The 71,675-nt window shown below is 44.0% G+C and overlaps 1 protein-coding gene across 2 annotated transcripts; it reads right to left on the bottom strand.

The window, feature by feature from the left end:
* Positions 1-14,128: 14,128 nt before the first annotated feature.
* Positions 14,129-70,001, bottom strand: LOC115119113 (monocarboxylate transporter 2-like). 2 transcript variants are annotated; one of them, XR_010460742.1, is made up of 6 exons: positions 69,642-70,001; positions 25,603-25,854; positions 21,412-21,555; positions 20,280-21,089; positions 15,004-19,812; positions 14,129-14,704 (listed from the first exon to the last, which is right to left on the bottom strand). XR_010460742.1 is itself a non-coding variant. In XM_029647856.2 (5 exons), the coding sequence occupies exons 2-5, from the start codon at positions 25,817-25,819 to the stop codon at positions 19,538-19,540; spliced, it is 1,446 nt and encodes a 481-aa protein (XP_029503716.1). In that variant the 5' UTR covers positions 25,820-25,854; positions 69,642-70,001; the 3' UTR covers positions 14,129-19,537. The 2 variants fall into 2 exon arrangements, 1 of the variants encoding a protein (XP_029503716.1); XM_029647856.2 differs by having other exon boundaries at positions 14,129-19,812.
* Positions 70,002-71,675: the final 1,674 nt, after the last annotated feature.

The following is a 71,675-nucleotide window of genomic DNA, read 5'->3' as shown; positions in this document are numbered from 1 at the left end:
AGGGGTATTGGGTAGATGTAGGGGTGTAGGGGTATTAGGTAGATGTAGGGGTATTGGGTAGATGTAGGGGTTTAGGGGTATTAGGTAGATGTAGGGGTATTATGTAGATGTAGGGGTGTAGAGGTATTAGGTAGATGTACTGGTGTAGGGGTATTAGGTAGATGTACTGGTGTAGGGGTATTAGGTAGATGTAGGGGTGTAGGGGTATTAGGTAGATGTAGGGGTATTAGGTAGATGTAGTGGTGTAGAGGTATTAGGTAGATGTACTGGTGTAGGGCTATTAGGTAGATGTAGGGGTATTAGGTAGATATAGGGTTGTATGGGTATTAGGTAGATGTAGGGATTAGGGCTATTAGGTAGATGGAGGGGTATAGGGGTATTAGGTAGATGTAGTGGTGTAGGGATATTAGGTAGATGTAGTGGTGTAGAGGTATTAGGTAGATGTAGTGGTGTAGGGCATTAGGTAGATGTAGGGGTATTAGGTAGATGTAGTGGTGTAGGGGTATTAGGTAGATGTAGGGGTATTTGGTAGATGTAGTGGTGTAGGGGTATTAGGTAGATATAGGGAATTAGGTAGATGTAGGGGTATTAGGAAGTTGTAGTGGTGTAGAGGTATTAGGTAGATGTAGTGGTGCAGGGCATTAGGTAGATGTATGTGTGTAGAGGTATTACGTAGATGTAGTGGTGTAGAGGTATTAGGTAGATGTAGGGGTATTAGGTAGATGTATGGGTATTAGGAAGTTGTAGTGGTGTAGGGGTATTAGGTAGATGTAGGGGTATTAGGTAGATGTAGTGGTGTAGGGGTATTAGGTAGATGTAGGGGTATTAGGAAGTTGTAGTGGTGTAGGGGTATTAGGTAGATGTAGGGGTATTGGGTAGATGTAGTGGTGCAGGGCATTAGGTAGATGTATGTGTGTAGAGGTATTACGTAGATGTAGTGGTGTAGAGGTATTAGGTAGATGTAGGGGTATTAGGTAGATGTAGGGGTATTAGGTAGATGTAGGTGTGTATGGGTATTAGGTAGCTGTAGTGGTGTAGGGGTATTAGGTAGATGTAGGGGTATTAGGTAGCTGTAGTGGTGTAGGGGTATTAGGTAGCTGTAGTGGTGTAGGGGTATTAGGTAGATGTAGTGGTGTATGGGTATTAGGTAGATGTAGGTGTGTATGGGTATTAGGTAGCTGTAGGGGTGTAAGGGTATTAGGTAGATGTAGTGGTGTAGGGCAATTAGGTAGATGTAGGGTATTAGGTAGCTGTAGTGGTATAGGGGCATTAGGTAGATGTAGGGGTGTAGGGGTATTAGGTAGATGTAGTGGTGTAGAGGTATTAGGTAGATGTAGTGGTGTAGGGTATTAGGAGATGTAGTGGTGTAAGGGCATTAGGTAGATGTAGGGGTGGGGGTATTAGGTAGATGTAGTGGAGTAGGGGTATTAGGTAGATGTAGGGCATTAGGTAGATGTAGGGAATTAGGTAGCTGTAGTGGTGTAGGGGTATTAGGTAGATGTAGGGGTATTAGGTAGCTGTAGTGGTGTAGGGGTATTAGGTAGATATAGGGGTGGGGGGTTAGGTAGATGTAGGGGTATTAGGTAGATGTAGGGGTATTAGGTAGCTGTAGTGGTGTAGGGGTATTAGGTAGATGTAGGGCATTAGGTAGCTGTAGTAGTGGCAGGGGTATTAGGTAGATATAGTGGTGTAGGGGTATTATGTAGCTGTAGTGGTGTAGGGGCAGGTAGATGTAGGGGTGTAGGGCATTAGGTAGATGTAGGGTGTAGGGTTATTTGGTAGATGTAGTGGTGTAGTGGTATTAGGTAGATGTAGTGGTGTAGGGGCATTAGGAGATGTAGTGGTGTAAGGGTATTAGGTAGATGTAGGGGTATTAGGTAGATGTAGTGGTGTAAGGGCATTAGGTAGATGTAGTGGTGTAGGGTATTAGGTAGATGTAGGGGTGTAGGGGTATTAGGTAGATGTAGGGGTGTTAGGTAGATGTAGGGGTGTTAGGTAGATGTAGTGGTATTAGGTAGATGTAGTGGTGTAGGGGTATTAGGTAGATGTAGTGGTGTAGGGGCATTAGGTAGATGTAGGGGTCTAGGGGTATTAGGTAGATGTAGGGTATTAGGTAGATGTAGGGGTGTAGGGGTATTAGGTAGATGTAGGGGTGTAGGGGTATTAGGTCAATGTAGTTGTGTGGGGGTATTAGGTAGATGTAGGGGTGTAGAGGTATTAGGTAGATGTAGGGGTGTAGGGGTATTAGGTAGATGTAGGGGTATTAGGTAGATGTAGGGGTGTAGGGCGTATTAGGTAGATGTAGTGGTATTAGGTAGATGTAGGGGTGTAGGGGTATTAGGTAGATGTAGTGGTATTAGGTAGATGTAGTGGTGTAGGGGTATTAGGTAGATGTAGTGGTGTAGGGGTATTAGGTAGATGTAGGGGTCTAGGGGTATTAGGTAGATGTAGGGGTATTAGGTAGATGTAGGGGTGTAGGGGTATTAGGTAGATGTAGTGGTATTAGGTAGATGTAGTGGTGTAGGGTTATTAGGTAGATGTAGTGGTGTAGGGGTATTAGGTAGATGTAGGGTCTAGGGGTATTAGGTAGATGTAGGGCATTAGGTAGATGTAGGGGTGTAGGGCATTAGGTAGATGTAGGTGTGTAGGGGTATTAGGTAGATGTAGTGGTGAAAGGGTATTAGGTAGATGTAGTGGTATTAGGTAGATGTAGTGGTGAAAGGGTATTAGGTAGATGTAGTGGTGTAGGGGTATTAGGTAGATGTAGGGCATTAGGTAGATGAAGTTGTGTAGGGGTATTAGGTAGATGTAGTGGTGAAAGGGTATTAGGTAGATGTAGTGGTGTAGGGCATTAGGTAGATGTAGGGGTATTAGGTAGATGTAGGGGTATTAGGTAGATGTAGGGGTATTAGGTAGATGTACTGGTGTAGGGGTATAAGGTAGATGTAGTGGTGTAGGGGTATTAGGTAGATGTAGGGGTATTAGGTAGATGTACTGGTGTAGGGGTATAAGGTAGATGTACTGGTGTAGGGGTATTAGGTAGATGTAGGGGTATTAGGTAGATGTACTGGTGTAGGGGCATTAGGTAGATGTAGGGTATTAGGTAGATGTAGGGTGTAGGGCATTAGGTAGATGTAGTGGTATTAGGTAGATGTAGGGTGTAGGGCATTAGGTAGATGTAGGGGCATTAGGTAGATGTAGGGGTATTAGGTAGATGAAGTTGTGTAGGGTATTATGTAGATGTAGTGGTGAAAGGGTATTAGGTAAATGTAGTGGTGTAGGGCATTAGGTAGATGTAGGGGTATTAGGTAGATGTAGGGCATTAGGTAGATGTAGGGGTTATTAGGTAGATGTACTGGTGTAGGGGTATAAGGTAGATGTAGTGGTGTAGGGCATTAGGTAGATGTAGGGGTATTAGGTAGATGTACTGGTGTAGGGTATAAGGTAGATGTACTGGTGTAGGGGCATTAGGTAGATGTAGGGCATTTAGGTAGATGTAGGGGCATTAGGTAGATGTACTGGTAGGGGCATTAGGTAGATGTAGGGGGCATTAGGTAAATGTAGGGTATTATGTAGATGTAGTGGTATTAGGTAGATGTAGGGTGTAGGGCATTAGGTAGACGTAGTGGTATTAGGTAGATGTAGTGGTGTAGGGGTATTAGGTAGATGTAGTGGTGTAGGGCATTAGGTAGATGTAGGGGTATTAGGTAAATGTAGGGCATTATTATGTAGATGTAGGGGTATTAGGTAGATGTAGGGGTGTAGGGGTATTAGGTAGATGTAGTGGTATTAGGTAGATGTAGTGGTGTAGGGTATTAGGTATTTGTAGTGGTGTAGGGTATTAGGTAGATGTAGGGGTCAAGGGCATTAGGTAGATGTAGGGGTATTAGGTAGATGTAGGGGTGTAGGGGCATTAGGTAGATGTAGGTGTGTAGGGCATTAGGTAGATGTAGTGGTGAAAGGGCATTAGGTAGATGTAGTGGTATTAGGTAGATGTAGTGGTGAAAGGGTATTAGGTAGATGTAGTGGTGTAGGGGTATTAGGTAGATGTAGGGGTATTAGGTAGATGAAGTTGTGTAGGGGTATTAGGTAGATGTAGTGGTAAAAGGGTATTAGGTAGATGTAGTGGTGTAGGGGTATTAGGTAGATGTAGGGGTATTAGGTAGATGTAGGGGTATTAGGTAGATGTAGGGGTATTAGGTAGATGTACTGGTGTAGGGGTATAAGGTAGATGTAGTGGTGTAGGGGTATTAGGTAGATGTAGGGGTATTAGGTAGATGTACTGGTGTAGGGGTATAAGGTAGATGTACTGGTGTAGGGGTATTAGGTAGATGTAGGGGTATTAGGTAGATGTACTGGTGTAGGGGTATTAGGTAGATGTAGGGGTATTAGGTAGATGTAGGGGTGTAGGGGTATTAGGTAGATGTAGTGGTATTAGGTAGATGTAGGGGTGTAGGGGTATTAGGTAGATGTAGGGGTATTAGGTAGATGTAGGGGTATTAGGTAGATGAAGTTGTGTAGGGGTATTAGGTAGATGTAGTGGTGAAAGGGTATTAGGTAGATGTAGTCGTGTAGGGGTATTAGGTAGATGTAGGGGTATTAGGTAGATGTAGGGGTATTAGGTAGATGTACTGGTGTAGGGGTATAAGGTAGATGTAGTGGTGTAGGGGTATTAGGTAGATGTAGGGGTATTAGGTAGATGTAGGGGTGTAGGGGTATTAGGTAGATGTAGTGGTATTAGGTAGATGTAGGGGTGTAGGGGTATTAGGTAGATGTAGTGGTATTAGGTAGATGTAGTGGTGTAGGGGTATTAGGTAGATGTAGTGGTGTAGGGGTATTAGGTAGATGTAGGGGTCTAGGGGTATTAGGTAGATGTAGGGGTATTAGGTAGATGTAGGGGTGTAGGGGTATTAGGTAGATGTAGTGGTATTAGGTAGATGTAGTGGTGTAGGGGTTATTAGGTAGATGTAGTGGTGTAGGGGTATTAGGTAGATGTAGGGGTCTAGGGCATTAGGTAGATGTAGGGGTATTAGGTAGATGTAGGGGTGTAGGGGTATTAGGTAGATGTAGGTGTGTAGGGGTATTAGGTAGATGTAGTGGTGAAAGGGTATTAGGTAGATGTAGGGGTATTAGGTAGATGAAGTTGTGTAGGGGTATTAGGTAGATGTAGTGGTGAAAGGGTATTAGGTAGATGTAGTGGTGTAGGGGTATTAGGTAGATGTAGGGGTATTAGGTAGATGTAGGGGTATTAGGTAGATGTAGGGGTATTAGGTAGATGTACTGGTGTAGGGGTATAAGGTAGATGTAGTGGTGTAGGGGTATTAGGTAGATGTAGGGGTATTAGGTAGATGTACTGGTGTAGGGGTATAAGGTAGATGTACTGGTGTAGGGGTATTAGGTAGATGTAGGGGTATTAGGTAGATGTAGGGGTGTAGGGGTATTAGGTAGATGTAGTGGTATTAGGTAGATGTAGGGGTGTAGGGGTATTAGGTAGATGTAGGGGTATTAGGTAGATGTAGGGGTATTAGGTAGATGAAGTTGTGTAGGGGTATTATGTAGATGTAGTGGTATTAGGTAGATGTAGGGGTGTAGGGGTATTAGGTAGATGTAGTGGTATTAGGTAGATGTAGTGGTGTAGGGGTATTAGGTAGATGTAGTGGTGTAGGGCTATTAGGTAGATGTAGGGGTATTAGGTAAATGTAGGGTATTATGTAGATGTAGGGGTATTAGGTAGATGTAGGGGTGTAGGGGTATTAGGTAGATGTAGTGGTATTAGGTAGATGTAGTGGTGTAGGGGTATTAGGTAGATGTAGTGGTGTAGGGGTATTAGGTAGATGTAGGGGTCAAGGGGTATTAGGTAGATGTAGGGGTATTAGGTAGATGTAGGGGTGTTAGGGGCATTAGGTAGATGTAGGTGTGTAGGGGTATTAGGTAGATGTAGTGGTGAAAGGTATTAGGTAGATGTAGTGGCATTAGGTAGATGTAGTGGTGAAAGGGTATTAGGTAGATGTAGTGGTGTAGGGGTATTAGGTAGATGTAGGGGTATTAGGTAGATGTAGGGGTATTAGGTAGATGTACTGGTGTAGGGGTATAAGGTAGATGTAGTGGTGTAGGGGTATTAGGTAGATGTAGGGGTATTAGGTAGATGTACTGGTGTAGGGGTATAAGGTAGATGTACTGGTGTAGGGGTATTAGGTAGATGTAGGGGTATTAGGTAGATGTAGGGTGTTAGGGATGTATTAGGTAGATGTAGGGGTAGATGTAGGGTAGATGTAGGGTATTAGGTAGATGTAGTGGGGTATTAGGTAGATGTAGTGGTGAAAAGTATTAGGTAGATGTAGGGGTATTGTAGGTAGATGGTAGATGTAGATGGGTGTAGATGTAGGGTATTAGGTAGATGTAGTGTATTAGGTAGATGTGGGTATTAGGTAGGGGTATGGTAGATGTAGGTGTAGGGGTATTAGGTAGATGTAGGGGCATTAGGTAGATGTACTGGTGTAGGGGTATAAGGTAGATGTACTGGTGTAGGGGTATTAGGTAGATGTAGGGGTATTAGGTAGATGTAGGGTATTAGGTAGATGTACTGGTGTAGGGGTATTAGGTAGATGTAGGGTATTAGGTAAATGTAGGGTATTATGTAGATGTAGTGGTATTAGGTAGATGTAGGTGTCCCCCAGGGCCTGTTAGGTAGATGTAGTGGTATTAGGTAGATGTAGTGGTGTTATTAGGTAGATGTAGTGGTGTAGGGGTATTAGGTAGATGTAGGGGTATTAGGTAAATGTAGGGTATTATGTAGATGTAGGGGTATTAGGTAGATGTAGGGGTGTAGGGGTATTAGGTAGATGTAGTGGTATTAGGTAGATGTAGTGGTGTAGGGGTATTAGGTAGATGTAGTGGTGTAGGGGTATTAGGTAGATGTAGGGGTCAAGGGGTATTAGGTAGATGTAGGGGTATTAGGTAGATGTAGGGGTGTAGGGGTATTAGGTAGATGTAGGTGTGTAGGGGTATTAGGTAGATGTAGTGGTGAAAGGGTATTAGGTAGATGTAGTGGTATTAGGTAGATGTAGTGGTGAAAGGGTATTAGGTAGATGTAGTGGTGTAGGGGTATTAGGTAGATGTAGGGGTATTAGGTAGATGAAGTTGTGTAGGGGTATTAGGTAGATGTAGTGGTGAAAGGGTATTAGGTAGATGTAGTGGTGTAGGGGTATTAGGTAGATGTAGGGTATTAGGTAGATGTAGGGGGTATTAGGTAGATGTAGGGGCATTAGGTAGATGTACTGGTGTAGGGGGTATAAGGTAGATGTGTGGTGTAGGGGCATTAGGTAGATGTAGAAACTATTAGGTAGATGTACTGGTGTAGGGTATAAGGTAGATGTACTGGTGTAGGGCATTAGGTAGATGTAGGGTATTAGGGTAGATGTACTGGTGTAGGGGCCCCCATTAGGTAGATGTAGGGGTATTAGGTAGATGTAGGGGTGTAGGGGCATTAGGTAGATGTAGTGGTATTAGGTAGATGTAGGGTGTAGGGTATTAGGTAGATGTAGGGCATTAGGTAGATGTAGGGGTATTAGGTAGATGAAGATTGTGTAGGGGTATTAGGTAGATGTAGTGGTGAAAGGGCATTAGGTAGATGTAGTCGGTGTAGGGATTAGGTAGATGTAGGGGTATTAGGTAGATGTAGGGGTATTAGGTAGATGTAGGGTATTAGGTAGATGTACTGGTGTAGGTATAAGGTAGATGTAGTGGTGTAGGGGTATTAGGTAGATGTAGGGTATTAGGTAGATGTACTGGTATAGGGTATTAGGTAGATGTAGGGGTGGTAGATGTAGGGGTATTAGGTAGATGAAGTAGGGGTATTAGGTAGATGTAGTGGTGAAAGGGCATTAGGTAGATGTAGTGGTAGGGGGTATTAGGTAGATGTAGGGGTATTAGGTAGATGTAGGGGTATTAGGTAGATGTACTGGTGTAGGGGTATTAGGTAGATGTAGGGGTATTAGGTAAATGTAGGGTATTATGTAGATGTAGTGGTATTAGGCAGATGTAGGGGTATTAGGTAGATGTAGGGGTATTAGGTAAATGTAGTGGTATTAGGTAGATGTAGGGGTATTATGTAGGTGTAGTGGTATTAGGTAGATGTAGGGGTATCAGGTAGATGTTGTGGTGTAGAGGTATTAGGTAGATGTAGGGGTATTATGTAGGTGTAGTGGTATTAGGTAGATGTAGGGGTATCAGGTAGATGTTGTGGTGTAGAGGTATTAGGTAGATATAGGGGTATCAGGTAGATGTTGTGGTGTAGGGGTATTAGGTAGATTTTTATTTATTTTTTCTCTCCAAAACTCTTGAACGTGCCGTCCTTGGCCAGCTCTCCCGCTATCTCTCTCAGAATGACCTTCTTGATCCAAATCAGTCAGGTTTCAAGACTAGTCATTCAACTGAGACTGCTCTTCTCTGTATCACGGAGGCGCTCCGCACTGCTAAAGCTAACTCTCTCTCCTCTGCTCTCATCCTTTTAGACCTATCGGCTGCCTTCGATACTGTGAACCATCAGATCCTCCTCTCCACCCTCTCCGAGTTGGGCATCTCCGGCGCGGCCCACGCTTGGATTGCGTCCTACCTGACAGGTCGCTCCTACCAGGTGGCGTGGCGAGAATCCGTCTCCACACCACGTGCTCTCACCACTGGTGTCCCCCAGGGCTCTGTTCTAGGCCCTCTCCTATTCTCGCTATACACCAAGTCACTTGGCTCTGTCATAACCTCACATGGTCTCTCCTATCATTGCTATGCAGACGACACACAATTAATCTTCTCCTTTCCCCCTTCTGATGACCAGGTGGCGAATCGCATCTCTGCATGTCTGGCAGACATATCAGTGTGGATGACGGATCACCACCTCAAGCTGAACCTCGGCAAGACGGAGCTGCTCTTCCTCCCGGGAAGGACTGCCCGTTCCATGATCTCGCCATCACGGTTGACAACTCCATTGTGTCCTCCTCCCAGAGCGCTAAGAACCTTGGCGTGATCCTGGACAACACCCTGTCGTTCTCAACTAACATCAAGGCGGTGGCCCGTTCCTGTAGGTTCATGCTCTACAACATCCGCAGAGTACGACCCTGCCTCACACAGGAAGCGGTGCAGGTCCTAATCCAGGCACTTGTCATCTCCCGTCTGGATTACTGCAACTCGCTGTTGGCTGGGCTCCCTGCCTGTGCCATTAAACCCCTACAACTCATCCAGAACGCCGCAGCCCGTCTGGTGTTCAACCTTCCCAAGTTCTCTCACGTCACCCCGCTCCTCCGCTCTCTCCACTGGCTTCCAGTTGAAGCTCGCATCCGCTACAAGACCATGGTGCTTGCCTACGGAGCTGTGAGGGGAACGGCACCTCAGTACCTCCAGGCTCTGATCAGGCCCTACACCCAAACAAGGGCACTGCGTTCATCCACCTCTGGCTTGCTCGCCTCCCTACCACTGAGGAAGTACAGTTCCCCCTCAGCCCAGTCAAAACTGTTCGCTGCTCTGGCCCCCCAATGGTGGAACAAACTCCCTCACGACGCCAGGACAGCGGAGTCAATCACCACCTTCCGGAGACACCTGAAACCCCACCTCTTTAAGGAATACCTAGGATAGGATAAAGTAATCCCTCTCACCCCCCTTAAAAGATTTAGATGCACTACTGTTCCACTGGATGTCATAAGGTGAATGCACCAATTTGTAAGTCGCTCTGGATAAGAGCGTCTGCTAAATGACTTAAATGTAAATTAGGTAGATGTAGGGGGTATTATGTAGGTGTAGTGGTATTAGGTAGATGTAGGGGTATCAGGTAGATGTTGTGGTGTAGGGGTATTAGGTAGATGTAGGGGTATTAGGTAGATGTAGTGGTGAAAGGGTATTAGGTAGATGTAGTGGTGTAGGGGTATTAGGTAGATGTAGGGGTATTAGGTAGATGTAGGGGTATTAGGTAGATGTAGGGTATTAGGTAGATGTACTGGTGTAGGGGCATAAGGTAGATGTAGTGGTGTAGGGCATTAGGTAGATGTAGGGCATTAGGTAGATGTACTGGTATAGGGGTGTATTAGGTAGATGTAGGGGTATTAGGTAGATTTAGGGGTATTAGGTAGATGTACTGGTGTAGGGGTATTAGGTAGATGTAGGGGTATTAGGTAAATGTAGGGTATTAGGTAGATGTAGGGGTATTAGGTAAATGTAGTGGTATTAGGTAGATGTAGGGGTATTATGTAGGTGTAGTGGTATTAGGTAGATGTAGGGGTATCAGGTAGATGTTGTGGTGTAGAGGTATTAGGTAGATGTAGGGGTATTATGTAGGTGTAGTGGTATTAGGTAGATGTAGGGGTATCAGGTAGATGTTGTGGTGTAGAGGTATTAGGTAGATATAGGGGTATCAGGTAGATGTTGTGGTGTAGGGGTATTAGGTAGATTTTTATTTATTTTTTCTCTCCAAAACTCTTGAACGTGCCGTCCTTGGCCAGCTCTCCCGCTATCTCTCTCAGAATGACCTTCTTGATCCAAATCAGTCAGGTTTCAAGACTAGTCATTCAACTGAGACTGCTCTTCTCTGTATCACGGAGGCGCTCCGCACTGCTAAAGCTAACTCTCTCTCCTCTGCTCTCATCCTTTTAGACCTATCGGCTGCCTTCGATACTGTGAACCATCAGATCCTCCTCTCCACCCTCTCCGAGTTGGGCATCTCCGGCGCGGCCCACGCTTGGATTGCGTCCTACCTGACAGGTCGCTCCTACCAGGTGGCGTGGCGAGAATCTGTCTCCACACCACGTGCTCTCACCACTGGTGTCCCCAGGGCTCTGTTCTAGGCCCTCTCCTATTCTCGCTATACACCAAGTCACTTGGCTCTGTCATAACCTCACATGGTCTCTCCTATCATTGCTATGCAGACGACACACAATTAATCTTCTCCTTTCCCCTTCTGATGACCAGGTGGCGAATCGCATCTCTGCATGTCTGGCAGACATATCAGTGTGGATGACGGATCACCACCTCAAGCTGAACCTCGGCAAGACGGAGCTGCTCTTCCTCCCGGGAAGGACTGCCCGTTCCATGATCTCGCCATCACGGTTGACAACTCCATTGTGTCCTCCTCCCAGAGCGCTAAGAACCTTGGCGTGATCCTGACAACACCCTGTCGTTCTCAACTAACATCAAGGCGGTGGCCCGTTCCTGTAGGTTCATGCTCTACAACATCCGCAGAGTACGACCCTGCCTCACACAGGAAGCGGTGCAGGTCCTAATCCAGGCACTTGTCATCTCCCGTCTGGATTACTGCAACTCGCTGTTGGCTGGGCTCCCTGCTCAGTGCCATTAAACCCTACAACTCATCCAGAACGCCGCAGCCCGTCTGGTGTTCAACCTTCCCAAGTTCTCTCACGTCACCCCCGCTCCTCCGCTCTCTCCACTGGCTTCCAGTTGAAGCTCGCATCCGCTACAAGACCATGGTGCTTGCCTACGGAGCTGTGAGGGGAACGGCACCTCAGTACCTCCAGGCTCTGATCAGGCCCTACACCCAAACAAGGGCACTGCGTTCATCCACCTCTGGCCTGCTCGCCTCCCTACCACTGAGGAAGTACAGTTCCCCCTCAGCCCAGTCAAAACTGTTCGCTGCTCTGGCCCCCCAATGGTGGAACAAACTCCCTCACGACGCCAGGACAGCGGAGTCAATCACCACCTTCCGGAGACACCTGAAACCCCACCTCTTTAAGGAATACCTAGGATAGGATAAAGTAATCCCTCTCACCCCCCTTAAAAGATTTAGATGCACTACTGTTCCACTGGATGTCATAAGGTGAATGCACCAATTTGTAAGTCGCTCTGGATAAGAGCGTCTGCTAAATGACTTAAATGTAAATGTAAATTAGGTAGATGTAGGGGGTATTATGTAGGTGTAGTGGTATTAGGTAGATGTAGGGGTATCAGGTAGATGTTGTGGTGTAGGGGTATTAGGTAGATGTAGGGGTATGAGGTAGAGGTAGGGGTATTAGGTAGATGTAGGGGTATTAGGAAGATGTAGGGGTATGAGGTAGAGGTAGGGGTATTAGGTAGATGTAGGGGTATTAGGAAGATGTAGTGGTGTAGTGGTATTAGGTAGATGTAGTGGTATTAGGTAGATGTAGGGGTATTAGGAAGATGTAGGGGTATGAGGTAAAGGTAGGGGTATTAGGTAGATGTAGGGGTATGAGGTAGAGGTAGGGGTATGAGAGTAGAGGTAGGGGTATTAGGTAGATGTAGGGGCATTAGGAAGATGTAGGGGTATGAGGTAGAGGTAGGGGTATTAGGTAGATGTAGGGCATTAGGAAGATGTAGTGGTGTAGTGGTATTAGGTAGATGTAGTGGTATTAGGTAGATGTAGGGTATTAGGAAGATGTAGGGGTATGAGGTAGAGGTAGGGGTATTAGGTAGATGTAGGGGTATGAGGTAGAGGTAGGGGTATGAGGTAGAGGTAGGGGTATTAGGAAGATGTAGGGGTATGAGGTAGGGTTATTAGGTATATGTAGTGGTGTAGGAGAATTAGGTAGCTGTAGTGGTGTAGGGGTATTAGGTAGATGTAGGGGTGTAGGGGTATTATGTAGATATAGTGGTGTAGGGGTATTAGGTAGATTTAGTGCTGTAGAGTATTAGGTGGATGTAGTGGTGTAGGGGTAGTAGGTATATTTAGTGCTGTAGAGTATTAGGTGGATGTAGTGGTGTAGGGGTAGTAGGTATATTTAGTGCTGTAGAGTATTAGGTGGATGTAGTGGTGTAGGGGTATTAGGTATATTTAGTGGTGTAGAGTATTTGGTGGATGTACTTCAATGATCTGTGTATTTCTTATTGATAATTAAGACATGGACAGATGGGTCCATTTCATGCTCTTGCTATATATTAGGCACATACAGAATTAAATTAATTGTTTTGCTTGGGAATGTGGCACAATTGACTGCTATAATAGCTACATGAGATATGTGGAGCCGAGTCATTGTTAAAAGCCTGTCCTGTCTGTCACACATACGCTCACATGTCATTGTTTCTGTGCTGACACAACTAGCCTAATGTTATTATTACCAAGTCAATTCTACATTAAAGAAATGTGTATCTTGCCCCTATAGTGCCAGGGGTCCCCCTTTAGTACATCAACTTATCACAACAATGTCAAGAAAATAGGTTCTGTGTCTACGTCGAAACACAATGGGGACAATTAATTGCAAACTATGAGGACTAAATGAAGCCGTGGGGGAATGGTGTTGAACTGAGGCTCTGCAGTTTACCAGGGAATAGTTTGACACTGTTTTGAAGGTCAATTCCTCCTGCATTCAAACCCCATACCATTCCCTCGGGGTCCCCTTGCCCTGTTAAAATGCCTATCACAGGAAACTAGAGAGGCTCATTGTTCTCCCCTCTCCTGTTGACCCTTACCGCCCCATTAAAATCTAGCCTGAAACCCAGCCTGGGGGTCTTCAGCCATCATCGGCACGCATGCCTTGGTAAACAGCGTTGCATACTAACGAGAGGGCATGCACAGAGTTGGAGGAGACTGCGGCTTGCATCCTAAAATATGACAATAGAAATGATCTCTCATATTTATAGGCAAATGCTGAATCAGAACTGGGGACTGGCGTTCTTAAAGCTGCTATGCACTGTCACATTGACTATTGATTGAATACAAATGTAAAGTTTCCTGTATGGTGAATGTTAGGGAGGCAACAAACACACTGTTTACTGATAGGGTTATCAGGTGGTTGATGGTTTGGAATGTTTCAGGCCCTTGAAGGGGAAAAGTGATTTGCCTCTCTCAAAAGACCACTTCACATTTTGATATTGGGATCATCATAAGGTGTCTGTCAAAACTATAGGTTTAAAGGGATAGTTCATCAACATTTCTTAATTACTCATTTATTTTCTTACCCTGAAAGGAGAAGCAGTGATCCATGCTTTCATTTTTTACATCTAGCCACGCTAACATCTAGCCACGCTAACGTGAGAATTTCTGAACAACAAACAATGAAAGTCAATCTAGCCAATATTAGCATGTCCATTAATCAATTCATGCCCAAACGATCAATCCGAGATTCACACTAATTATGCAAAGATAATACATTTTTAAAAAAGTGCTGTGAACAGAGGATGTGTTCGCATGATCTTTTATTGGACTATCGTGATGCAACTTCTTTATATTACAATTACAAACATGTAATTGGTCGTCTGCGTAACCCGTGTGACACTTATACTTGCTTTCAAAATGACAATTGCAGAGGTAGTGGAATTACTGACACAATCTGACATATAGTATGATTGTCTATTCAATTACAACACTGGGACTCAGCTACTGACTGGAGCTCATGTTTCTACTCATTAAATGAGAACGTTGAAGTGGGCACACAAAACCATTTCATATACATCATTCCCTCAGAATCGGTGCATTAAACCTTCCTGCGCGTTTGCATCCTTAGACTAGTATGGTAACGTGTGTGTTGTTATACATACAACCAACGTAGTTGAAAACATGACCTTTTTAGATTCACGTTTAAGAGTCGTTATCGTCAAGGTGTTATGCCCATTGACTTCTGTGTGTTCTGATGTAAGGCAGACATACAGGTACTGAAAGGTTAGGCTTTTTGTTTGTCACTGTGGCTGGGTTCCCTCCCCACATCAATCCAAGGGTATGTTCTCAAAATGTGCTGAATATAACAACTGTGGAAGACTGAAAAGGAAAAATAAATGTCACATTCAGATGTCCAAATGAATTACTCACATGAGATCAGATGATGGAATAGGATTTGTAAACATCAAAGAGCAAACTGAGAAAAAAATTACACAAATTCCCCCCAAAAATACTGTCATAGTTGACTCTCTCACAAAATGCAGTGTCAACACCAATTAAACAAGGTTGTTTATAGGCAAACCCTTACTTGCTTATGAATGGATAATATTTAAACACAATATTCAGCAGGGTCTAATAAGGCACAGTAACTTGTTAACTTAAACATTTACTGACAATACCTTTTCAATAGTGTGAAATGAATGACAGCTTTAGCCTCCTAGTACAGCAAGACATTTCTGCAACTGCAAATCATCTGCGGTTCCTTTAAGTTTTTAATCCCCATGTTGATATCCAGATCCATCTGTGAAAACAGATGTGTGAAATAAAAATGTATTGCGGCTAAATATGTATTTTCATACTTATAGAGTGTTTTCCTTAACACACCAACACTGTCCTTTGCGCGATTAAGCTGCTAAGTGTTTTTCAGCCCTTCTGATTAAAAAAGAATGACAATTAAAGTGTTTTGTCACAAGTCCTGTATGAGTCATAATTGAGATACAGTCTAAGCTGTGAATTAATCAGAAGAGGATTGTTTTTCTTCCAAAAACAATTTCCATTACGCTATGACACAACCCGAGTCAATTACATTATGTCCACAGTCAGCAAATCAATGCATCATTACTAGAGTTACAGCCTTATCCTAGTAGGAAACATTTTCATTAGCTACAATAGGATAATAAACGTGTGTAAGAGAAAAAAACAGAAAACGCATTAACAGAAAGAAAAAGTATAGACATTCTTTGAAATTCCTTGTGATGTATTAGATGCTGTTTGACCATCTGTTTCCATACATACCTATTTTGGCTTAGCATTTTTGTTCAGATTAAACCAAAAAGTGTTGGTATTATGATAACCCCACAGACATACCAAACATGCCCAAAATACAACATTATAATACAGAATCCTTCATACATAGGAGCCAAGTGTATTTGATAAGGCTAATGGTGCATAATGGTTATTCGATTGACCCAAATTTAAACAATTTCCTTTTGGTCCTTAAATAATATGCAAATAATTTCAGCATGACACATTTAAAAACACATCACATTGCCTTCACATTACTATGTACAGAACAATCTGAATACTGTAGATTCATTGTATATAAAGAGTATAATGAAGTATAATTTTAATTTGATATATTATACTTAATTGTGGCACAAATCAAAGTTACAGCCTGGTCATTATACTGCGTTGCATTGGAATAAAGAAAAGACTATATAAGTCAGTGTTACAACCTTGTTTGATTATGTTTCCTTCACAATAAAAACAGAATATAACTTATAAGAAAAGGAAAGAAACAGTTGAATACTGAAGTTAAATCATTCCAAAAACGGCACAACACATTTTGCCGTTTTGCTCATCCACATTGTCTACGGAATGACAATAAGCAATTGATATGGTAACTAAAGGGAAAAGCAATACTATGATTTTATTTTATTATTTTAGAAATAATGCCTCTGATTATACAAAACACAGACTCAAATCATACACATACTACACATGGTTGAAAATAAACAAACATGATTTTGCTCCAGAACAAACATAATTGCCTACAAAATGGCTTTGCCACAGCAGCACATGAATGCAGTGTGTTTATTAAGTCAATCTACCATTAATTTACACCCTGTGAAATACTAGTATATACACACCTGTTGAAGCTATAGAAGGGAAATAAAAGTACAAAGAAAATATATTCAATGGCCATAAAAAAAAACGTTTTTTTAAACTTCAAACTTAAAATACAGAAAATCGAAACTAAAGAGAACTTTTATTTTTAAAAACGTATTTCATCTGGGAATTTCTTATCTTTTGACATCACACAAGAGCAGCCACTGAGAACAATGTGTCGTTTTGCGATTTGAGGGCAGCTCAGATTGTAACATTTGGTCTAGGTCTATTGAAACCAGTAGGGGGCAGTGCTATTTGATATATAAAAGTGATTGTACAGTTCATTCATCCTGAACTACTGCATACTGACCCCTGTTGTCAGTGACTGGGAATCGAGACCCTGCAGCTGCATGCAAAAAGTAGACACTTGCCAATGTAATACAGCCCACAGTCAATCTAAAAACGACCAGAAATCACATAATCAGAATGATATATCTATTAAAAAATATATAAATATAAAATGCTGGTAGGCTACACACAAATTGGGACGGTAAGCAAACTACCGCAATCTAACAGGTGCATAAGTCTGTTTCAAGCTGTGTTGAGCTATTTGACCAGAACACAAGAAGTGATGGATGTTAAGAATTCTAAAAGAAAATATGAATAATCACCTCTGTGGATGGCATCCAGCCAATGGAGGATTTAGAATCAATGTCAAACAATGTTATGGTATATTGCACATTAAAATATATAGCATATAACATCATTTAGTTAATTATTGTTAATTTAGGTCATTATTTGCATATTATTTGTACAAATTATTATTAAACATATATTAAATCATATTAACATGTATAACGTTTGTGGTGCAATGAAACAGATATTATTAATTAAGTGAAGCTATACTTTGAATTGTGTACATATGGTACTGTACATAGTTGGTTAAACGATGTTCATTATTATGTTAATAGAAATTGCTGACAAAATTCTTCAAGCAAACATTAAGCTTACTACAACTTCCCACAAAAGTCATTTAAGAGAGTTAGAGTTGAAAGGAAGAAATACTGTACTTGAAAATTAAGGTCACATAAGAAGCTGTTTAACCGTTTCACAATAGGCATGTTAATTTGGTAATTTCTATAACACTTCAATAAATACTTTCTAATATATATATATTTATATATATATATATATATATATATATACACACAGTACCAGTCAAAAGTTTGTACACACCTACTCATTATAGGGTTTCTCTATATTTTTAATATTTCCTACATTGTAGAATAATAGTGAAAACATCAAAATTATGAAATAACACACCAAAAAAGTGTTTTAACAAATCTAAATATACTTTATATTTGAGGTTCTTCAAAGTAGCCACCCTTTGACTTAATGACAGCTTTGCACACGCTTGGCATTCTCTCAACCAGCTTCATGAGGTCACCTGGAATGCATTTAAATTAACAGGTGCGCCTTGTTAAAAGTTAATTTGTGGAATTTATTTCCTTCTTAATGCTTTTAAGCCAATCAGTTGTGTTGTCACAAGGTAGGGGTGGTATACAGAAGATATCCCTATTTGGTAAAAGACCGAGTCCATATTATGGCAAGAACAGCTGAAAGAGGAAAAGAGAAATGACAATCCATCATTATTTTAAGACATGAAGGTCAGTCAATTCAGAAAATTTTCTTCAAGTGCAGTCGCAAAAACCATCAAGCGCTATGATGAAACTGTCTCTCATGAGGACCGCCCCAGGAAAGGAAGACGCAGAGTTACCTCTGCTGTAGAGGATAAGTTGATTGGAGTTACCAGCCTCAGAAATTGCAGCCCAAATAAATGCTTCACAGAGTTCAAGTAACAGAAACCTTCTTTTGGTTACTACATGATTCCATGTGTTATTTCATCGTTTTGATGTCTTCACTCTTATTCTACAATGTAGAAAATAGTAAAAATAAAGAAAAACAGTTGAATGAGTAGCTTTTGACTGGTACTGTATATATGACACAACTTAGATGCATTCTTTACATAAGGCAATGTATCATTGGGGAAAGTTAAACAGCTACTCCCAGAAATGACCATTGACTACACAAATGAATATCCCTGTTTATACGTACATCAAAACAATGGCTAGGAATAGGTTATATTGCTCATGGATTCTTTATTTGGTATAAACCAGCAATATGCACATTTCTAGATGATTTTGATTGTGAATATCAAGTATTCTTAATAAGGCCATTGAAAATACAGCCAATAAAACTAATTTACATTCAACCTCATTAAATATGACTAAATTGCATTTGTTTCATTGTTGTTTTGGATGAGGCCTAAACATGGCCAGTTTAGAAGTAGTGCAGCGTATACGGACTCCATGTGCAATATGCAATAGTGAATAAAACAGCGGGTGTGTTATCGTTAGATTAGAAGCTTGGCAGTTGTGCAGGTTTAGCTAACGAACACAACTGACACAGTGCGCTAAAGGACAGTATAATACATGGTCACTGGAGCCACCAAACCATGAACTCATCTCTGTTCCTGTGTTGCAACGATATCTGTCTCTCACCATAACCCTGGTACTAACAGACATTATGTGTCCTCGCATGTCAGCTCCCAGCATAGGAAGCTGGGATATTAATCTGTATTGATTTCAATCAGAACAGTTGAATTGGGTTGCTGGTGTGGTAGGTTTAGTGGCACAGGCTAAATACATGAGCAGTACTAGATTTCTGTCAACAGGTCGCACAGATTCCTAGATACGCGACAAAAGCTTCTTTCTCATATTCCAAGCCTTGTGGCCTCCTAACATGCGTTCTGTATCTTACACCATTATCTCCGGCTAGTCTGATGTCTGAGTAGTAGTCAGGGCAGTCACCCCTTCCTCCAGCAATACGCCTCGCAGTATCCCACGACATGGTTGTCGTTGTTACTTTGGCAGTTTGAGTGTCTCTGAAACAAAGAGGCCCCTGCGGGGAGGCCCCTGAGCAGTACCCTGGAGAGTGAAAGACCAGGAGGCACCCCACTTCAGATCAGTCTGCAGTTTGATAGTGGCAGAGGGGGACGTGAGGGTGGTGGTGGAGGGGGGTGTGGTTGGCAGTAGGGGAGGGGCTCTAGATGTTGGTCTCCCTCTGCATGGCGTCCTCATCTTTGGGGTCTACCATGTCCTCCAAGGCCTGGGCGTCCCCGTCTGTCTCCTTTTGGTCCTGGTCCCGGTCGGGGTCCTCGGTTTCAGTCCGTTTGTACATCTCCTCCTGCTTGCGCTCCTTGGCCAGGAGTCTGTAGTTGATGAAGTTGCCGATGAACAGCCAAATACTGGCCATGATCACCACAGCCCCACAGCAGAAATACATGTACTTGTAGTTTTTGGTGATGTCCACCAGTTTACCTGTAAATAAGAGCATAGAAAGGGTCAATGTTATTACATTTTTGTAAATGTTTTTTAATGTTTTATTGAGTGATGAAGGTCTGTCATATTGTTATGTTCTGCATTTCCAAATATGCCTTTATCAGTTTCTTCATGTCTACTGATCTTTAATGAGGACATTATGTCAAATAAATGAAGCATTTTGTAAAGGACCGATAATCACAGAATTAACTTTCCATTTGTTGTTATTGTAATTAGACAAATAAGCACATATTATAAGAATGCCAAAACGTAATATGGCTTTTCCACTATAAATCAGCAAACTATAATCAAGATCAAACCAAGTGAATGATTACTAAGCAATAGCCCTCCATAAAACAATAATTGGGTGACTTTAATTTATTCCTTTGGCATATCAACTGCTTAAAAAGTAAACAATGTCTCACAACTGAATGAAGTAGTAATGAGTTGAGAGATCAGTGACATACCTGCCAGGGGTGGACCAATGAGGACAGGGCAGCACTCCACAATGGTGGTGAGCCCCACGGCGCTGGAGAACCTCTGAGCCCCCACCAGGTCCATCAGGGTCTCAAACAGCACCGAGCTGACCATGCCGAACGCAAAGCCAAAAAACACGGCATACACCACCAGGCCTGTGTAGCTCTCCACCAGGGGGCAGAGGATGTGGCACACCCCGTTGTAGAGCACGGCGAAGCTGAAGAAGTACTGGATTCTGGGCCGGATCCACTTGGAGTTGGCCAGGAGCCCCATGGAGGGCCGAGCAAACATGTCCACGAAGGCCAGGATGGAGAGCAGGAAGGCGGCCGAGTACTCGTCCACGCCTATGTCCTTGGCATAGGCCGTCAGGAAGACGATTGGCGAGAAAAAGCCCAAGAACATGATGACGTTGCCCGACAGATAGATGAGGAAACCGCGGTGCTTGAAAAGCGACAGGTCAATGAACTTGTTGACAGTCCCCAAACAAGTGGTCGTCTCCTTCTTCTTGGTGGCGGTTTTGGCAACGACCAACTCCTCATCCTTCTTGATTTTGCCCAGCGGTGGCCCCAGGGGCCTCATCAGGGCACCAGCCACACAGCAATTGAGCAGTATGCCCCCCAGGATGAGGAAGCTGCCCCTCCAGCCGAAGGAGTTGAACAGGTACTGGTTGAAAGGGGCTAGGCTGCTCAGGAACACTGGGCTACCGGCCATGGCTATTCCGTTAGCGATGGGACGCTTCTTATAGAAGTACTTGCCAATCATAGTCAGGGCTGGCTGAAGGTTAAAGGCTAGGCCCAGGCCTTTGTGAGGAAAGAGGAATAATATGATTTAGAGTTCAAAAGATCATACATTTCTAACAAGATAATTATCTGATAAGAACACATTCGGAATAATATACATTTTCTTCAAGTAGCCAGACTGTGGTCATTAAATGATTGGACAAATCAAGCTTAACTGTACTCTTGTAATGTATCTATAGTCTTTTACTATGACCTTTGTGAAAGACAGAATGGGAAACTCCAAATCAGTTGTAGGCCTATTTTCATCCAGTCACTTATAGAGCTTAAGGACTATAATCAAATAACTCCGAATGAGTTGAAAATGGATTTCAATCGGAATTACCTCCTATAAGACCGATGCAAACATAAAGCTCCACCACGCTGTTGCAGAAGGAAGCGGATATCAACCCGATAGAAGACAGTACTCCCCCCATGATCATGACAGGTCTGCAGCCATATGTGTTTACCAGTACACTGCTTATGGGACCTGGAAGAGAAACAAATGAGACACTAAAAACATGGTCTTTCATCCAACCCATACATTCAGCCTGCTATAGACTCGGGTAATCATGTAGTGATTACTTAACGATTTAAGCTTGTTAGCGTTGAAAGACAGCGTGACACTTCCCAGCTCTGGAAATAGAAGTACTGTAACAAGACCTTGTTGATACTGGTAAACAATGTACAACACCGTGTTGTGTGTTCTGCATGCATTCTTAAGGGGGCGAGGGCTGCATTGAGAGATCAGTAACAAACAGGCATGGGTATAACACAGCATTATCTTAGTAGTCAAACGGAAAAAATGGCCTTATTGCCAATAAGTACAGAGCACGTTGACAAAACATCTGTTCTTTTCCAGCATAGCTACGTATGTATCAGAGATCCCATCACGACAAGCAATACATGTACTGTTGGACCAACAAGAGCAATGACACAGAGTGCAGGTGACGTCTTGGACATAACTCAGCACCTAGACAATTAACCAATGGGTGCCTGTCAGCCTTGGACAGGTTGCACTGAGAGCTGAGGGCCAAACTAATAGAGCGTTAGTCAAACAGAATGAGTCAGAATCGATCAGGCCCGTCAAGCATCATCGACACGCTGAGTGAAGACAATGACCTGAGCTCTGGTTGGACACACAATGGTTCTCTCTATTTCATAAGCTTTCAAGGCACAGCTGCCATGCTAATGCAAAACAGAGACCCAATGTGGCAACCAATTATCTTATGAAGTGGATAATAGACACTGACTGTATGAATACACACTGTATGGGCATAGATAGGTTTCAGATGTAACAGTGAGAGAACACTGGTTAACGTAAATGGACTCCTCTGAATTGGTCTGGTTACACTGCATTAAAGCATTACCAGATGTATTTTCTGAAAGTGCACTGCAATGTAATGTTTTCGTATGTAAAGAGAGGGATGGGGGGGAATCAGGAACGATGACACACACACACCTTGAAGTGATCAGAAGACCTTGGCTCCATGGCCCATTTGTCCCTGAGCGACGTTTCTTTTTCATTCAGTTTTCCATGAGTAACAGTAAGCACTTGATATTGGTAGTACACACGCAGTTGAATTGAGTGGGGCCGACCAGCATCACGCTACTATGCCACAATCAGCTTTCCAATTCCTTGTTACCTTCAATAAGGGCTTGCCACACAACTTCTTCTTAGGGCCATACAACACAAGACAACTGGCAGCAAGGGAATCTTAGCAGATGTTGGTTTTAGTGGGTCAACCTGTCATTCAACCCTCTCTATGGTCATTGATAGTACATCAAACTGACTGGTCCAAACAATTCCTTTTAAATTGTGTCCTTGTCAAATTTCTAAAAGTTGTTGTTGAGGGAAACTTTGTCCTTTGTATTTCTAAAGTCCTGTTATGTTTGAACCTCTGGCCTCCATTACCTGATAGGGTGAGGAATGACTCTGCTTCTATGGCATGTCACAATGTCCCCTTCCATGACAGACGTTAAACAAAAGGACGAGTAAATTGAATAAGAAACGATAAGAGTAATGAAAGGTTTTTCCCCCCTTTTTTGAATAATGCCCCCATTAGCGAGCAGAAGATGTGCCGTATCTGTGTCGGACTCGGGGACTGGTGCTATTTAAAAACAGGTTGGGGAAGAAGTCGCCTGACTTCATTTGCTCTGCGTGAATCTTTTTCCGACCTTGAGGACAGGAGCCCTCCTCGTTTGCATACAGAGCACTTGTCAGTATTCTCCTGAGTCTGGTGGTGAAACCTGGATAGGCCAAGTGGAGGGAGCCCTTGAGGTTTCATATTAGCTCCTTTTAAAAAGGAATTCATAAGTGAAGTTTAATTGCTGCAATAGCTGGACACACTTTCCAGGTTACCAAAAGGACATTAGGAGTTTGTTTTGACAGTAACTATAAGGACAATAAATTAGACTACTATTGACATAGAACACGCTATATTTGAACATACTGTATCTCAGACCCTACCAATATGATTGGGCTCAATTATAAAACATTTTAATGAAGCATGATCAGATACCATAACTTAAGGTTGCTTGTGTCCAGACCTCAGGCAAAATATGGGCTCAATCATGGAAACGAATACCTACAAGAGGATGGGTACACCTGTCATTTACCCTTCCAGCTCTGATTTATTTCACAGGACCTAAAAGCTAGTTTGACAGCAGAAAGATGGAAGTTTGTTTAACACATTTGCCGACCACTCCCTGATTTGTGAGGTTGGAAAGGAAAAGGTTGATAAACCGTCAAGACAGCTGACTATGCAGGTAACTGATGTTTGCAATCCATCATACACATTAATGTCACTCTCATTACGGAATAAAGCGCTGATATATGAAACATAGAGTTGTTTTCCAGAGCAGTTATGCAAGGACGCAAACATGAATTCTATAAGTGGTTGATCGACTAATAACACAGCTTAGCTAGCCGTATTTCTGGACAGTTCAGTTAATCTGCTTGGCAGTGAGAGAGCTCTGCTGCGCTGACCGTCAACAGAGGATGGTACTGTACGTAGCCATGCTGCCTAGCCTAGCCAAGGTCAACTGTCCCTCTCTCTGTGTGGATTAGTGACATTGATCCAATACTGACACACACACAGCCTCCATTTTAGCACGTCACTGCAGAGCGACACTCAGCCAGGCTAGAAGGGAGGAGGGACGGGAGATCTGCATTAGGCGTCCATATAGCTGATGTAATAGAGTGCAATGTTTCACAATAATTCCATTTGGGCTCTTTTCTGCACCCATCAACATCATTACTAATCATTCATCTCAGTGTCTGTGTTACACCCAGGGTTATGGAGACACACAACATCGAGGAAGATATGAAATAGTTGCCTTCACTTACAGTTGTTGTGCATTTGTGGTCTTATCTAATATGTGTGTGTGGCCATACATCATAAAAAATAGGTTGGCTGCTGTTGTTTGAAATCAGCAAGAGCCACACATTGGCTTATCCTGATGTTTGAGGATATGACAAGCATTTCCAGTTTGTTTGCTCTGTGATTGACATCCAATCAGCATCATAAGTGGCACTGCTATCTTATCAGTTAGAGAGTCTGCCTGATGACTGCCCTGGAGAATTCAGTATGTGTCTGACCTCTGAACTCGTGGTGGAGGTGGCAGTTGCGTCAACAGCACAGACAGCAGGCGATGTGAAAACAACAGGTGCATTGTAAAATAGCCACAAGTCTCCTTCCTGTTCCAAGAGGACAAACACCCTCAATAAGCAGCTCTCTGATTGGGGTAAATATTTGGTGATGCGTGATTGTTTTTCCGCTATGTTATTCCAGAGAACAGCATATACCGCACTGGGCTGTCCGTTGCTTGTAGAGATGAAGAATGCATTAAACACTAAAAGGACAATTGCTTTATCGGCCTACAGCTGGTGCAAACACATAGGACAAGAGAGCAGGTGTTTAATGAATAGCTGATGAAGCTCTGTTCTCCCCTTTTGCTCAGAGATCAATATGAATGAATTACACTAAAGATTTTAACGAGGGACAAGTGCCTTCTACAGGCTTGTCACATATAGAGGATGGTATTGGATGTCCTTGGCTCTCTATGGCCAATTGGCCATCACTGTCACCGTCATCACAACAACGGCCTAGGATACAACAAATCCTGTTGACAGCAACAATTAGAAATGAGGAAATAGGATGGCATCAGCTAACAGATGGCCAGCGTGGCACTGCCAAGCAAGGTGCCTACCGGGTAACCTAGTGAGGGGTAAAGTCATGCTGAGAAGGAGACAATGTGATGCATGACTACTACAATATGCTGATGACTAGTCACAGAAACCATGTTTTCCTCTTGAATGTCAATTTAAAGATGGTCATAGGTTCTCATAGGAGACACACAATCAGATCAGTACAGGTACCTTGCCCCATACTTAGGGCATGAGTTTCCCCTGGACAGGTCACATGATTAATATAAACTCAGGGCACTACATATACAGAAACCCAACCGTAAACAAATCAGACAGACGACTTCAACAAGAGACTACCTGGACACCAACTTAATGTATTGGTCTTACCGCCTGCGTACATGACGGCCAGCATGATGGAGGAGATCCATGCTATCTGGCTGTAGGAGCAATCAAAGATCTTCTGGATGTCCTTGAAGTAGACGGTGATGGCCTTGGGGAAGGCGTAGGAGAAGCCGATGGAGATGAAGGATCCCAGGACCACGGCCCAGCCCCAGCCCCCGTCCGGAGGGGTCACTGCTGGGGGGCCTGCGGCAGGGGGTGGCATCTCTGACCCAGCTGGCTCTCAGCGCTCACTGTTTACTGGTGGGGGAAAGAGGAAGAACAGGGGTCAGTACAGGGGATATATGAAGAGGAATGAGAGGGTCAGTACAGGGGAAATATGGAGAGGAAAGAGAGAGTCAGTACAGGGGAAATATGAAGAGGAATGAGAGGGTCAGTAAAGGGGTAATATGAAGAGGCAGAGGAAAGAGAGGGTCGGTACAGGGGAAATATGAAGAGGAAGAGGATAGAGAGGGTCAGTACAGGGGAAATATGAAGAGGAAGAGGATAGAGAGAGTCAGTACAGGGGAATGATGAAGAGGAAGAGGATAGAGAGGGTCGGTACAGGGGAAATATGAAGAGGAAGAGGATAGAGAGAGTCGGTACAGGGGAATGATGAAGAGGCAGAGGAAAGAGAGGGTCGGTACAGGGGAAATATGAAGAGGCAGAGGAAAGAGAGGGTCGGTAAAGGGGAAATATGAAGAGGAAGAGGATAGAGTCAGTACAGGGGAAATATGAAGAGGCAGAGGAAAGAGAGGGTCGGTACAGGGGAAATATGAAGAGGAAGAGGATAGAGAGAGTCAGTACAGGGGAAATATGAAGAGGCAGAGGAAAGAGAGGGTCAGTACAGGGGAAATATGAAGAGGAAGAGGATAGAGAGAGTCAGTACAGGGGAATGATAAAGGGGAAAAGAGGAAAGAGAGGGTTGGTACAGGGGAAATATGAAGAGGAAGAGGATAGAGAGAGTCAGTACAGGGGAATGATGAAGGGGAAAAGAGGAAAGAGAGGGTTGGTACAGGGGAAATATGAAGAGGAAGAGGATAGAGAGAGTCAGTACAGGGGAATGATGAAGGGTAAAAGAGGAAAGAGAGGGTTGGTACAGGGGAAATATGAAGAGGAAGAGGATAGAGAGGGTCGGTACAGGGGAAATATGAAGAGGAAGAGGATAGAGAGAGTCAGTACAGGGGAAATATGAAGAGGAAGAGGATAGAGAGAGTCGGTACAGGGGAAATATGAAGAGGATAGAGAGAGTCAGTACAGGGGAAATATGAAGAGGAAGAGGATAGAGAGAGTCAGTACAGGGGAAATATGAAGAGGAAGAGGATAGAGAGAGTCAGTACAGGGGAAATATGAAGAGGAAGAGGATAGAGAGAGTCGGTACAGGGGAAATATGAAGAGGATAGAGAGAGTCAGTACAGGGGAAATATGAAGAGGAAGAGGATAGAGAGAGTCAGTACAGGGGAAATATGAAGAGGAAGAGGATAGAGAGAGTCAGTACAGGGGAAATATGAAGAGGAAGAGGATAGAGAGGGTCGGTACAGGGGAAATATGAAGAGGAAGAGGATAGAGAGAGTCGGTACAGGGGAATGATGAAGAGGCAGAGGATAGAGAGGGTCGGTACAGGGGAAATATGAAGAGGAAGAGGAAAGAGAGGGTCGGTACAGGGGAAATATGAAGAGGATAGAGAGAGTCAGTACAGGGGAAATATGAAGAGGCAGAGGAAAGAGAGGGTCGGTACAGGGGAATTATGAAGAGGAAGAGGATAGAGAGAGTCAGTACAGGGGAATGATGAAGAGGCAGAGGAAAGAGAGGGTCGGTACAGGGGAAATATGAAGAGGCAGAGGAAAGAGAGGGTCGGTACAGGGGAAATATGAAGAGGAAGAGGATAGAGAGAGTCAGTACAGGGGAAATATGAAGAGGAAGAGGATAGAGAGAGTCAGTACAGGGTAAATATGAAGAGGAAGAGGATAGAGAGAGTCAGTACAGGGTAAATATGAAGAGGCAGAGGAAAGAGAGGGTCAGTACAGGGAAATATGAAGAGGAAGAGGATAGAGAGAGTCAGTACAGGGGAAATATGAAGAGGATAGGAGAGAGTCAGTACAGGGAAATATGAAGAGGAAGAGGATAGAGAGAGTCAGTACAGGGGAAATATGAAGAGGAAGAGGATAGAGAGTCAGTACAGGGTAAATATGAAGAGGAAGAGGATAGAGAGAGTCAGTACAGGGTAAATATGAAGAGGAAGAGGATAGAGAGAGTCAGTACAGGGGAAATATGAAGAGGAAGAGGATAGAGAGAGTCAGTACAGGGTAAATATGAAGAGGAAGAGGATAGAGAGAGTCAGTACAGGGTAAATATGAAGAGGCAGAGGAAAGAGAGGGTCGGTACAGGGGAAATATGAAGAGGAAGAGGATAGAGAGAGTCAGTACAGGGGAATGATGAAGGGGAAAAGAGGAAAGAGAGGGTTGGTACAGGGGAAATATGAAGAGGATAGAGAGAGTCAGTACAGGGGAAATATGAAGAGGAAGAGGATAGAGAGAGTCAGTACAGGGGAAATATGAAGAGGCAGAGGAAAGAGAGGGTCGGTACAGGGGAAATATGAAGAGGATAGAGAGAGTCAGTACAGGGGAAATATGAAGAGGAAGAGGATAGAGAGAGTCAGTACAGGGGAAATATGAAGAGGATAGCGAGAGTCAGTACAGGGGAAATATGAAGAGGAAGAGAATAGAGAGAGTCAGTACAGGGGACATATGAAGCGGATAGAGAGAGTCAGTACAGGGGAAATATGAAGAGGCAGAGGAAAGAGAGGGTCGGTACAGGGGAAATATGAAGAGGAAGAGGATAGAGAGAGTCAGTACAGGGGAAATATGAAGAGGAAGAGGATAGAGAGAGTCAGTACAGGGTAAATATGAAGAGGAAGAGGATAGAGAGAGTCAGTACAGGGTAAATATGAAGAGGCAGAGGAAAGAGAGGGTCGGTACAGGGGAAATATGAAGAGGAAGAGGATAGAGAGAGTCAGTACAGGGGAAATATGAAGAGGATAGAGAGAGTCAGTACAGGGGAAATATGAAGAGGAAGAGGATAGAGAGAGTCAGTACAGGGGAAATATGAAGAGGAAGAGGATAGAGAGAGTCAGTACAGGGTAAATATGAAGAGGAAGAGGATAGAGAGAGTCAGTACAGGGGAAATATGAAGAGGAAGAGGATAGAGAGAGTCAGTACAGGGGAAATATGAAGAGGAAGAGGATAGAGAGAGTCAGTACAGGGGAAATATGAAGAGGAAGAGGATAGAGAGAGTCAGTACAGGGTAAATATGAAGAGGAAGAGGATAGAGAGTCAGTACAGGGTAAATATGAAGAGGCAGAGGAAAGAGAGGGTCGGTACAGGGAAATATGAAGAGGAAGAGGATAGAGAGAGTCAGTACAGGGAAATATGAAGAGGATAGAGAGTCAGTACAGGGAAATATGAAGAGGAAGAGGATAGAGAGAGTCAGTACAGGTTAAATATGAAGAGGAAGAGGATAGAGAGAGTCAGTACAGGGGAATGATGAAGGGGAAAAGAGGAAAGAGAGGGTTGGTAAAGGGGAAATATGAAGAGGAAGAGGATAAAGAGAGTCAGTACAGGGGAATGATGAAGGGGAAAAGAGGAAAGAGAGGGTTGGTACAGGGGAAATATGAAGAGGAAGAGGATAGAGAGGGTCGGTACAGGGGAAATATGAAGAGGAAGAGGATAGAGAGAGTCAGTACAGGGGAAATATGAAGAGGAAGAGGATAGAGAGAGTCGGTACAGGGGAAATATGAAGAGGATAGAGAGAGTCAGTACAGGGGAAATATGAAGAGGAAGAGGATAGAGAGAGTCAGTACAGGGGAAATATGAAGAGGAAGAGGATAGAGAGAGTCAGTACAGGGGAAATATGAAGAGGAAGAGGATAGAGAGAGTCAGTACAGGGGAAATATGAAGAGGATAGAGAGAGTCAGTACAGGGGAAATATGAAGAGGAAGAGGATAGAGAGAGTCAGTACAGGGGAAATATGAAGAGGCAGAGGAAAGAGAGGGTCAGTACAGGGGAAATATGAAGAGGAAGAGGATAGAGAGAGTCAGTACAGGGAAATATGAAGAGGAAGAGGATAGAGAGAGTCAGTACAGGGGAAATATGAAGAGGAAGAGGATAGAGAGAGTCGGTACAGGGGAAATATGAAGAGGATAGACAGAGTCAGTACAGGGAAATATGAAGAGGAAGAGGATAGAGAGAGTCAGTACAGGGAAATATGAAGAGGAAGAGGATAGAGAGAGTCAGTACAGGGGAAATATGAAGAGGAAGAGGATAGAGAGAGTCAGTACAGGGGAAATATGAAGAGGATAGAGAGAGTCAGGACAGGGGAAATATGAAGAGGAAGAGGATAGAGAGAGTCAGTACAGGGGAAATATGAAGAGGCAGAGGAAAGAGAGGGTCAGTACAGGGGAAATATGAAGAGGAAGAGGATAGAGAGAGTCAGTACAGGGGAAATATGAAGAGGAAGAGGATAGAGAGAGTCAGTACAGGGGAAATATGAAGAGGAAGAGGATAGAGAGGGTCGGTACAGGGGAAATATGAAGAGGAAGAGGATAGAGAGTGTCGGTACAGGGGAATGATGAAGAGGCAGAGGATAGAGAGGGTCGGTACAGGGGAAATATGAAGAGGAAGAGGAAAGAGAGGGTCGGTACAGGGGAAATATGAAGAGGATAGAGAGAGTCAGTACAGGGGAAATATGAAGAGGCAGAGGAAAGAGAGGGTCGGTACAGGGGAATTATGAAGAGGAAGAGGATAGAGAGAGTCAGTACAGGGGAATGATGAAGAGGCAGAGGAAAGAGAGGGTCGGTACAGGGTAAATATGAAGAGGCAGAGGAAAGAGAGGGTCGGTACAGGGGAAATATGAAGAGGATAGAGAGAGTCAGTACAGGGGAATGATGAAGGGGAAAAGAGGAAAGAGAGGGTTGGTACAGGGGAAATATGAAGAGGATAGAGAGAGTCAGTACAGGGGAATGATGAAGGGGAAAAGAGGAAAGAGAGGGTTGCTACAGGGGAAATATGAAGAGGAAGAGGATAGAGAGAGTCAGTACAGGGGAATGATGAAGGGGAAAAGAGGAAAGAGAGGGTTGGTACAGGGGAAATATGAAGAGGAAGAGGATAGAGAGGGTCGGTACAGGGGAAATATGAAGAGGATAGAGAGAGTCAGTACAGGGGAAATATGAAGAGGATAGAGAGAGTCAGTACAGGGGAAATATGAAGAGGCAGAGGAAAGAGAGGGTCGGTACAGGGGAAATATGAAGAGGAAGAGGATAGAGAGAGTCAGTACAGGGGAAATATGAAGAGGAAGAGGATAGAGAGAGTCAGTACAGGGTAAATATGAAGAGGAAGAGGATAGAGAGAGTAAGTACAGGGTAAATATGAAGAGGCAGAGGAAAGAGAGGGTCGGTACAGGGGAAATATGAAGAGGAAGAGGATAGAGAGAGTCAGTACAGGGAAATATGAAGAGGAAGAGGATAGAGAGCGTCAGTACAGGGAAATATGAAGAGGATAGAGAGAGTCAGTACAGGGGAAATATGAAGAGGAAGAGGATAGAGAGAGTCAGTACAGGGGAAATATGAAGAGGAAGAGGATAGAGAGAGTCAGTACAGGGGAAATATGAAGAGGAAGAGGATAGAGAGAGTCAGTACAGGGGAAATATGAAGAGGAAGAGGATAGAGAGAGTCAGTACAGGGTAAATATGAAGAGGATAGAGAGAGTCAGTACAGGGAAATATGAAGAGGAAGAGGATAGAGAGAGTCAGTACAGGGGAATGATGAAGGGGAAAAGAGGAAAGAGAGGGTTGGTACAGGGAAATATGAAGAGAGGATAGAGAGAGTCAGTACAGGGAATGATGAAGGGGAAAAGAGGAAAGAGAGGGTTGTACAGGGGAAATATGAAGAGGAAGAGGATAGAGAGAGTCAGTACAGGGAAATATGAAGAGGAAGAGGATAGAGAGAGTCAGTACAGGGTAAATATGAAGAGGAAGAGGAAAGAGAGGGTCGGCACAGGGAAATATGAAGAGGAAGAGGATAGAGAGAGTCAGTACAGGGGAAATATGAAGAGGATAGAGAGAGTCAGGGGGAAATATGAAGAGGAAGAGGATAGAGAGAGTCAGTACAGGGGAATGATGAAGGGGAAAAGAGGAAAGAGAGGGTTGGTACAGGGAAAATATGAAGAGGAAGAGGATAAAGAGAGTCAGTACAGGGAATGATGAAGGGGAAAAGAGGAAAGAGAGAGGTTGGTACAGGGAAATATGAAGAGGAAGAGGATAGAGAGGGTCAGTACAGGGGAAATATGAAGAGGAAGAGGATAGAGAGAGTCAGTACAGGGGAAATATGAAGAGGAAGAGGATAGAGAGAGTCAGTACAGGGGAAATATGAAGAGGATAGAGAGAGTCAGTACAGGGAAATATGAAGAGGAAGAGGATAGAGAGAGTCAGTACAGGGGAAATATGAAGAGGAAGAGGATAGAGAGAGTCAGTACAGGGGAAATATGAAGAGGAAGAGGATAGAGAGAGTCAGTACAGGGGAAATATGAAGAGGATAGAGAGAGTCAGTACAGGGAAATATGAAGAGGATAGAGAGAGTCAGTACAGGGGAAATATGAAGAGGAAGAGGATAGAGAGAGTCAGTACAGGGGAAATATGAAGAGGAAGAGGATAGAGAGAGTCAGTACAGGGAAATATGAAGAGGAAGAGGATAGAGAGAGTCATTACAGGGAAATATGAAGAGGATAGAGAGAGTCAGTACAGGGAAATATGAAGAGGAAGAGGATAGAGAGAGTCAGTACAGGGGAAATATGAAGAGGCAGAGGAAAGAGAGGGTCAGTACAGGGGAAATATGAAGAGGAAGAGGATAGAGAGAGTCAGTACAGGGGAAATATGAAGAGGAAGAGGATAGAGAGAGTCAGTACAGGGAAATATGAAGAGGAAGAGGATAGAGAGGGTCGGTACAGGGGAAATATGAAGAGGAAGAGGATAGAGAGAGTCAGTACAGGGGAATGATGAAGAGGCAGAGGATAGAGAGAGTCAGTACAGGGGAAATATGAAGAGGAAGAGGAAAGAGAGGGTCAGTACAGGGGAAATATGAAGAGGAAGAGGATAGAGAGAGTCAGTACAGGGGAAATATGAAGAGGCAGAGGAAAGAGAGGGTCAGTACAGGGAAATATGAAGGAAGAGGATAGAGAGAGTCAGTACAGGGGAATGATGAAGAGGCAGAGGAAAGAGAGGGTCAGTACAGGGGAAATATGAAGAGGCAGAGGAAAGAGAGGGTCGGTACAGGGGAAATATGAAGAGGAAGAGGATAGAGAGAGTCAGTACAGGGGAATGATGAAGGGGAAAAGAGGAAAGAGAGGTTGGTACAGGGGAAATATGAAGAGGATAGAGAGAGTCAGTACAGGGAATGATGAAGGGGAAAAGAGGAAAGAGAGGGTTGCTACAGGGGAAATATGAAGAGGAAGAGGATAGAGAGTCAGTACAGGGAATGATGAAGGGGAAAAGAGGAAAGAGAGGGTTGGTACAGGGAAATATGAAGAGGAAGAGGATAGAGAGGGTCAGTACAGGGAAATATGAAGAGGATAGAGAGAGTCAGTACAGGGGAAATATGAAGAGGAAGAGGATAGAGAGAGTCAGTACAGGGAAATATGAAGAGGCAGAGGAAAGAGAGGGTCGGTACAGGGGAAATATGAAGAGGAAGAGGATAGAGAGAGTCAGTACAGGGGAAATATGAAGAGGAAGAGGATAGAGAGAGTCAGTACAGGGTAAATATGAAGAGGAAGAGGATAGAGAGAGTAAGTACAGGGTAAATATGAAGAGGCAGAGGAAAGAGAGGGTCGGTACAGGGGAAATATGAAGAGGAAGAGGATAGAGAGAGTCAGTACAGGGTAAATATGAAGAGGAAGAGGATAGAGAGCGTCAGTACAGGGGAAATATGAAGAGGATAGAGAGAGTCAGTACAGGGGAAATATGAAGAGGAAGAGGATAGAGAGAGTCAGTACAGGGGAAATATGAAGAGGATAGAGAGAGTCAGTACAGGCGAAATATGAAGAGGAAGAGGATAGAGAGAGTCAGTACAGGGGAAATATGAAGAGGAAGAGGATAGAGAGAGTCAGTACAGGGTAAATATGAAGAGGATAGAGAGAGTCAGTACAGGGGAAATATGAAGAGGAAGAGGATAGAGAGAGTCAGTACAGGGGAATGATGAAGGGGAAAAGAGGAAAGAGAGGGTTGGTACAGGGAAATATGAAGAGGATAGAGAGAGTCAGTACAGGGGAATGATGAAGGGGAAAAGAGGAAAGAGCGGGTTGGTACAGGGAAATATGAAGAGGAAGAGGATAGAGAGAGTCAGTACAGGGAAATATGAAGAGGAAGAGGATAGAGAGAGTCAGTACAGGGTAAATATGAAGAGGAAGAGGAAAGAGAGGGTCAATTACAGGGAAATATGAAGAGGAAGAGGATAGAGAGAGTCAGTACAGGGGAAATATGAAGAGGATAGAGAGAGTCAGTACAGGGAAATATGAAGAGGAAGAGGATAGAGAGAGTCAGTACAGGGAATGATGAAGGGGAAAAGAGGAAAGAGAGGGTTGGTACAGGGGAAATATGAAGAGGAAGAGGATAAAGAGAGTCAGTACAGGGAATGATGAAGGGAAAAGAGGAAAGAGAGGGTTGGTACAGGGGAAATATGAAGAGGAAGAGGATAGAGAGGGTCAGTACAGGGGGAAATATGAAGAGGAAGAGGATAGAGAGAGTCAGTACAGGGGAAATATGAAGAGGAAGAGGATAGAGAGAGTCGGTACAGGGGAAATATGAAGAGGATAGAGAGAGTCAGTACAGGGGAAATATGAAGAGGAAGAGGATAGAGAGAGTCAGTACAGGGGAAATATGAAGAGGAAGAGGATAGAGAGAGTCAGTACAGGGGAAATATGAAGAGGAAGAGGATAGAGAGAGTCGGTACAGGGGAAATATGAAGAGGATAGAGAGAGTCGGTACAGGGGAAATATGAAGAGGATAGAGAGAGTCAGTACAGGGGAAATATGAAGAGGAAGAGGATAGAGAGAGTCAGTACAGGGGAAATATGAAGAGGAAGAGGATAGAGAGAGTCAGTACAGGGAAATATGAAGAGGATAGAGAGAGTCAGTACAGGGAAATATGAAGAGGATAGAGAGAGTCAGTACAGGGGAAATATGAAGAGGAAGAGGATAGAGAGAGTCAGTACAGGGGAAATATGAAGAGGCAGAGGAAAGAGAGGGTCAGTACAGGGGAAATATGAAGAGGAAGAGGATAGAGAGAGTCAGTACAGGGGAAATATGAAGAGGAAGAGGATAGAGAGAGTCAGTACAGGGGAAATATGAAGAGGAAGAGGATAGAGAGGGTCGGGTACAGGGGAAATATGAAGAGGAAGAGGATAGAGAGAGTCAGTACAGGGAATGATGAAGAGGCAGAGGATAGAGAGGGTCGGTTACAGGGAAATATGAAGAGGAAGAGGAAAGAGAGGGTCAGTACAGGGGAAATATGAAGAGGAAGAGGATAGAGAGAGTCAGTACAGGGGAAATATGAAGAGGCAGAGGAAAGAGAGGGTCGGTACAGGGGAATTATGAAGAGGAAGAGGATAGAGAGAGTCAGTACAGGGAATGATGAAGAGGCAGAGGAAAGAGAGGGTCGGCACAGGGGAAATATGAAGAGGCAGAGGAAAGAGAGAGTCAGTACAGGGAATGATGAAGGGGAAAAAGAGGAAAGAGAGGGTTGGTACAGGGGAAATATGAAGAGGATAGAGAGAGTCAGTACAGGGGAATGATGAAGGGGAAAAGAGGAAAGAGAGGGTTGGTACAGGGAAATATGAAGAGGAAGAGGATAGAGAGAGTCAGTACAGGGAAATATGAAGAGGAAGAGGATAGAGAGAGTCAGTACAGGGGAAATATGAAGAGGAAGAGGATAGAGAGAGTCAGTACAGGGTAAATATGAAGAGGAAGAGGAAAGAGAGGGTCGGTACAGGGGAAATATGAAGAGGAAGAGGATAGAGAGAGTCAGTACAGGGGAAATATGAAGAGGATAGAGAGAGTCAGTACAGGGGAAATATGAAGAGGAAGAGGATAGAGAGAGTCAGTACAGGGGAAATATGAAGAGGAAGAGGATAGAGAGAGTCAGTACAGGGGAATGATGAAGGGGAAAAGAGGAAAGAGAGGGTTGGTACAGGGGAAATATGAAGAGGAAGAGGATAAAGAGAGTCAGTACAGGGGAATGATGAAGGGGAAAAGAGGAAAGAGAGGGTTGGTACAGGGGAAATATGAAGAGGAAGAGGATAGAGAGGGTCGGTACAGGGGAAATATGAAGAGGAAGAGGATAGAGAGAGTCAGTACAGGGGAAATATGAAGAGGAAGAGGATAGAGAGAGTCGGTACAGGGGAAATATGAAGAGGATAGAGAGAGTCAGGACAGGGGAAATATGAAGAGAAGAGGATAGAGAGAGTCAGTACAGGGGAAATATGAAGAGGCAGAGGAAAGAGAGGGTCAGTACAGGGAAATATGAAGAGGAAGAGGATAGAGAGAGTCAGTACAGGGGAAATATGAAGAGGAAGAGGATAGAGAGAGTCAGTACAGGGGAAATATGAAGAGGAAGAGGATAGAGAGGGTCGGTACAGGGGAAATATGAAGAGGAAGAGATAGAGAGTGTCGGTACAGGGGAATGATGAAGAGGCAGAGGATAGAGAGGGTCAGTACAGGGAAATATGAAGAGGAAGAGGAAAGAGAGGGTCAGTACAGGGGAAATATGAAGAGGATAGAGAGAGTCAGTACAGGGGAAATATGAAGAGGCAGAGGAAAGAGAGGGTCGGTACAGGGGAATTATGAAGAGGAAGAGGATAGAGAGAGTCAGTACAGGGGAATGATGAAGAGGCAGAGGAAAGAGAGGGTCGGTACAGGGTAAATATGAAGAGGCAGAGGAAAGAGAGGGTCGGTACAGGGGAAATATGAAGAGGATAGAGAGAGTCAGTACAGGGGAATGATGAAGGGGAAAAGAGGAAAGAGAGGGTTGGTACAGGGGAAATATGAAGAGGATAGAGAGAGTCAGTACAGGGTAAATATGAAGAGGAAGAGGATAGAGAGAGTAAGTACAGGGTAAATATGAAGAGGCAGAGGAAAGAGAGGGTCGGTACAGGGGAAATATGAAGAGGAAGAGGATAGAGAGAGTCAGTACAGGGTAAATATGAAGAGGAAGAGGATAGAGAGCGTCAGTAGGGGAAATATGAAGAGGATAGAGAGGGGGAAATATGAAGAGGAAGAGGATAGAGAGTCAGTACAGGGGAAATATGAAGAGGATAGAGAGAGTCAGTACAGGCGAAATATGAAGAGGAAGAGGATAGAGAGAGTCAGTACAGGGGAAATATGAAGAGGAAGAGGATAGAGAGAGTCAGTACAGGGTAAATATGAAGAGGATAGAGAGAGTCAGTACAGGGGAAATATGAAGAGGAAGAGGATAGAGAGAGTCAGTACAGGGGAATGATGAAGGGGAAAAGAGGAAAGAGAGGGTTGGTACAGGGGAAATATGAAGAGGATAGAGAGAGTCAGTACAGGGGAATGATGAAGGGAAAAGAGGAAAGAGAGGGTTGGTACAGGGGAAATATGAAGAGGAAGAGGATAGAGAGAGTCAGTACAGGGGAAATATGAAGAGGAAGAGGATAGAGAGAGTCAGTACAGGGTAAATATGAAGAGGAAGAGGAAAGAGAGGGTCAGGTACAGGGAAATATGAAGAGGAAGAGGATAGAGAGAGTCAGTACAGGGAAATATGAAGAGGATAGAGAGAGTCAGTACAGGGGAAATATGAAGAGGAAGAGGATAGAGAGAGTCAGTACAGGGGAATGATGAAGGGAAAAGAGGAAAGAGAGGGTTGGTACAGGGAAATATGAAGAGGAAGAGGATAAAGAGAGTCAGTACAGGGAATGATGAAGGGGAAAGAGGAAAGAGAGGGTTGGTACAGGGGAAATATGAAGAGGAAGAGGATAGAGAGGGTCGGTACAGGGAAATATGAAGAGGAAGAGGATAGAGAGAGTCAGTACAGGGGAAATATGAAGAGGAAGAGGATAGAGAGAGTCGGTACAGGGAAATATGAAGAGGATAGAGAGAGTCAGTACAGGGGAAATATGAAGAGGAAGAGGATAGAGAGAGTCAGTACAGGGGAAATATGAAGAGGAAGAGGATAGAGAGAGTCAGTACAGGGGAAATATGAAGAGGAAGAGGATAGAGAGAGTCAGTACAGGGAAATATGAAGAGGATAGAGAGAGTCGGGTACAGGGGAAATATGAAGAGGATAGAGAGAGTCAGTACAGGGGAAATATGAAGAGGAAGAGGATAGAGAGAGTCAGTACAGGGGAAATATGAAGAGGAAGAGGATAGAGAGAGTCAGTACAGGGGAAATATGAAGAGGAAGAGGATAGAGAGAGTCGGTACAGGGGAAATATGAAGAGGATAGAGAGAGTCAGTACAGGGGAAATATGAAGAGGAAGAGGATAGAGAGAGTCAGTACAGGGGAAATATGAAGAGGCAGAGGAAAGAGAGGGTCAGTACAGGGGAAATATGAAGAGGAAGAGGATAGAGAGAGTCAGTACAGGGGAAATATGAAGAGGAAGAGGATAGAGAGGGTCGGTACAGGGGAAATATGAAGAGGAAGAGGATAGAGAGAGTCGGTACAGGGGAATGATGAAGAGGCAGAGGATAGAGAGGGTCGGTACAGGGGAAATATGAAGAGGAAGAGGAAAGAGAGGGTCGGTACAGGGGAAATATGAAGAGGAAGAGGATAGAGAGAGTCAGTACAGGGGAAATATGAAGAGGCAGAGGAAAGAGAGGGTCGGTACAGGGGAATTATGAAGAGGAAGAGGATAGAGAGAGTCAGTACAGGGGAATGATGAAGAGGCAGAGGAAAGAGAGGGTCGGTACAGGGGAAATATGAAGAGGCAGAGGAAAGAGAGGGTCGGTACAGGGGAAATATGAAGAGGAAGAGGATAGAGAGAGTCAGTACAGGGGAATGATGAAGGGGAAAAGAGGAAAGAGAGGGTTGGTACAGGGGAAATATGAAGAGGATAGAGAGAGTCAGTACAGGGGAATGATGAAGGGGAAAAGAGGAAAGAGAGGGTTGGTACAGGGGAAATATGAAGAGGAAGAGGATAGAGAGAGTCAGTACAGGGGAAATATGAAGAGGAAGAGGATAGAGAGAGTCAGTACAGGGTAAATATGAAGAGGAAGAGGATAGAGAGAGTCAGTACAGGGTAAATATGAAGAGGCAGAGGAAAGAGAGGGTCGGTACAGGGGAAATATGAAGAGGAAGAGGATAGAGAGAGTCAGTACAGGGGAAATATGAAGAGGATAGAGAGAGTCAGTACAGGGGAAATATGAAGAGGAAGAGGATAGAGAGAGTCAGTACAGGTTAAATATGAAGAGGAAGAGGATAGAGAGAGTCAGTACAGGGGAATGATGAAGGGGAAAAGAGGAAAGAGAGGGTTGGTACAGGGGAAATATGAAGAGGAAGAGGATAAAGAGAGTCAGTACAGGGGAATGATGAAGGGGAAAAGAGGAAAGAGAGGGTTGGTACAGGGGAAATATGAAGAGGAAGAGGATAGAGAGGGTCGGTACAGGGGAAATATGAAGAGGAAGAGGATAGAGAGAGTCAGTACAGGGGAAATATGAAGAGGAAGAGGATAGAGAGAGTCGGTACAGGGGAAATATGAAGAGGATAGAGAGAGTCAGGACAGGGGAAATATGAAGAGGAAGAGGATAGAGAGAGTCAGTACAGGGGAAATATGAAGAGGCAGAGGAAAGAGAGGGTCAGTACAGGGGAAATATGAAGAGGAAGAGGATAGAGAGAGTCAGTACAGGGGAAATATGAAGAGGAAGAGGATAGAGAGTGTCGGTACAGGGGAATGATGAAGAGGCAGAGGATAGAGAGGGTCAGTACAGGGAAATATGAAGAGGAAGAGGAAAGAGAGGGTTGGTACAGGGGAAATATGAAGAGGATAGAGAGAGTCAGTACAGGGGAATATGAAGAGGCAGAGGAAAGAGAGGGTCAGTACAGGGGAATTATGAAGAGGAAGAGGATAGAGAGAGTCAGTACAGGGGAATGATGAAGAGGCAGAGGAAAGAGAGGGTCGGTACAGGGTAAATATGAAGAGGCAGAGGAAAGAGAGGGTCGGTACAGGGGAAATATGAAGAGGATAGAGAGAGTCAGTACAGGGGAATGATGAAGGGGAAAAGAGGAAAGAGAGGGTTGGTACAGGGGAAATATGAAGAGGATAGAGAGAGTCAGTACAGGGGAATGATGAAGGGGAAAAGAGGAAAGAGAGGGTTGCTACAGGGGAAATATGAAGAGGAAGAGGATAGAGAGAGTCAGTACAGGGGAATGATGAAGGGGAAAAGAGGAAAGAGAGGGTTGGTACAGGGGAAATATGAAGAGGAAGAGGATAGAGAGGGTCGGTACAGGGGAAATATGAAGAGGATAGAGAGAGTCAGTACAGGGGAAATATGAAGAGGAAGAGGATAGAGAGAGTCAGTACAGGGGAAATATGAAGAGGCAGAGGAAAGAGAGGGTCGGTACAGGGGAAATATGAAGAGGAAGAGGATAGAGAGAGTCAGTACAGGGGAAATATGAAGAGGAAGAGGATAGAGAGAGTCAGTACAGGGTAAATATGAAGAGGAAGAGGATAGAGAGAGTAAGTACAGGGTAAATATGAAGAGGCAGAGGAAAGAGAGGGTCGGTACAGGGGAAATATGAAGAGGAAGAGGATAGAGAGAGTCAGTACAGGGTAAATATGAAGAGGAAGAGGATAGAGAGCGTCAGTACAGGGGAAATATGAAGAGGATAGAGAGAGTCAGTACAGGGGAAATATGAAGAGGAAGAGGATAGAGAGGGTCGGTACAGGGGAAATATGAAGAGGATAGAGAGAGTCAGTACAGGGGAAATATGAAGAGGAAGAGGATAGAGAGAGTCAGTACAGGGGAAATATGAAGAGGCAGAGGAAAGAGAGGGTCGGTACAGGGGAAATATGAAGAGGAAGAGGATAGAGAGAGTCAGTACAGGGGAAATATGAAGAGGAAGAGGATAGAGAGAGTCAGTACAGGGTAAATATGAAGAGGAAGAGGATAGAGAGAGTAAGTACAGGGTAAATATGAAGAGGCAGAGGAAAGAGAGGGTCGGTACAGGGGAAATATGAAGAGGAAGAGGATAGAGAGAGTCAGTACAGGGTAAATATGAAGAGGAAGAGGATAGAGAGCGTCAGTACAGGGGAAATATGAAGAGGATAGAGAGAGTCAGTACAGGGGAAATATGAAGAGGAAGAGGATAGAGAGAGTCAGTACAGGGGAAATATGAAGAGGATAGAGAGAGTCAGTACAGGCGAAATATGAAGAGGAAGAGGATAGAGAGAGTCAGTACAGGGGAAATATGAAGAGGAAGAGGATAGAGAGAGTCAGTACAGGGTAAATATGAAGAGGATAGAGAGAGTCAGTACAGGGGAAATATGAAGAGGAAGAGGATAGAGAGAGTCAGTACAGGGGAATGATGAAGGGGAAAAGAGGAAAGAGAGGGTTGGTACAGGGGAAATATGAAGAGGATAGAGAGAGTCAGTACAGGGGAATGATGAAGGGGAAAAGAGGAAAGAGAGGGTTGGTACAGGGGAAATATGAAGAGGAAGAGGATAGAGAGAGTCAGTACAGGGGAAATATGAAGAGGAAGAGGATAGAGAGAGTCAGTACAGGGTAAATATGAAGAGGAAGAGGAAAGAGAGGGTCGGTACAGGGGAAATATGAAGAGGAAGAGGATAGAGAGAGTCAGTACAGGGGAAATATGAAGAGGATAGAGAGAGTCAGTACAGGGGAAATATGAAGAGGAAGAGGATAGAGAGAGTCAGTACAGGGGAATGATGAAGGGGAAAAGAGGAAAGAGAGGGTTGGTACAGGGGAAATATGAAGAGGAAGAGGATAAAGAGAGTCAGTACAGGGGAATGATGAAGGGGAAAAGAGGAAAGAGAGGGTTGGTACAGGGGAAATATGAAGAGGAAGAGGATAGAGAGGGTCGGTACAGGGGAAATATGAAGAGGAAGAGGATAGAGAGAGTCAGTACAGGGGAAATATGAAGAGGAAGAGGATAGAGAGAGTCGGTACAGGGGAAATATGAAGAGGATAGAGAGAGTCAGTACAGGGGAAATATGAAGAGGAAGAGGATAGAGAGAGTCAGTACAGGGGAAATATGAAGAGGAAGAGGATAGAGAGAGTCAGTACAGGGGAAATATGAAGAGGAAGAGGATAGAGAGAGTCGGTACAGGGGAAATATGAAGAGGATAGAGAGAGTCAGTACAGGGGAAATATGAAGAGGAAGAGGATAGAGAGAGTCAGTACAGGGGAAATATGAAGAGGCAGAGGAAAGAGAGGGTCAGTACAGGGGAAATATGAAGAGGAAGAGGATAGAGAGAGTCAGTACAGGGGAAATATGAAGAGGAAGAGGATAGAGAGAGTCAGTACAGGGGAAATATGAAGAGGAAGAGGATAGAGAGAGTCAGTACAGGGGAAATATGAAGAGGCAGAGGATAGAGAGAGTCGGTACAGGGGAATGATGAAGAGGCAGAGGATAGAGAGGGTCGGTACAGGGAAATATGAAGAGGAAGAGGAAAGAGAGGGTCGGTACAGGGGAAATATGAAGAGGAAGAGGATAGAGAGAGTCAGTACAGGGGAAATATGAAGAGGCAGAGGAAAGAGAGGGTCGGTACAGGGGAATTATGAAGAGGAAGAGGATAGAGAGAGTCAGTACAGGGGAATGATGAAGAGGCAGAGGAAAGAGAGGGTCGGTACAGGGGAAATATGAAGAGGCAGAGGAAAGAGAGGGTCAGTACAGGGGAAATATGAAGAGGAAGAGGATAGAGAGAGTCAGTACAGGGGAATGATGAAGGGGAAAAGAGGAAAGAGAGGGTTGGTACAGGGGAAATATGAAGAGGATAGAGAGAGTCAGTACAGGGGAATGATGAAGGGGAAAAGAGGAAAGAGAGGGTTGCTACAGGGAAATATGAAGAGGAAGAGGATAGAGAGAGTCAGTACAGGGGAATGATGAAGGGGAAAAGAGGAAAGAGAGGGTTGGTACAGGGGAAATATGAAGAGGAAGAGGATAGAGAGGGTCGGTACAGGGGAAATATGAAGAGGATAGAGAGAGTCAGTACAGGGGAAATATGAAGAGGAAGAGGATAGAGAGAGTCAGTACAGGGGAAATATGAAGAGGCAGAGGAAAGAGAGGGTCGGTACAGGGGAAATATGAAGAGGAAGAGGATAGAGAGAGTCAGTACAGGGGAAATATGAAGAGGAAGAGGATAGAGAGAGTCAGTACAGGGTAAATATGAAGAGGAAGAGGATAGAGAGAGTCAGTACAGGGTAAATATGAAGAGGCAGAGGAAAGAGAGGGTCGGTACAGGGAAATATGAAGAGGAAGAGGATAGAGAGAGTCAGTACAGGGAAATATGAAGAGGAAGAGGATAGAGAGAGTCGGTACAGGGAAATATGAAGAGGATAGAGAGAGTCAGTACAGGGGAAATATGAAGAGGAAGAGGATAGAGAGAGTCAGTACAGGGGAAATATGAAGAGGAAGAGGATAGAGAGAGTCAGTACAGGGGAAATATGAAGAGGAAGAGGATAGAGAGAGTCGGTACAGGGGAAATATGAAGAGGATAGAGAGAGTCAGTACAGGGGAAATATGAAGAGGAAGAGGATAGAGAGAGTCAGTACAGGGGAAATATGAAGAGGCAGAGGAAAGAGAGGGTCAGTACAGGGGAAATATGAAGAGGAAGAGGATAGAGAGAGTCAGTACAGGGGAAATATGAAGAGGAAGAGGATAGAGAGAGTCAGTACAGGGGAAATATGAAGAGGAAGAGGATAGAGAGAGTCAGTACAGGGGAAATATGAAGAGGCAGAGGATAGAGAGAGTCGGTACAGGGGAATGATGAAGAGGCAGAGGATAGAGAGGGTCGGTACAGGGGAAATATGAAGAGGAAGAGGAAAGAGAGGGTCGGTACAGGGGAAATATGAAGAGGAAGAGGATAGAGAGAGTCAGTACAGGGGAAATATGAAGAGGCAGAGGAAAGAGAGGGTCGGTACAGGGGAATTATGAAGAGGAAGAGGATAGAGAGAGTCAGTACAGGGGAATGATGAAGAGGCAGAGGAAAGAGAGGGTCGGTACAGGGGAAATATGAAGAGGCAGAGGAAAGAGAGGGTCGGTACAGGGGAAATATGAAGAGGAAGAGGATAGAGAGAGTCAGTACAGGGGAATGATGAAGGGGAAAAGAGGAAAGAGAGGGTTGGTACAGGGGAAATATGAAGAGGATAGAGAGAGTCAGTACAGGGGAATGATGAAGGGGAAAGAGGAAAGAGAGGGTTGCTACAGGGGAAATATGAAGAGGAAGAGGATAGAGAGAGTCAGTACAGGGAATGATGAAGGGAAAAGAGGAAAGAGAGGGTTGGTACAGGGGAAATATGAAGAGGAAGAGGATAGAGAGGGTCGGTACAGGGAAATATGAAGAGGATAGAGAGAGTCAGTACAGGGGAAATATGAAGAGGAAGAGGATAGAGAGAGTCAGTACAGGGGAAATATGAAGAGGCAGAGGAAAGAGAGGGTCGGTACAGGGGAAATATGAAGAGGAAGAGGATAGAGAGAGTCAGTACAGGGGAAATATGAAGAGGAAGAGGATAGAGAGAGTCAGTACAGGGTAAATATGAAGAGGAAGAGGATAGAGAGTCAGTACAGGGTAAATATGAAGAGGCAGAGGAAAGAGAGGGTCGGTACAGGGGAAATATGAAGAGGAAGAGGATAGAGAGAGTCAGTACAGGGGAAATATGAAGAGGATAGAGAGAGTCAGTACAGGGGAAATATGAAGAGGAAGAGGATAGAGAGAGTCAGTACAGGGGAAATATGAAGAGGAAGAGGATAGAGAGAGTCAGTACAGGGTAAATATGAAGAGGAAGAGGATAGAGAGAGTCAGTACAGGGTAAATATGAAGAGGAAGAGGATAGAGAGAGTCAGTACAGGGGAAATATGAAGAGGAAGAGGATAGAGAGAGTCAGTACAGGGGAAATATGAAGAGGAAGAGGATAGAGAGAGTCAGTACAGGGTAAATATGAAGAGGAAGAGGATAGAGAGAGTCAGTACAGGGTAAATATGAAGAGGCAGAGGAAAGAGAGGGTCGGTACAGGGGAAATATGAAGAGGAAGAGGATAGAGAGAGTCAGTACAGGGGAAATATGAAGAGGAAGAGGATAGAGAGAGTCAGTACAGGGTAAATATGAAGAGGAAGAGGATAGAGAGAGTCAGTACAGGGTAAATATGAAGAGGCAGAGGAAAGAGAGGGTCGGTACAGGGGAAATATGAAGAGGAAGAGGATAGAGAGAGTCAGTACAGGGGAAATATGAAGAGGATAGAGAGAGTCAGTACAGGGGAAATATGAAGAGGAAGAGGATAGAGAGAGTCAGTACAGGGGAAATATGAAGAGGAAGAGGATAGAGAGAGTCAGTACAGGGTAAATATGAAGAGGAAGAGGATAGAGAGAGTCAGTACAGGGGAAATATGAAGAGGAAGAGGATAGAGAGAGTCAGTACAGGGGAAATATGAAGAGGAAGAGGATAGAGAGAGTCAGTACAGGGTAAATATGAAGAGGAAGAGGATAGAGAGAGTCAGTACAGGGTAAATATGAAGATGCAGAGGAAAGAGAGGGTCGGTACAGGGGAAATATGAAGAGGAAGAGGATAGAGAGAGTCAGTACAGGGGAAATATGAAGAGGATAGAGAGAGTCAGTACAGGGGAAATATGAAGAGGAAGAGGATAGAGAGAGTCAGTACAGGTTAAATATGAAGAGGAAGAGGATAGAGAGAGTCAGTACAGGGGAATGATGAAGGGGAAAAGAGGAAAGAGAGGGTTGGTAAAGGGGAAATATGAAGAGGAAGAGGATAAAGAGAGTCAGTACAGGGGAATGATGAAGGGGAAAAGAGGAAAGAGAGGGTTGGTACAGGGGAAATATGAAGAGGAAGAGGATAGAGAGGGTCGGTACAGGGGAAATATGAAGAGGAAGAGGATAGAGAGAGTCAGTACAGGGGAAATATGAAGAGGAAGAGGATAGAGAGAGTCAGTACAGGGGAAATATGAAGAGGATAGAGAGAGTCAGTACAGGGGAAATATGAAGAGGAAGAGGATAGAGAGAGTCAGTACAGGGGAAATATGAAGAGGAAGAGGATAGAGAGAGTCAGTACAGGGGAAATATGAAGAGGAAGAGGATAGAGAGAGTCGGTACAGGGGAAATATGAAGAGGATAGAGAGAGTCAGTACAGGGGAAATATGAAGAGGAAGAGGATAGAGAGTCAGTACAGGGGAATGATGAAGAGGCAGAGGAAAGAGAGGGTCAGTACAGGGAAATATGAAGAGGCAGAGGAAAGAGAGGGTCAGTACAGGGGAAATATGAAGAGGATAGAGAGAGTCAGTACAGGGAATGATGAAGGGAAAAGAGGAAAGAGAGGGTTGGTAAGGGGAAATATGAAGAGGATAGAGAGAGTCAGTACAGGGGAATGATGAAGGGGAAAAGAGGAAAGAGAGGGTTGCTACAGGGGAAATATGAAGAGGAAGAGGATAGAGAGAGTCAGTACAGGGGAATGATGAAGGGAAAAGAGGAAAGAGAGGGTTGGTACAGGGGAAATATGAAGAGGAAGAGGATAGAGAGGGTCGGTACAGGGGAAATATGAAGAGGATAGAGAGAGTCAGTACAGGGGAAATATGAAGAGGAAGAGGATAGAGAGAGTCAGTACAGGGGAAATATGAAGAGGCAGAGGAAAGAGAGGGTCAGTACAGGGAAATATGAAGAGGAAGAGGATAGAGAGAGTCAGTACAGGGAAATATGAAGAGGAAGAGGATAGAGAGAGTCAGTACAGGGTAAATATGAAGAGGAAGAGGATAGAGAGAGTCAGTACAGGGTAAATATGAAGAGGCAGAGGAAAGAGAGGGTCAGTACAGGGGAAATATGAAGAGGAAGAGGATAGAGAGAGTCAGTACAGGGTAAATATGAAGAGGAAGAGGATAGAGAGCGTCAGTACAGGGGAAATATGAAGAGGATAGAAAGAGAGTCAGTACAGGGGAAATATGAAGAGGAAGAGGATAGAGAGAGTCAGTACAGGGGAAATATGAAGAGGATAGAGAGAGTCAGTACAGGCGAAATATGAAGAGGAAGAGGATAGAGAGAGTCAGTACAGGGGAAATATGAAGAGGAAGAGGATAGAGAGAGTCAGTACAGGGTAAATATGAAGAAGAGGATAGAGAGAGTCAGTACAGGGGAAATATGAAGAGGAAGAGGATAGAGAGAGTCAGTACAGGGGAATGATGAAGGAGAAAAGAGGAAAGAGAGGGTTGGTACAGGGGAAATATGAAGAGGATAGAGAGAGTCAGTACAGGGGAATGATGAAGGGGAAAAGAGGAAAGAGAGGGTTGGTACAGGGGAAATATGAAGAGGAAGAGGATAGAGAGAGTCAGTACAGGGGAAATATGAAGAGGAAGAGGATAGAGAGAGTCAGTACAGGGTAAATATGAAGAGGAAGAGGAAAGAGAGAGTCAGTACAGGGAAATATGAAGAGGAAGAGGATAGAGAGAGTCAGTACAGGGGAAATATGAAGAGGATAGAGAGAGTCAGTACAGGGAAATATGAAGAGGAAGAGGATAGAGAGAGTCAGTACAGGGGAATGATGAAGAGGGAAGAGGAAAGAGAGGGTTGGTACAGGGGAAATATGAAGAGGAAGAGGATAAAGAGAGTCAGTACAGGGAATGATGAAGGGGAAAGAGGAAAGAGAGGGTCAGTACAGGGGAAATATGAAGAGGAAGAGGATAGAGAGAGTCAGTACAGGGGAAATATGAAGAGGAAAGAGGAGAGAGTCAGTACAGGGAAATATGAAGAGGAAGAGGATAGAGAGAGTCGGACAGGAAAATATGAAGAGGATAGAGAGAGTCAGTACAGGGAAATATGAAGAGGAAGAGGATAGAGAGAGTCAGTACAGGGGAAATATGAAGAGGAAGAGGATAGAGAGAGTCAGTACAGGGGAAATATGAAGAGGAAGAGGATAGAGAGAGTCAGTACAGGGGAAATATGAAGAAGAGGATAGAGAGAGTCAGGTACAGGGGAAATATGAAGAGGAAGAGGATAGAGAGAGTCAGTACAGGGGAAATATGAAGAGGCAGAGGAAAGAGAGTCAGTACAGGGGAAATATGAAGAGGAAGAGGATAGAGAGAGTCAGTACAGGGGAAATATGAAGAGGAAGAGGATAGAGAGAGTCAGTACAGGGGAAATATGAAGAGGAAGAGGATAGAGAGAGTCAGTACAGGGAAATATGAAGAGGAAGAGGATAGAGAGAGTCGGTACAGGGAATGATGAAGAGGCAGAGGATAGAGAGGGTCGGTACAGGGAAATATGAAGAGGAAGAGGAAAGAGAGGGTCTGGTACAGGGGAAATATGAAGAGGAAGAGGATAGAGAGAGTCAGTACAGGGGAAATATGAAGAGGAAGAGGAAAGAGAGGGTCAGTACAGGGGAAAAAGAGGAAGAGGATAGAGAGAACAGGGAATGATGAAGAGGCAGAGGAAAGAGAGGGTCAGCACAGGGAAATATGAAGAGGAAGAGGATAGAGAGAGTCAGTACAGGGGAAATATGAAGAGGAAGAGGATAGAGAGAGTCAGTACAGGGGAAATATGAAGAGGAAGAGGATAGAGAGAGTCAGTACAGGGGAATGATGAAGGGGAAAAGAGGAAAGAGAGGGTTGGTACAGGGGAAATATGAAGAGGAAGAGGATAAAGAGAGTCAGTACAGGGAATGATGAAGGGGAAAAGAGGAAAGAGAGGGTTGGTACAGGGGAAATATGAAGAGGAAGAGGATAGAGAGGGTCAGTACAGGGAAATATGAAGAGGAAGAGGATAGAGAGAGTCAGTACAGGGAAATATGAAGAGGAAGAGGATAGAGAGAGTCGGTACAGGGGAAATATGAAGAGGATAGAGAGAGTCAGTACAGGGGAAATATGAAGAGGAAGAGGATAGAGAGAGTCAGTACAGGGGAAATATGAAGAGGAAGAGGATAGAGAGAGTCAGTACAGGGGAAATATGAAGAGGAAGAGGATAGAGAGAGTCAGGGGAAATATGAAGAGGATAGAGAGAGTCAGTACAGGGAAATATGAAGAGGAAGAGGATAGAGAGAGTCAGTACAGGGAAATATGAAGAGGCAGAGGAAAGAGAGGGTCAGTACAGGGGAAATATGAAGAGGAAGAGGATAGAGAGAGTCAGTACAGGGGAAATATGAAGAGGAAGAGGATAGAGAGAGTCAGTACAGGGGAAATATGAAGAGGAAGAGGATAGAGAGAGTCAGTACAGGGGAAATATGAAGAGGCAGAGGATAGAGAGAGTCGGTACAGGGGAATGATGAAGAGGCAGAGGATAGAGAGGGTCGGTACAGGGGAAATATGAAGAGGAAGAGGAAAGAGAGGGTCGGTACAGGGGAAATATGAAGAGGAAGAGGATAGAGAGAGTCAGTACAGGGGAAATATGAAGAGGCAGAGGAAAGAGAGGGTCGGTACAGGGGAATTATGAAGAGGAAGAGGATAGAGAGAGTCAGTACAGGGGAATGATGAAGAGGCAGAGGAAAGAGAGGGTCGGTACAGGGGAAATATGAAGAGGCAGAGGAAAGAGAGGGTCGGTACAGGGGAAATATGAAGAGGAAGAGGATAGAGAGAGTCAGTACAGGGGAATGATGAAGGGGAAAAGAGGAAAGAGAGGGTTGGTACAGGGGAAATATGAAGAGGATAGAGAGAGTCAGTACAGGGGAATGATGAAGGGGAAAAGAGGAAAGAGAGGGTTGCTACAGGGGAAATATGAAGAGGAAGAGGATAGAGAGAGTCAGTACAGGGGAATGATGAAGGGGAAAAGAGGAAAGAGAGGGTTGGTACAGGGGAAATATGAAGAGGAAGAGGATAGAGAGGGTCGGTACAGGGGAAATATGAAGAGGATAGAGAGAGTCAGTACAGGGGAAATATGAAGAGGAAGAGGATAGAGAGAGTCAGTACAGGGGAAATATGAAGAGGCAGAGGAAAGAGAGGGTCGGTACAGGGGAAATATGAAGAGGAAGAGGATAGAGAGAGTCAGTACAGGGGAAATATGAAGAGGAAGAGGATAGAGAGAGTCAGTACAGGGTAAATATGAAGAGGAAGAGGATAGAGAGAGTCAGTACAGGGTAAATATGAAGAGGCAGAGGAAAGAGAGGGTCGGTACAGGGGAAATATGAAGAGGAAGAGGATAGAGAGAGTCAGTACAGGGGAAATATGAAGAGGATAGAGAGAGTCAGTACAGGGGAAATATGAAGAGGAAGAGGATAGAGAGAGTCAGTACAGGGAAATATGAAGAGGAAGAGGATAGAGAGAGTCAGTACAGGGTAAATATGAAGAGGAAGAGGATAGAGAGAGTCAGTACAGGGTAAATATGAAGAGGAAGAGGATAGAGAGAGTCAGTACAGGGGAAATATGAAGAGGAAGAGGATAGAGAGAGTCAGTACAGGGAAATATGAAGAGGAAGAGGATAGAGAGAGTCAGTACAGGGTAAATATGAAGAGGAAGAGGATAGAGAGAGTCAGTACAGGGTAAATATGAAGAGGCAGAGGAAAGAGAGGGTCGGTACAGGGGAAATATGAAGAGGAAGAGGATAGAGGGAGTCAGTACAGGGGAAATATGAAGAGGAAGAGGATAGAGAGAGTCAGTACAGGGTAAATATGAAGAGGAAGAGGATAGAGAGAGTCAGTACAGGGTAAATATGAAGAGGCAGAGGAAAGAGAGGGTCGGTACAGGGGAAATATGAAGAGGAAGAGGATAGAGAGAGTCAGTACAGGGGAAATATGAAGAGGATAGAGAGAGTCAGTACAGGGGAAATATGAAGAGGATAGAGAGAGTCAGTACAGGGGAAATATGAAGAGGAAGAGGATAGAGAGAGTCAGTACAGGGGAAATATGAAGAGGAAGAGGATAGAGAGAGTCAGTACAGGGGAAATATGAAGAGGAAGAGGATAGAGAGAGTCAGTACAGGGGAAATATGAAGAGGAAGAGGATAGAGAGAGTCAGTACAGGGGAATGATGAAGAGGAAGAGGATAGAGAGAGTCAGTACAGGATAAATATGAAGAGGAAGAGGATAGAGAGAGTCAGTACAGGGGAAATATGAAGAGGCAGAGGAAAGAGAGGGTCGGTACAGGGGAAATATGAAGAGGAAGAGGATAGAGAGAGTCAGTACAGGGGAAATATGAAGAGGATAGAGAGAGTCAGTACAGGGGAAATATGAAGAGGAAGAGGATAGAGAGAGTCAGTACAGGTTAAATATGAAGAGGAAGAGGATAGAGAGAGTCAGTACAGGGGAATGATGAAGGGGAAAAGAGGAAAGAGAGGGTTGGTAAAGGGGAAATATGAAGAGGAAGAGGATAAAGAGAGTCAGTACAGGGGAATGATGAAGGGGAAAAGAGGAAAGAGAGGGTTGGTACAGGGGAAATATGAAGAGGAAGAGGATAGAGAGGGTCGGTACAGGGGAAATATGAAGAGGAAGAGGATAGAGAGAGTCAGTACAGGGGAAATATGAAGAGGAAGAGGATAGAGAGAGTCAGTACAGGGGAAATATGAAGAGGATAGAGAGAGTCAGTACAGGGGAAATATGAAGAGGAAGAGGATAGAGAGAGTCAGTACAGGGGAAATATGAAGAGGAAGAGGATAGAGAGAGTCAGTACAGGGTAAATATGAAGAGGAAGAGGATAGAGAGAGTCAGTACAGGGTAAATATGAAGAGGCAGAGGAAAGAGAGGGTCGGCACAGGGGAAATATGAAGAGGAAGAGGATAGAGAGAGTCAGTACAGGGGAAATATGAAGAGGATAGAGAGAGTCAGTACAGGGAAATATGAAGAGGAAGAGGATAGAGAGAGTCAGTACAGGTTAAATATGAAGAGGAAGAGGATAGAGAGAGTCAGTACAGGGGAATGATGAAGGGGAAAAGAGGAAAGAGAGGGTTGGTAAAGGAAATATGAAGAGGAAGAGGATAAAGAGAGTCAGTACAGGGGAATGATGAAGGGGAAAAGAGGAAAGAGAGGGTTGGTACAGGGGAAATATGAAGAGGAAGAGGATAGAGAGGGTCAGTACAGGGAAATATGAAGAGGAAGAGGATAGAGAGAGTCAGTACAGGGGAAATATGAAGAGGAAGAGGATAGAGAGTCGGTACAGGGGAAATATGAAGAGGATAGAGAGAGTCAGTACAGGGGAAATATGAAGAGGAAGAGGATAGAGAGAGTCAGTACAGGGGAAATATGAAGAGGAAGAGGATAGAGAGAGTCAGTACAGGGAAATATGAAGAGGAAGAGGATAGAGAGAGTCAGTACAGGGAAATATGAAGAGGATAGAGAGAGTCAGTACAGGGAAATATGAAGAGGAAGAGGATAGAGAGAGTCAGTACAGGGGAAATATGAAGAGGCAGAGGAAAGAGAGGGTCAGTACAGGGAAATATGAAGAGGAAGAGGATAGAGAGAGTCAGTACAGGGAAATATGAAGAGGAAGAGGATAGAGAGAGAGTCAGTACAGGGAAATATGAAGAGGAAGAGGATAGAGAGAGTCAGTACAGGGAAATATGAAGAGGCAGAGGATAGAAGAGTCAGAGGGGAATGATGAAGAGGCAGAGGATAGAGAGGGTCAGGTACAGGGAAATATGAAGAGGAAGAGGAAAGAGAGGGTCAGAAGAGGAAGAGGATAGAGAGAGTCAGTACAGGGGAAATATGAAGAGGCAGAGGAAAGAGAGGGTCGGTACAGGGGAAATATGAAGAGGAAGAGGATAGAGAGAGTCAGTACAGGGAATGATAAAGAGGCAGAGGAAAGAGAGGTCGGTACAGGGGAAATATGAAGAGGAAGAGGATAGAGAGAGTCAGTACAGGGGAAATATGAAATAGGATAGAGAGAGTCAGTACAGGGGAAATATGAAGAGGAAGAGGATAGAGAGAGTCAGTACAGGTTAAATATGAAGAGGAAGAGGATAGAGAGAGTCAGTACAGGGGAATGATGAAGGGGAAAAGAGGAAAGAGAGGGTTGGTAAAGGGGAAATATGAAGAGGAAGAGGATAAAGAGAGTCAGTACAGGGGAATGATGAAGGGGAAAAGAGGAAAGAGAGGGTTGGTACAGGGGAAATATGAAGAGGAAGAGGATAGAGAGGGTCGGTACAGGGGAAATATGAAGAGGAAGAGGATAGAGAGAGTCAGTACAGGGGAAATATGAAGAGGAAGAGGATAGAGAGAGTCGGTACAGGGGAAATATGAAGAGGATAGAGAGTCAGTACAGGGAAATATGAAGAGGAAGAGGATAGAGAGAGTCAGTACAGGGGAAATATGAAGAGGAAGAGGATAGAGAGAGTCAGTACAGGGGAAATATGAAGAGGAAGAGGATAGAGAGAGTCGGTACAGGGAAATATGAAGAGGATAGAGAGAGTCAGTACAGGGAAATATGAAGAGGAAGAGGATAGAGAGAGTCAGTACAGGGGAAATATGAAGAGGCAGAGGAAAGAGAGGTCAGTACAGGGGAAATATGAAGAGGAAGAGGATAGAGAGAGTCAGTACAGGGGAAATATGAAGAGGAAGAGGATAGAGAGAGTCAGTACAGGGGAAATATGAAGAGGAAGAGGATAGAGAGAGTCAGTACAGGGGAATATGAAGAGGCAGAGGATAGAGAGAGTCGGTACAGGGGAATGATGAAGAGGCAGAGGATAGAGAGGGTCGACAGGGGAAATATGAAGAGGAAGAGAAAGAGAGGGTCGGTACAGGGGAAATATGAAGAGGAAGAGGATAGAGAGAGTCAGTACAGGGGAAATATGAAGAGGCAGAGGAAAGAGAGGGTCGGTACAGGGAATTATGAAGAGGAAGAGGATAGAGAGAGTCAGTACAGGGGAATGATAAAGAGGCAGAGGAAAGAGAGGGTCATACAGGGAAATATGAAGAGGCAGAGGAAAGAGAGGGTCGGTACAGGGGAAATATGAAGAGGAAGAGGATAGAGAGAGTCAGTACAGGGGAATGATGAAGGGGAAAAGAGGAAAGAGAGGGTTGGTACAGGAAATATGAAGAGGATAGAGAGTCAGTACAGGAATGATGAAGGGAAAAGAGGAAAGAGAGGGTTGCTACAGGGGAAATATGAAGAGGAAGAGGATAGAGAGAGTCAGTACAGGGAATGATGAAGGGGAAAAGAGGAAAGAGAGGGTTGGTACAGGGAAATATGAAGAGGAAGAGGATAGAGAGGGTCGGTACAGGGGAAATATGAAGAGGATAGAGAGAGTCAGTACAGGGGAAATATGAAGAGGAAGAGGATAGAGAGAGTCAGTACAGGGGAAATATGAAGAGGCAGAGGAAAGAGAGGGTCGGTACAGGGGAAATATGAAGAGGAAGAGGATAGAGAGAGTCAGTACAGGGGAAATATGAAGAGGAAGAGGATAGAGAGAGTCAGTACAGGGTAAATATGAAGAGGCAGAGGAAAGAGAGGGTCGGTACAGGGGAAATATGAAGAGGAAGAGGATAGAGAGAGTCAGTACAGGGGAAATATGAAGAGGATAGAGAGAGTCAGTACAGGGGAAATATGAAGAGGAAGAGGATAGAGAGAGTCAGTACAGGGGAAATATGAAGAGGAAGAGTATAGAGAGAGTCAGTACAGGGTAAATATGAAGAGGAAGAGGATAGAGAGAGTCAGTACAGGGTAAATATGAAGAGGCAGAGGAAAGAGAGGGTCGGTACAGGGGAAATATGAAGAGGAAGAGGATAGAGAGAGTCAGTACAGGGGAAATATGAAGAGGATAGAGAGAGTCAGTACAGGGGAAATATGAAGAGGAAGAGGATAGAGAGAGTCAGTACAGGGGAAATATGAAGAGGAAGAGGATAGAGAGAGTCAGTACAGGGGAAATATGAAGAGGAAGAGGATAGAGAGAGTCAGTACAGGGGAAATATGAAGAGGAAGAGGATAGAGAGAGTCAGTACAGGGGAAATATGAAGAGGAAGAGGATAGAGAGAGTCAGTACAGGGGAAATATGAAGAGGAAGAGGATAGAGAGAGTCAGTACAGGGTAAATATGAAGAGGAAGAGGATAGAGAGAGTCAGTACAGGGTAAATATGAAGAGGCAGAGGAAAGAGAGGGTCGGTACAGGGGAATGATGAAGAGGAAGAGGATAGCGAGAGTCAGTACAGGGGAAATATGAAGAGGAAGAGAATAGAGAGAGTCAGTACAGGGGAAATATGAAGAGGATAGAGAGAGTCAGTACAGGGGAAATATGAAGAGGAAGAGGATAGAGAGAGTCAGTACGGGGGAAATATGAAGAGGAAGAGGATAGAGAGAGTCAGTACAGGGGAAATATGAAGAGGAAGAGGATAGAGAGAGTCCGTACAGGGAAATATGAAGAGGAAGAGGATAGAGAGAGTCAGTACAGGGGAAATATGAAGAGGAAGAGATAGAGAGAGTCGGTACAGGGAAATATGAAGAGGATAGAGAGAGTCAGTACAGGGAAATATGAAGAGGAAGAGGATAGAGAGAGTCAGTACAGGGGAAATATGAAGAGGCAGAGGAAAGAGAGGGTCAGTACAGGGAAATATGAAGAGGAAGAGGATAGAGAGAGTCAGTACAGGGGAAATATGAAGAGGAAGAGGATAGAGAGAGTCAGTACAGGGAAATATGAAGAGGAAGAGGATAGAGAGAGTCAGAAATATGAAGAGGCAGAGGATAGAGAGAGTCAGTACAGGGAATGATGAAGAGGCAGAGGATAGAGAGGGTCAGTACAGGGGAAATATGAAGAGGAAGAGGAAAGAGAGGGTCAGTACAGGGAAATATGAAGAGGAAGAGGATAGAGAGAGTCAGTACAGGGGAAATATGAAGAGGCAGAGGAAAGAGAGGGTCGGTACAGGGGAATTATGAAGAGGAAGAGGATAGAGAGAGTCAGTACAGGGGAAACATAAAGAGGAAGAGGAAAGAGAGGGTCAGTACAGGGGAAATATGAAGAGGCAGAGGAAAGAGAGGGTCAGGTACAGGGGAAATATGAAGAGGAAGAGGATAGAGAGAGTCAGTACAGGGAATGATGAAGGGGAAAAGAGGAAAGAGAGGGTCAGTACAGGGGAAATATGAAGAGGAAGAGGATAGAGAGAGTCAGTACAGGGAATGATGAAGAGGAAAAGAGGAAAGAGAGGGTTGCTACAGGGAAATATGAAGAGGAAGAGGATAGAGAGAGTCAGTACAGGGGAATGATGAAGGGGAAAAGAGGAAAGAGAGGGTCAGTACAGGGAAACATGAAGAGGAAGAGGATAGAGAGGGTCGGTACAGGGGAAATATGAAGAGGATAGAGAGAGTCAGTGGGAAATATGAAGAGGAAGAGGATAGAGAGAGTCAGTACAGGGGAAATATGAAGAGGCAGAGGAAAGAGAGGGTCGGTACAGGGGAATATGAAGAGGAAGAGGATAGAGAGAGTCAGTACAGGGAAATATGAAGAGGAAGAGGATAGAGAGAGTCAGTACAGGGTAAATATGAAGAGGCAGAGGAAAGAGAGGGTCGGTACAGGGGAAATATGAAGAGGAAGAGGATAGAGAGAGTCAGTACAGGGGAAATGATGAAGAGGAAGAGGTCAGAGGGAAATATGAAGAGGAAGAGGATAGAGAGTCAGTACAGGGAAATATGAAGAGGAAGAGGATAGAGAGAGTCAGTACAGGGTAAATATGAAGAGGAAGAGGATAGAGAGAGTCAGTACAGGGTAAATATGAAGAGGCAGAGGAAAGAGAGGGTTGCTACAGGGGAAATATGAAGAGGAAGAGGATAGAGAGAGTCAGTACAGGGGAAATATGAAGAAGAGGATAGAGAGAGTCAGTACAGGGAAATATGAAGAGGAAGAGGATAGAGAGAGTCAGTACAGGGGAAATATGAAGAGGAAGAGGATAGAGAGAGTCAGTACAGGGAAATATGAAGAGGAAGAGGATAGAGAGAGTCAGTACAGGGGAAATATGAAGAGGAAGAGGATAGAGAGAGTCAGTACAGGGGAAATATGAAGAGGAAGAGGATAGAGAGAGTCAGTACAGGGGAAATATGAAGAGGAAGAGGATAGAGAGAGTCAGTACAGGGTAAATATGAAGAGGAAGAGGATAGAGAGAGTCAGTACAGGGTAAATATGAAGAGGCAGAGGAAAGAGAGGGTCGGTACAGGGGAATGATGAAGAGGAAGAGGATAGCGAGAGTCAGTACAGGGGAAATATGAAGAGGAAGAGAATAGAGAGAGTCAGTACAGGGGAAATATGAAGAGGATAGAGAGAGTCAGTACAGGGGAAATATGAAGAGGAAGAGGATAGAGAGAGTCAGTACGGGGGAAATATGAAGAGGAAGAGGATAGAGAGAGTCAGTACAGGGGAAATATGAAGAGGAAGAGGATAGAGAGAGTCCGTACAGGGGAATGATGAAGAGGAAGAGGATAGAGAGAGTCAGTACAGGGGAAATATGAAGAGGAAGAGGATAGAGAGAGTCAGTACAGGGGAAATATGAAGAGGATAGAGAGAGTCAGTACAGGGGAAATATGAAGAGGAAGAGGATAGAGAGAGTCAGTACAGGGGAAATATGAAGAGGAAGAGGATAGAGAGAGTCAGTACAGGGGAATGATGAAGGGGAAAAGAGGAAAGAGAGGGTTGGTACAGGGGAAATATGAAGAGGAAGAGGATAGAGAGAGTCAGTACATGGGAATGATGAAGGCGAAAAGAGGAAAGAGAGGGTTGGTACAGGGAAATATGAAGAGAGAGAGAGTCAGTACAGGGAAATGATGAAGGAGGGAAGAGGAAAGAGAGAGGGGTCAGTACAGGGGAAATATGAAGAGGAAGAGGATAGAGAGAGAGGGGAAATATGAAGAGGATAGAGAGAGTCAGTACAGGGGAAATATGAAGAGGAAGAGGATAGAGAGAGTCAGTACAGGGAAATATGAAGAGGCAGAGGATAGAGAGGGTCAGTACAGGGGAAATATGAAGAGGAAGAGGATAGAGAGAGTCAGTACAGGGGAAATATGAAGAGGAAGAGGATAGAGAGAGTCAGTACAGGGGAAATATGAAGAGGAAGAGGATAGAGAGAGTCAGTACAGGGAAATATGAAGAGGAAGAGGATAGAGAGAGTCAGTACAGGGGAATGATGAAGAGGAAGAGGATAGAGAGGGTCAGTACAGGGGAAATATGAAGAGGAAAGAGAGGGTCAGTACAGGGGAAATATGAAGAGGAAGAGGATAGAGAGAGTCAGTACAGGGGAAATATGAAGAGGAAGGAAGATAGAGAGGTCAGTACAGGGGAAATATGAAGAGGAAGAGGATAGAGAGAGTCAGTACAGGGAAATGATGAAGGGAAGAGGAAAGAGAGGGTCAGTACAGGGGAAATATGAAGAGGAAGAGGATAGAGAGAGTCAGTACAGGGGAATGATGAAGGGGAAAAGAGGAAAGAAGGGGAAATATGAAGAGAAAGAGAGTCAGTACAGGGAAATGAAGGTCAGTACAGGGAAATATGAAGAGGAAGAGGATAGAGAGAGTCAGTACAGGGGAATGATGAAGAGGAAAAGAGGAAAGAAGAGAGGTTAGAGTACACAGGAAATATGAAGAGGAAGAGGATAGAGAGAGTCAGTACAGGGGAAATATGAAGAGGATAGAGAGAGTCAGTACAGGGAAATATGAAGAGGAAGAGGATAGAGAGAGTCAGTAAAGGAAGGAAATATGAAGAGGAAGAGGAAAGAGAGGGTCAGTACAGGGGAAATATGAAGAGGAAGAGGATAGAGAGAGTCAGTACAGGGGAAATATGAAGAGGAAGAGGATAGAGAGAGTCAGGGGGAAATATGAAGAGGAAGAGGATAGAGAGAGAGGATAGAGAGTACAGGGAAATATGAAGAGGAAGATATAGAGAGAGTCAGTACAGGGTAAATATGAAGAGGAAGAGGATAGAGAGTCAGAGAAGAAGAGATAGAGAGAGTCAGTACAGGGGAAATATGAAGAGGAAGAGGATAGAGAGAGTCAGTACAGGGGAATGATGAAGAGGAAGAGGATAGAGAGAGTCAGTACAGGGGAAATATGAAGAGGAAGAGGATAGAGAGAGTCAGTACAGGGGAATATGAAGAGGAAGAGGATAGAGAGAGTCAGTACAGGGGAAATATGAAGAGGAAGAGGATAGAGAGAGTCAGTACAGGGGAAATATGAAGAGGAAGAGGATAGAGAGAGTCAGTACAGGGGAAGAAGAGGATAGAAATATGAAGAAGAAATATGAAGGGAAAGGATAGAGAGAGGAAAGAGGAAGAGGATAGGAGTTGGTACAGGGGAAATATGAAGGGAAAAGAGGAAAGAGAGGTCAGAAGGGAAAAAAGAGGATGAAGAGGAAGAGGATAGAGAGAGTCAGTACAGGGGAATGATGGGAAGAGGATATGAAGGATAGTGAGAGTCAGGGGAAATATGAAGGAGAGAGAGATGAAGAGGAAGAGGATAGAGAGTCAGTACAGGGAAATATGAAGAGGAAGAGGATAGAGAGAAGTACAGGAAATGATGAAGGGGAAAAGAGGAAAGAGAGGGTTGGTACAGGGGAAATATGAAGAGGAAGAGGATAGAGAGAGTCAGAAGGGAATGATGAAGAAGAGGAAAGAGAGGGTCAGTACAGGGGAAATATGAAGAGGAAGAGGATAGAATGAGAGAGGAAGAGATAGAGAGAGTCAGTACAGGGGAAATATGAAGAGGAAGAGGATAGAGAGAGTCAGTACAGGGGAAATATGAAGAGGATAGAGAGAGTCAGTACAGGGGAAATATGAAGAGGAAGAGGATAGAGAGAGTCAGTACAGGGAAATATGAAGAGGAAGAGGATAGAGAGAGTCAGTACAGGGAAATGATGAAGAGGAAGAGGATAGAAGAGGAAGAGATAGAGAGAGTCAGTACATGGGAATGATGGAGGAAATATATGAAGAGGAAGAAGAAATAGAAGAGTCAGTACAGGGGAAATATGAAGAGGAAGAGGATAGAGAGAGTCAGTACAGGGAAATGATGAAGAGGAAGAGGATAGAGAGAGTCAGGGGACAGGGAAATATGAAGAGGAAGAGGAAATAGAGAGAGGAGTCAGTACAGGGGAATGATGAAGAGGAAGGGAAATATGGATAGAGAGAGTCAGTACAGGGAAATATGAAGAGGAAGAGGATAGAGAGAGTCAGTACAGGGAATGATGAAGAGGAAGAGGATAGAGAGAGTCAGGGGAAATATGAGGATAAATATGAAGAGGAAGAGGATAGAGAGAGTCAGTACAGGGGAAATATGAAGAGGCAGAGGAAAGAGAGGGTCAGTACAGGGGAAATATGAAGAGGAAGAGGATAGAGAGAGTCAGTACAGGGGAAATATGAAGAGGAAGAGGATAGAGAGTCAGTACAGGGGAAATATGAAGAGGAAGAGGATAGAGAGAGTCAGTCAGGGAAATATGAAGAGGAAGAGGAAGAGGAGTCAGAGAGAGGAAATATGAAGAGGAAGAATGATGAAGAGGATAGAGAGAGTCAGTACAGGGGAAATATGAAGAGGAAGAGGATAGAGAGAGTCAGTACAGGGGATTGATGAAGAGGAAGAGGATAGAGAGAGTCAGTACAGGGGACATATGAAGAGGCAGAAGAAAGAGAGAGTCAGTACAGGGGAATGATGAAGAGGAAGAGGATAGAGAGAGTCAGTACAGGGGAATGATGAAGAGGAACAGTGGGAGAAACCGTTGAAAAGCTCTCTGGGTAGGGGAGCTGGACAATAATGATGATAATGACGTCTCCACTCCCTCTAAGATTAATGTCTGTATTGTAAACTTAGGCTTGAAAAACGAATAAAAAATGTAAGTTATAAAAAATGTATAATAAAAAAGCTCTCATATGTGTACTACTTTTGGACTATTCTCTCCCACATATGTGGACCATTAGGCACAATATTCAGAGGTTAAAGGTTGTTTGGAGACAACTGTAGCTAACACCAATACCACATTGACAATAGCATGTTTTAAGTGTGCGCCCTACTGAAAATCAGTTTCCCACAGGTTGAGGCCATGTCCCTTTTGTCATTTAAACTCTTGACTGCTGGGTCATAAGACCAGATCTCAGCTCCAGAATGCACGTGAGCACACTGACAGAGTTAATCACCCTTGTCACAAGGTTGAGTTTCTACCTGAAACCAGATCAGCTCTTTCCCCACCCACTTTTCACCTTGAGGGTAGCCCCCTCCACCCCACCCCCCATTCTGCCCTCACATTTCAGGAAGGTAATGGAGTAATGGAAACCAGAATGGGTGGAGAGTGGAGTGACAGGGGAGTGGTGTACGGGCAGCAGTGACCAAGATCACGTGTCTTTATTGACAAAGCAAACATGTCTCTGATCGTATATACACACATACACCACACACACACTTTCTAAATTGTTCAAGAGATATCATGGGTAAGAGGCAGCTGCTTAGTTCCAGACACACAATCTACAACAACCGATGAGTGATATTAATATGTGCCTCCGTGATCCAACGAACTTAATTAACATTCCATTTTTTTTTCTGATCTCACATACGTTGACATAACACAACCAACCACTGGCTTATGAAGGCATTTCAACATCACAAGTAAAAGCTTATTTAAATGGGTTTATCGTAGTTTAGTAAAACATGCTCAGCCATACTCTAGACGATACAGCTTAACAGGGGCACGGCATGGCTTTGATTAGGTGGGTTAGAAGCATGAAGGTAGACCCATAGCACACTAATTCTATCCAAGGTAAAGAGTTGAGGAAAGTGGTTGAAGTTCCAACCATACCAGAAGGGGACAAAAGCACTAAAACTAGAACCTACCATTTCAATCTCAAGAGTGTCTGTAAAACGGGCTCCATGACAACAACATGGTGCAGTGGCATCAATAAATTATATCAGTCTCTGTCTCTCATCAAGTCGTGGCCAGATCAGATTGCACTGCTGTGGTGCCTCATTCATATTCAGCCCCATCTCAGCTGTCAACGGCAGGCAATTAGCTATACTAGTCGCCATGTGCTGACCTTTCAGAAGAAAAAAGGAAAACGTGAATGAAGACAGTGACTCAACGTCACTATAAAGACGTTAGAAAGCCTATTGAAATCTTATGCTAAAACTGATGGTAGTAGAATTTCGAGATTTTATCAGCTGGTTTATAACTACTACACTACACGACACGACATGACACGACACGACACGACTTCTGACACACACACACAAACACAACATTGTTTAGGTAAGGAATATCTCCAGCCCAGCTTTTCTAAATAAAGACGTTGTTTCATCACGACTATGTAAACACAGTTGTTATTTAACAGGCACCATGAGTATTTGTGACCTGTATAATGTGGGCTTAACGGAGGGTGAAGGGGTAGAGAAAGGGTCATCCAAGGTCATTCCTACAGGCGTTCCGGGCATCTTCACGTCACTCTTTTCAGGTGTTTTGACTTACAATATTTTTTACATTTCTAACTTAAGCTAAAAATGTGCTAATCACTCAGATATATAATCCTCTGTGCATATTCCCATTTGTTGCTCTTTTAATTAAACTCAAAGATGATCTATTTTTCAAACATCCATATGGTGATAAAGTCTAATCTGATTATTGGCCGGGGTTGATAGTGGGGTTGGTTGATTGAACGTGACGACAATGCATCACGGGTCTCAGGACTCATAAGCTGCTTAGGTTTATAAGTCTGAATAGTATAGTAAAAATACCAAAACACACCGTGTAAGCGATGATAACAGTCGCACAAAAAACTTTCCGTGAGTATACAAAACAAGTTTGTTTAGGCTATTTGACTTACATGAGCCTACTTGTGTTTTTCAAGAGAAGTTTATTCATTCTTTGTGCGCCACAGTAGTTTCTCCCCTCTCCCCGTGATGTCATCATGTGTCCTCTGTAATGTGTCTTTCCTCTGTTTGGTGTCTCAGAATATCAGCTGACACAGAGGGATGGGCAGACGTTTTCACAGCCAGAGACAACCAACCACAGTCCCGCCCAGCCAGAGGGATGTGTCCCGTCTAAGCCAATCACAAGGCACTTCAGATGCCTGTCCTTGTCCGTTGTTGAACTGAGCAAACAGTGTGCCTACCTTAGGTCTACCTGTGCTCGAAACTATCCTGTTACCTTAAACTTCAGGGAAGGTTAAATGGACAATGGAGCCTTAGAATTAGAATGCAGAGGCAGGTAGCCAACCACTATAACAGCATTCCTCTAATTGAATTATCTCAATGACAAGCTGATCAGAGCATGTAACACAATAGTGTGTGTGTGTCTTTTGGTTTGGCAGTTTGTCAAGCTGGTAGGTCTGCATTTTCCTCCAAGGTCGAACCTGAGGGATAGCTTGACAGGCTGCCTAAAGTCTTCCCTCAGACATCCATGGCCAAGGTAAACTGATCCTAGACCTGTGCTGACTAAGGGGTACAACTTCTGAGCCTGTCTGTGTTCTGTTTCAGGTGAGCTACGTTGAGTAACCATGGAGCCTGAAACAGAGAAGGCGTGTAACTGAGTTAACGGACACAATGCACCACCTGCAGCAACACGACTGACTGCCCATGAGCCACATGATGATCAGGATGGGTGGCTTTGTGTCTCTTGGTACACCCAACAGGATTATGTGGCATAGAGTGTGCAGAGCGAAAATGAAAAAGGATAGGTAACCTACTCAGAGTTATCTTGGCACCACGTTGGCAGAACGATTTGAGTAAATATAGAACCACTCTGAGGCTGGTTTTGAGCTTTGCAAATTACAGGATAATCATACTTTTTTTTTCATTGACGTGTTATAATTTAGGTTTTATAAATAGCAGCTACGCCAATTGCCACAGTCATAGAGGTGAAGTAGAACAATATATCATATCTAGTAACTGCATTTGACTTCTGCCTAAATGTAAAACAGGCAGTAATAGAAGTTTCTTGTTGGACCCTTGCTCAGAGGTATGAATGGCATTCAGGCATTGCGAGGTCACTAGCGTCACCATGCTGTCGTCTGGTTTGTGTATCCACAGGCCTTCGGGCAGGCACAGGCCACTCCTGTGACAGTCTAGTCCTCAGGGAATCTTGTGTCACCTTGGATGAAACTGACAAGAAGATATGAGCCAAGTGTTTTCATTAGCATCATACACTACCTGGTTAAGTAGGTCTGCATAGCCTGTGGGAGAGGAAGACATGAGGAAGAGGTGGAGAGCAAATAAATTGAGAGGGAGAAGATGAGTGCTTGTAAAAGGGACTTTCCAGGTGAACAGAATGGAGAGCCGTTATTGATCCCATCTATCAAAATCATGTCGATTGATTATAAGAATTCAGGGAGAACATCTCCAGAGCAGAAGCCAAGAGAAATGTCTAATCCGCCTTCTCTTAATGTCGCTGGTTCGAATACCTGAGCTGACAAAGGTGTAAAAACCTGTCGATGTGACCTTGAGCAAGGCACTTAACCCTAATTTGCTCCAGGGGCGCCGTACTACTACTGCTGACCCTGTGAAAGCAACACATTTCACTGTATGTGACAATTAAACATATCCCCCCCCCCCCCCTTTTTGTTTTACCTCACAGCACCAATGTTCTCGAAACAACAGCCAGAGAGTCTTGTACAAAGTCACAACAAAAGACAGAAAGTATCTGCTTTCCACCAGACACTGGGTGATGAATTCACACAAAGCTCACAAGGTCATCAATACAATATCAGTGTGCCTCCAGTCTGACGTCCTTCACTATCAACAGATGAGTTTTAATACATAATATACAGCGAGGAGTCTAGCGACCATCAACCTGTGACACAAATGAGTGTCACAAATAGAACACTGGAAATCATGTGTATACAATAAAGATAAAAGTCATAAATATGCTAAGTAATGTGTTAATTACTCTTAACTGAATATTAACTTTATCCATCTGAAATGTTTCCGATTGCAGTGCTCTACACAACTCTGTGTTGTCTTTCAGAAGCAATTTTCCTTGACCATTGCCATATGTCAGGCCATACTGCAGGTGCCCATCCCCCGCCCTCGCCCCAGTCAAAACGTGTTCCTATACAACACGCTTTCCATACCTGTTGGCTTATTGGGGCGGCAGGTGGTTTGAGCGTTGGGCCAGTAAACAAAGGTTGCTGGATTGAATCCCCAAGCTGACAAGGTAAAAATCTGTCATTCTGCTCCTGAACAAGGTAGTTAACCCACCGTTCCCCGGTAGGCCATCATTGTTAATAAGGATTTGTTCTTAACTGACTTACCTAGTTGAATAAAGGTTAAAAAAAAAATATATATATTTATATACAATTCACATTGAAGCAAGTCTAAGAAGTGTTAGATCTGTTCTAGGTGTGCTATTTCTATGCTCACCATTAAAAGAGCTCACTATGTGGTAGTGGTACAGTGAATAGATCTGAGGGTCTAAGAAATTATACTCTGCTGGGTGGAATTTTAAATCCTATGTCACCATTTTCCACTGACACTTTGACCTCAACCAAAGCATGTTTTGGGCGTCGAACCAGAATGGGTTTTCTACTTGAGAAGAACAAATCAGGAATTCCAGAAACAGTCTGTGTTTCGGGAAAACATATAAACATGGTGGTAATATTAACGTTTTGAAGCCTCTTCTTGAAAAAGGAAAAGTCTGCAAGTTATACTATAAGGCTAACAATTGAACCTTTATTTAACTAGGCAAGTCAGTTAAGAACAAATTGTTATTTACAATGACGGACTACCCCAGTCAAAACTGGACGATGCTGGGCCAATTGTGCACCGCCATATGGAACTCCCAATCACGGACAGATGTGATGCAGCCTGGATTCTAACCAGATACTGCAGTGACGCCTCCTGCACTGAAGTACAGAGTCTTAGACCACTGCGCCACTCGGGAGCCCAAAAGGAATGGCAGACCTATAATGCACATTTCTATGTGAATTTGGTCAGGTGGCCCAAAAAGTTGCATATTGCAGTTTTCATGATAAAGGCTACGCACGAAAGCAAACTGTTGAAACAAATGAACTCTCATTCTCTCAATACATTAATTCTAGGACTTGGCATGTCAAAAGTGTAAGCCAGGGTGGTGTTGAAGGGGCTTGTAGCCTTTTTGAAAGCAGGCATCTGACCTCAAGGTCACCTGAAAGTAATGTATGTACTGTAGCAAACATGTATCCGTACAACTAGCTCATCATTAACCACAACTGCCAACTCTCACTTCACACAAAACCATTCAACGTTGACATAAACATTCATCAAGATGGAAAGTAATCTACCAGACACACTGATCCAGTATACAGTTGCCTCTTTGAAGACCTGTAGAGGTAGTAAAGACGCAACAGGAACTACAACCTCCATGGTTTCTCAATAGAAGAAAGACTACTGAGAGACAATGGGGCCATTGACAGCCAGAGTAGACACACCCTGCCCAGCAGTCAGGGGTCTTTCCATGAAAATAATCAATAGGTGTTTTATATCCTATTATTATAGTTTCTGCTTTCTAACTTCTATGGCAACACACCCAGAAAGTAGTCTTACATGAACAACTGGTAATGGCAAAGCAGACAATAAGTCTATCTACCACATTTAGGGCTATAAGGAGACATTTTGAGACCTGTTAATATAATGGCATTACAAGAGTAAATACCAAATTACTACACAGGTATGAGAACAACTTGGTGTAAAGTGTTACCGGGTGCCTTTTACTACAGGTTCTCTTAACCCATTTACCGAGCTGATTCTGTTCAAATGCATGGGTGGTGACTAATCTACCATCTACCAGCTAACCACACCCACTTAGACTACTTATTAGACATGTCTTCAGCTGCTAAGTAAGTACATTTAATTACCATGGAAGGCCTTGAGCGGTGCCTGCGCGTAGTCAGCAGATTGTAGTCAGCGATGGATTTAGCTCACCCAGTGTGCCAGGTAGGTGGTGTTAACTTTTGGAACCGTTCCATTGGTCTTTAAGTGCCAACTCTGCCCTCCTGGCGCACAGAGCGAGCTAAAACAAGTGGTGATTTCTGTCTAGGCAGAGTGTCATGGCTCCGGAGCAACACCCAGTGCTGCCAGTGCCAAGAACCAACCTGTTAATCCATGCCAATATGTTCTGTAGCGTCAACACCTAAGTAATGGTATGGGCAAACATGACATATTACACCACACATTTTAAGTGTAAAGTTTTAGTAGTTTGATAACGGTGTGTAGATGATTCTTCTAAATTCTTGTACAACAAACATTTTTTTCATTAGCTTACATTGATTTGATGGACATTTGATCCAAGTATTTGTTTGAGAGGGGGTCAAAGGGGACCACTGAGTAAGGGTTAGGCTACGTAAACGCCAAACAGGACATTCATAACTGGAGAAAAAGCATAAACAAACTGGGCTCTGACCGAACATGAACTGTCTCTTACAACCTCTTTTGATAAGCTACGGCTGTAGAGGACTGCTCAACTACTCACAGGGGATTAGAGTCTGAGCTCCACTTCCCTCCCTGTTTTCTACGACGGCACCATGGGACTGGAGCACTGGACGGACACAGCACCTAAGCCACGTTGTTGATCAAGGGTTCTTGTGCCAGGCTAGGGACTTACTGAAGGTATGCAACCTAATACCTACCTGACTCCAGTTGACATATTACACGGTATACATCTAAGGCATTTCTATGCCTAATATACTGTGGTGTAGGACACTGGAAATGGTTTCCTATTGAATCGTTCAAGCACTTATTAAACATCAAAAGCACCACAAAACTGGACAACGGGAACAGCATAATAGATTGTATACTAGGGCCGGAAATTGCCAGGGAGCTCACGTCATGATATTATCACGATATTTAAGCTGATTATACGATATGTATTGCGATTCTCACAATTCTATATGTATTGCGATTCGATACTGAGATTTTTTTGCAATTTGATGTTCCAAATTTGCAAACATATGGGAACATGTTTCTCACTATATCTACTGCAGAGAGACAAGAGAGAGCATGAGAAAATGAGTTTTGATTAGTCATGGAAATAAAAGTGCTGGAAACATGTTGGCTCAATATTTAAAAAGAAGATGGAGAACAAGCTTAAGGATGAACAATACCAGAGTTTTGGCACAGGTACAGCCGACTAGCACTAGCTAATGCTGATTAGAAAATCATTATTATATCTATATATTTGTCCAAAATAATATTGCTAAATGTAACTGTATCGATCCCCCCCCCCCCCCATCACTATTGTGTATACAACAATAATCATAACAACAGCTTTGTAAATACTATATCAACACCACAAACTTGTTTGGGAATTATTGTAACACCTAAGTGTTAAAACCTCAGCAACTTTTAAGGCTTGATTTTCTACCTACATGCTCAGGGGGAACACTGCTTTAGTTTACATGAAAACAGTGAAACACATTAGAGCAGAGGACAATGAATGTGGCTTGAGGGCTATGACAACCTTCCAGTATTTAGGATCGAGTCAGAGGTCATGTTACCCAAATCACAACAGTGAAAGATGGCCTACGGGCTGACGATGGTTGGCTGGTCACTGCTTGTTTTAGTCACGATGAGAAACCATTTCCCCTGTGAGATGGCCGTCTATAAAACTGATTTATCTTCAGAGGGGTTGGGAAGCCAGATGGATGGTGAGGCTAAGAGGCAGATGACAACGGGTTGTGGAGATGAGTCAGCTAAGCTTGAAGCTAACCATCCATGTATTATTTAGCTACATAGACTAGCGCACTAGAATGCACCATTTCTATTGGGATTTGAATGTTTCCTAGCCATCTGTCAGGTCAACTATGAAGTGGTGGCTCAATAAAGTGGAGAGGCCCCTATCTAGGTTACAATACAACAATCTTACAAAGGTTTCTCATGTCTGCAATGTCTACATATTACCCTTCCTTTAGTAACCCAAAGAAAGTAGTCCAGTACCAGAGGCAGAACCAGCCTACGCCAGTACCAGAACTTCTCCAATAGGCCTACCATAGAGCAAAGTAATGACCTGGGGAGGAACGCTAAGGCCCCTGAAGTGCATTATTAATTCATTATTAATATGTGCGCATAGCCAAATCTATGGCCCATTGTTATTTGTCTACATTTCTTTCAACAATGCAAGCCATATATTGCCCAATTTCCCATAGCATCTTGCATTACCCAAGAACCAGGCAGACTTCGCTGCTCATTTTGTAAAAAAACATTTTTATCTCGTGCTATATCAAGTCAAGGGGGAAAAAAGACAGACCAAATGTGACTGACCGATGTTATATTTAAAGCGCACCAGCTGACCCGGAGAGTGAAACATCCTCTGCTTGGCCCAAACCTGCTTACGAAAAACCTTCAGATCAGATCCTTAGATAATAATAGACTAGTATGATTTGGTAACTGTGTCATCTCAGTGGGAAAATGGTTACATTATATTAGGCATCGAGACGCACGGGATGAGTAGAAAGATGTACAGTAGACCTACTGATCAGTGATGCCTCAAACTATGATGCAATACCCGCGTGTAGATCCTAATCCGTGTAGTCAGATACTCTGTGTGCGTGTGCTGCTGATAGAAACCGGATGGAACCAGCCAAATATGCATATCATAGTCTACACTGGGCCTACATAAAAAAGTATTCATAATTCTCTAGGCTAATGTAGTATATAAGCATCATTCGCACAATATTGGGAGTAATAAGAGTAACGACTAACATGTCTGTCGGTGCCACATTTGGTTAACTCCGTGATTACGCACAATATATGTACATTTCAAGCTGAAACATAATGTAATTCAAAATCCAGCCTATTGTTTGCTTTATAAAGCATGTAGCCTAAGTGGTGTAGGCTATTGTTGTCACGATGACCAAGCATCTCTCTAAATGCCGAAGCAAAGCGTATCATTGTTGGACAAAAATAATAATCGTGAACGCACGGGCAGCTGTTCAGAGTTTCGTAAGCATTATTCCATCACGGATAACTTTCAGGAAACGCATATTACCTTTTGCGAATATAGGCGCGGTCTATCCCCAAATGTGGTATGTGGTCCTTGGTCGCTGACCTTGTCAGTGTTGCGGGAAGATGGGGCTGTATTCTATTTGAATTCGCTTACTAGGAAGCTGAATGTGACGTAGAGCGTTGAAAGAAGGCGGCCCAACCTGCTGTTATTCTGGACCACGAGTAGCATAGCGAGCATTGCGCTGGAGACAAGAGACCGGCAAGAGCATCAAGTAAAACCAGCCGGCTTGCGCTCCAATACTGGTAGGGAGGAGAGGGGGGCGTTTGACAATTTGTTTGTGGGTGTTTCTCATTCTTTTGTTATTGAAACCTTATGTAGTTTAGCGTCTGCTTCCACTGGAAGAACGCTCCGCGTGTTGTGCCCCATTCAACACTTCAAAACAAACTCGAAGTAGGTCATCCGATTTATCACAGGGATTCTTTTAAACAGTCATGTAATGAGGGAGTTGTCTAAACGCTTGTTTCATGCTAGCAAACTATGCATAAAAAATATTGTAGCAAATATAATTTCACATCACTTATGTTGGCCAATTTGACCAGTTTGTTTACCTGTTTGAAGAGCAATTGAATCCTAGAGCGCCAATCGCCCATAAAGGCGTTAGGTGCAGCGTCCAACTTGTGATACACATTTTGTATACATACACAGAGCAAAAATATAAACGCAACATGCAACAATTTCAAAGGTTTTACTGAGTTACAGTTCATAAAAGGAAATCAGTCAATCAAAATGAGTTCATTAGGTCCTAATCTATGGACTGGGTATACACATATGCAGCTGTTGGTCACAGATACATTTACCTTTAAAAAAAAAAAAGGTAGGGTCGTGGATCAGAACACCAGTCAGCATTTGGTGTGACCATAATTTGCCTCATGCAGAACCACCCATTTAATTTGCATAGAGTTGATCAGGTTGTTGATTGTGGCCTATGGAATGTTGTCCCACCTCTTCAATGGCTGTGTGAAGTTGCTGGGTATTGGCGGGAATTGGAGCATGCTGTAAATCCAGAGCATCCCAAACATGCTCAATGGGGGACATTTCTGGTGAGTATGCAGGTCATGGAAGAACTGGGACATTTTCAACTTCCAGGAATTGTGTACAAATTCTTGTGACATTGGGATGTGCATTATCATGCTGAAACATGAGGTGATGGCAGTGAATGGCACGATAATGCGCTCAGGATCTCGCCCACGCAACGCCACCTGCCCGGCCAGTGGCGACCCGTCATTCAGGGCAGGTGAGCCTCACCTGTTTTGATCCCCACATTTTTTGCAACAATTTTTGGGGGGGCTTGTCTGTTTTGCATGTTATTTTGGCATTAATACGTGTCACATATCAGTTTGCAAACAATGTAAAATATATATTTTATATATATATTACAGTGCATTCGGAAGGTATTCAGACCCCTTGACGTTTACCCCCTCTGGAACGCTTCAATGGAGAGTCGAGCACATGTTGGGCTTTCTAGCTCAGTGTGTCCTCATTTTCAAGCTTCAGCCCTCCTTCTTCCCCTCAGATTGCGCCAAGATAGCCTATCTCATCACGCTGATGTCCGGGAGGGCTCTCACCTGGGCTACTGCTGTGTAGGAACAGCAGCCGGCCATATGCGTTAGTCTGGAGGGGTTCGTGGGAAAGGTTAAGAAGGGTTTTTACGCCGTGTTCTCTGGGAGAGAAGCTAATCCAGTTTCGGCAGAACTCCTGCAGTGTGGCTGACTACGAGGTGGATTTCCGCACGCTGTCAGCGGAGATTGCTTGGAACCAGGATGCACTGTTCGATATGTTCCTGCACGGCATCTCAGAGGAGGTCAAGGGTGAGCTTGCTGCTCGAGATTTACCTACGGATCTCAATTCCCTCATCGCTTTGACCATCTTAATCAATGGTCGACTACGGGAACTAGGGAGGGAGAGGAAATTCGACTTCACTTGCACGTCCAGGGATTCCACCTTGCCTCCGAGTCATCCCGGAAGTCCCCAACGATCCCTTTGCTGTGAGCACCTGAGGCTTCCCGACCTTTCCCG

Source organism: Oncorhynchus nerka, linkage group LG23 (assembly GCF_034236695.1).
Source record: "Oncorhynchus nerka isolate Pitt River linkage group LG23, Oner_Uvic_2.0, whole genome shotgun sequence".
Lineage (NCBI taxonomy): Eukaryota > Metazoa > Chordata > Actinopteri > Salmoniformes > Salmonidae > Oncorhynchus > Oncorhynchus nerka.
The sequence above is the reverse complement of the archived record's forward strand: the minus strand, read 5'-3'. Positions and strand labels throughout refer to the sequence as shown.

What these genes read in the sequence shown, in the direction of transcription:
- LOC115119113 (XM_029647856.2), bottom strand. Translation starts at nt 25,819, where the DNA reads ATGCCACCCCCTGCCGCAGGCCCCCCAGCAGTGACCCCTCCGGACGGG. An exon ending in GGCCGTCATGTACGCAGGCG is followed by an intron (nt 21,556 to 25,602) that starts GTAAGACCAATA and finishes TTTCTCTTCCAG; the next exon opens with GTCCCATAAGCAGTGTACTG. An exon ending in TTGCATCGGTCTTATAGGAG is followed by an intron (nt 21,090 to 21,411) that starts GTAATTCCGATT and finishes TTCCTCACAAAG; the next exon opens with GCCTGGGCCTAGCCTTTAAC.